This window comes from Puma concolor, chromosome C2 (genome assembly GCF_028749965.1).
Source record: "Puma concolor isolate L17-30 chromosome C2, mPumCon1.1.hap2, whole genome shotgun sequence".
Taxonomy (NCBI): Eukaryota; Metazoa; Chordata; class Mammalia; order Carnivora; family Felidae; genus Puma; species Puma concolor.
The window spans coordinates 53,002,810-53,074,898 of NC_141675.1; the positions used below are offsets into that span (position 1 = coordinate 53,002,810).

Consider the following 72,089-nt stretch of genomic DNA (forward strand, 5'->3'; position numbering starts at 1 on the left):
AATGTTTTTATTTTTTGAGAGAGAATGAGAAGGGGAGAGGTGGAGAGGGAGGGAGACAGTGGATCCAAAGCAGGATCTGCACTGACAGCACAGAGCCTGATGTGGGGCTCAAACTCACAAACCATGAGATCATGACCTGAGCTGAAGTCAGACACTTACCAGACTGAGCCACCGAGGCACCCCTCATCGTGGCCATTTTTAAATCTTTTCTCATATACAAACAATTCTACTTTTACTTAGATGCTTTTACAAAAGCTTCCTGCAGATGGGTTTCATCTTCAGTGAGACTTGTGGAAACAATTCTGAGTACAGGTTTCTGATGACCTTAAGATTATAAAACTGAACTGGGTAAGAATTTCTGGAACTAGTGGAAAAATTGGATTCAAGCAGCAGAAGAAATAATAACATGAGCATGAATGAACTGAAGAGGAAGATTATAATTTCTATGACATTTTTATTAGAACCATTAGTGATTTTTTTTAATGTTTTGGGTTTTTTTTTCAAATTTAAGGGAAGTTTTTCTCTTACACTATGACTTAACAGCAATTTGATAAATGTTTCAATTTGTTCACAAAGGTATATTTTATCTTTTTTCCCCCTACCTGATTGTTCCAGAGTTCCTAAACTCTCAGTGAGTATTCTTACATTTTCATAATAATTTTTATTTCCGTAAGTTCAGTAAAAATCTGTTCTCCTTGTAACAGGACACAATTGGAAACATTGGTTGTATTACCAAGGTTTTCACTGAAATGTCATATTTGAGGGAGACATGCATAGACTCAGACATGACCAGAACAGCTTTAAGGTTGACTGTATGGAATAAAGCTCCTTAGAAAAAGCTGGATACAGGTTTCCCAAGCAGTCTAAGTGAGTAAAGAAGGTCACTTTGTTGCAGGTGCAAGAACCTCAGGATTCTTTGGGGACCTCAAGAAGAGAGGACTTAACCCCAAACGATAGGTATTACAGGCGAGGTCTGATGGCAAATATTTGGCTTGGCTTCTGGGCCTTCAAAGGCTGTTAAAAGTCCAGTCAGAGATTCCTTACAAAAAGTTTAAGCAAAGCAGATTTAAAAAAGCCTGTATGATCCATCACTATTCTTGCTGTACTTCTGTAAATAATCAAGCGAAGTTTATTGAAACTATATTCATTCTGCAAATAAATTAGCCTTACTCTGGTAAAAATAAGGGTGAATATAGAGGGAAGAATTTTATTTCACTAACACACCTTTGTGTAAATTAGATTCTAATACAGTTCATTATAAACTGGACTAGATCCTGATTCCTTTTAGTTTCCTCTAGTGCCTGGCCACCGCCCTTCAAATGAGCGAATGAATGTCTTCTATTTTTTTCCCATCCTTTTGACTTGGAATCATTTGAGAATTAAAACTTCTTTTTCTTGAAGCCCTGCCAACTGAATAGCAGATCACCATAACAGCTCATATATAATCTTCATGCCTGTTGTTCTATGGGCCACTCAAAACCATCACCAGAAACATGCAAACTACAAAGAAAATCTGTCACATTGCCAGACCTGCCCTAAAAGCATCTATCTGAAGATGCTTTGAGCCTACATCTAGAAATCCTCTTGACTAGCTACTCTCAGAACTCAGAAATGGGTTCACAATTTGGTTCAATCGTTAACCATTATTTTTCTTTTATTTCCATAAAAGTTCCTCTTATTACATGATTATTTGAACCATAGGCTTAACGTTGAGAAGACACCTGTGTTCTGAAATGAGTTTAAGTTGGTTGACCTATTGTCAGTATTAAGACACTGATTCAACAAGAAGGAATAGTCTACCAGCTCAACTTGTAATGTGTGAAACTTCCAGGGAAGCTTCGGTGGAAGGAACTGTAGGAGCCAAGGGCAGGCCGCCCCAAAATGTCCTACTGTGGTATATTATTTTAAGTAAAAATTACTTAAGACCATGCAGGAGAGACACTGGGATCCCCTTCTGTCTTCCTGAAAGCAGGAAATAAACTCCCCCATGTGAAAAGGAAATAAATACCCTTCCTGTATCACAAGGTAAAGAGACATCCTTATCAGAGATAGGAAATTTAGAGCAAAGAAGTCTGTACAGAAAACGTTTGTTACTTGTTACTGACTACCTGAACCCAAATTGTTTAGAATTCCTTATTAATTTGGGTGCCTGGGTGAGTCAGTCGGTTAAGTGTCCTACTTCAGCTTAGGTCATGATCTCACGGTTCGTGAGTTCAAGCCCTGCATCTGGCTCTGTATTGACCACTCGGAGCCTGGAGCCTGCTTCAGATTCTGTGTCTCCTTCTCTCTCTGCCCCTCCCCTGCTCACACTCTAACAGTACAAAAAAAAAAAAAAAAAAAAAAGAATTCCTTAGCAACTGAAACTCCCAAAGTTTTCTTTGTCAAGTCCTTATAGATTTATACTCTGTCTTCAAAGTATAAAAATTGACTGCCTTCATTTCTTTAGGTCTCAAGTGCATTATTGAGCCTCTCTGCACATGTAGTAAAACTGTTTTATTTTCCTCCTGTTTATCTTCCCCTTTAATTCTTAGACCAGCTGGAGGAACCGTGATGGGTAGAAGAAAATTTAAATTCTCCCCCTACAAAGGATAGGAATTTTGAGAGGCAAGTGATGGCTACGTTTCCTGGATCACTTCTTCCTGCCTTGGGGAGGTACTCCACTGAATTTGATTACGGTACATATTATATTTTATAAATTAATTTAGGCCAACACTGGGGTGCAAATTGTCATTATAGATGAAAATTGTACATATTTGATAGAATTTCAGTTACATCACTATTCAATTTAATACATTTGCAGACACTCCGCTTTATCCATGAAACACTTTATTTATAAAATTTGAATTAAGCAATATTAAGAATTCATTTAATTCAGTCTAGCACAAATTTTGCTTATGGATACAAATCTCTATAAACACACACTGAACACATTTTATATAGAAAAGTACATATCAAAAAAAGAATACTTGCTTGAAATGATAAAAAAAATTAAAGTTTGTTCTAAACTGGTATTATTTTCCCTGCAATTTGCTTTCATTGAACTATATTTTTTATATACTAAGTAGAAGGAATTTAGCAACAGAAAATAGTTGGCTTTGCTATGTTCAAAGTAATGAGAAATACAGCTTTGAAGGTAAGACCATCAATTTTTATTTTGCTAAATACTTATTGATCCAATTACAGTATATACCAGTTGATTCTTTTACATTTTAGGGCTGAAACCCTGAGAAACCTGTGGAGTAAACTGTTTAGCGCTGAGCAGAGTTCAGTATGCCTGTATTCCCAGAATTAACAAAATAAACCAAACCAATCGAAAAACAAAAACCCCAGCATCTTTTAATTGTTAAGTATTATAATTGCAGGCTTTCTAAAAAATATTAGAATACTTTATACCTTACCTATTTTGCCAGAATAGTGATTTACACTATTTAATAGAGTCATTTTGTTTAGAATTTGGTATAAGCAGACCTTTTTTCTTTTCAGAAATTATTGAGCTCTGTTGGTGCCACAGCTGAACCTTCTTCAGTTCCAGAGGCTTCTTCTGGTGTCTGTAGCTCTTGACAGTGGTACTTCACTTTAAGTGGTTTGCCAGGGTACCAGACCAAGTGAATACGACAAGGAATGATTTCCTGGAAAATAAGAGTTCTAAAGTACTATGATCTGCAAAAATTTCTGGCAAAAGCATTTCTGTATCATAGGAGTGCTGACAATACTGACTCCGTCTTTGACCCTCCGTCTTGCTCATGTCTGTGCACTGACCTCTCTCAGGAATATGTTCCCGGCCCCTTGGAGGTAATATGCCCTGCCCCAAGTGCAGGAAGGCTTGTCTTGATCTCCCCTAATGTTTTGGTAACTAGCAGAGCTTGCCTAGTGCCCATGCCCCCAACCCTGATGGTACCACGAGGTCTGTGAAAATATTAGACCGCTGACCTCACCACAGTGACCTCTGCACATCCCCTTGCTCTATAAAATCTGTGCACTAACAGTCCAGACTTTGCAGAGAACAGCTGCGCAGCGCCTCGGTCATCACCTGCCGATCCTCCCGTCAGTAAGTCACCCTGACTAAAACTCCGTGTAAACTGGGTGCAGCTGCCTGCGGTGTTTTTTGGTCTCCAAGTGCCTTCTCAGTTTGTACGATACTTTACTGTTTCCCTCCTCTACCTTCTAACCTACATACAATTCTATGTTTTACCTGTGTTGAGAATTCATGGAGTAGAACGGTATAATCAAAATCAATTGCATCGTCATTTGTTTTCTAGAGAAAGAAAAAGAGAATTAGTGTAATAAACGGGATAGATTTATATTAGCTCAGAGTTTGGAGGGCTTCTATCATTATAAATTCTTGTTTGGACGAGTGCCTTGAATCTCCTGCTGCCTCTTCAATCCTAGCCTCAGCTCCTTTAGTAGTAGCCTGCAGGCAAATATGAAAGCCAGGGTTCCTTACTGTTTTGTCACCAAGTTAGATGCAAATCTAGTTGACTGTCTTACTATCACTTGTTCTAATATGTATGGCTAAGTCCTATGGGAGTAGGGAGAATCTTTGGACAGCCTTTGGAGTCTAAATACTGTAGATGCACCTGCATTTGTATGTCAACACCAATATGCCAGACACCTGGACAAGGGGCAGGGCAGGTGGCATTCTAAAATGCCACCATGGACCAAGTTCTGTGCTAAAAACTTTATACATTCGTCATGTAATTCTCTGTCTTGTAAGAATATGTACTATGAGCCTGGCTTTACGGGGGAAGTAACTTGAGGTTACAGCTGGTAAGTGAAAAATGGGGATTTGAACCCTGATTTACAATTTTCCTTTTAATTTAAATTCAGGTTAGTTAACATATAGTGTAATAATGGTTTTAGGAGTAGAGTTGAGTGACTCATCACTTACATAAAACACCCAGTGCTCATCCCAACAGGTCCCCTTCTGAATGCCCATCACCCATTCATCCCACCCCACCCCCTTTCCCCTCCAGCAACCCACATTCCTTACGCACTGCTTCTAAAAGCTGTATGCTGGATATTTATAGGTAGGCAGGCAGACTATTTATGTATTTGTATAGTTTAAAAATTGGTTTTACTTATAAACTTGAAGTATTTTCTCAAGCCAATACCTTTTTATTCTGTTTTGGAAAATAGTAATCCGAAGAAAATCCTAGCAGTGTCTACAGTTTAGGCAAATCCTGAAACGATGAGTTTCCAACTTAATTTTATAAACTCTATTGCTAAATACACAGTGTTACATATTTTTTAATACAAAAGTTTGGATTATTATAATGCTTTTAAACCCTGTACCATTTAATTAAGACCTTCCTCAATAACATTATTAAACCTTTACAGTTTTGGTTTTATAGATTCTGCCTCCTCCAGGAGGAAGCACTCTTACCTCAAGCCCAAAAGCAGGGCTTATTAAAAAAACCAGAGAACGGGACACTGCACATCCCAGCCTGGCAAAGTATTCCCGGGTTGGGCTGCCCCCGCCAAGGCAAGCTCTGCCGAGAAGTAGTTATTTTTAATGTTATTCAGATATAATCTCCTTGGCTTCTATTCAAATTATCACAAATGCCAAAGCTTTATAATCCAAATTGATGATTTCCTGTCACATTTTCCAGTAATTCAGCACTTTCATCTTCCTAGAGGCCGACTGGAAGTGTTTTGTTTGTTCCCTCTTCCTTACTCGTGATCTCCACCACAACCAGTGTGGTTTTAGTTGAGTCAGTAGGCTTATATTATTAGTATATGCTATCCAAAGTAGACTTCTTAGTCGAATAAATAAGGTAGATAACAAGGTCTCTATAATGCACCCTTGGCTAGCGGGGGCCTCTAGGTAGGGGAAGGCCTTGGGCTGACTGCTAGTGCGTGGAATCGTTTGGGGTGCTGATAGTGATTGGTATGGACAGATAAGGGTTAAAACAATGCTCACTTTTCCTTTTCTCAATTCATAAAGGTTAAGCGTGTAGGGAAAGTCCTCATCTGTTTTGTTTTGTTTTCCTAGCCACCAAATACCTCCCTTGCCCTTGGCACGGTCCTTATGGCATTAGGAATAACACCTGCTCTTGATTTCCAAAGCAGTAACTGTGCCAGTCAGATGGGTCTTACTTCGTATCTGTATTTTAGTCGTTACCCCCTCTTCTTTCAGGCCTTGTTCATTTGGAACTGTGAGTTTGTAAGCCTGCACTTCTTTACACTGTTGCATTAAAAGGAGACTTTAACCCTGAGTGTAAAGGTAATAATTCCCACCCTTTAAAAAGCTTTTGAAAAACTATAATCTCTATACTTTGCTAAGCCACAGGACACCTGCAGTCACTTCCTGCCTCTGTGTTGTCTTGGCTTTATCAGCCCCACCACCTTCCTGTAGCTCGTCTCCTAGAACAGTATATAGATCTGATCTCAGTGACTTTTTAAACACTGTTTCTTGTTTTGCTTGTTGCTGCATTGCTTCTTTTGCTGAGAGATCATGAGAATTCTTAGTGGCTACCAAATAGCAAAATCTGAAAATCTATGTGGATATGTGCATACTTTTCTTTAAGGAAACTGACAAAACAGGAAAGAGTATCCAGTGGAAAAAAGAAAGTGTCTTCAGCACATGGTCGTGGGAGAACTGGACAGCAACATGCAGAAGAATGAAACTAGACCACTTTCTTACACCATACCAAACTCAAAATGGATGAAAGACCTATGAGACAGGAAACCATCAAAACTCTAGAGGAGAAAGCAGGCAACAACCTCTTTGACCTCAGCCACAGCAATTTCTTGCTCGACACACCTCCAAAGGCAAGGGAATTAAAAGCAAAAATGAACTATTGGGACCTCATCAGGATAAAGGGCTTCTGCACAGCAAAGGAAAACAATCAATAAAACTAAAAGATAACCGATGGAATGGGAAAATATTTGCAAATGACATATCTAAATGTGTATCAACTTGGAAATCAAATTTACCAAGTGGTTCTGTGATTTAGATTTTTGTTAATTTCAAAGACTTCAGTAAATTTGTTAATCCTCACTTAATAGGTCCTAAGAGATGAAGTCATCTGCCTTGGGTGGCACAGCAAGCCAGTAACATTACTCAATTATTAGTTGTCTAAAACCAAAATCCCACAGGGTTAAAAAAAAAAAAAAAAACTAAATTTCCTAAGTGATGGTTCTCCCTCTGCATTTAAAAAAATTTTTTTTTAATGTTTTTATTTTTGAAGGAGAGACAGAGACAGAGCATGAGTGGGGGAGGAGCAGAGAGAGAGGGAGACACAGAATTCGAAGCAGGCTCCAGGCTCTAAACTGTCAGCACAGAGCCCGACGTGGGGCTCGAACTCACAAACTGTGAGATCGTGACCTGAGCCGAAGACGGACGCCCAACCGACTGAGCCACCCAGGCGCCCCCTGCATTTTTGTTTCCTTAACTCTACAATTACGTCGGTCCCAATTTGGGTGAGTGATATTAATGGACACATGATAGACATCAAACGACAGCTACAAGACAGAAATGGAGCTGCTGTATCTGGCCATACTGTGTCCCAGTGGTTGTTAGTTTGGTAGTGTGTTATGTACAATGGCAAATGAAAAGAAAGCACTGACATTAAAAGATCCTAAGGAGCGGGGAAGATGCCAGAGCGGGAGGACCCTGAGCTCCCTAATGTCATGGACACACCCAAGCAACAACCACATATGTTATAGCTCACTCTGAAAACAACCTGAAGCCTGCAGAATAGAGCTTCCACAGCTGGTTGTAGAGAGGAGGCCACATCAAAAAGGCCAGCAGAGGGGCGCCTGGGAGGCTCAGTCAGTTAAGCATCTGATTTTGGCTCAGGTCATGATCTCACAGTTCGTGATTTCAAGACCCACGTCGAGCTTGCTGCTGTCAGTGCAGAGCCTGGAGCCTGCTTCGGATTCTGTGTTTCCCTCTCTCTTGACCCCTCCCCTGCTTGTGCTGTCTTTCTCAAAGATGAATAAATAAACATTTATTTAAAAATGTTTAAAAATAAACAAAAAAAAAGAGGAGCAGAGGTGGAGACACAGTTGGGAAGCAGACCTGACATGACTAAGCACAAATGACAGGGATATCACAAGCACAGAAGAGTGAAAGGATCAGACCCCACACCAGGCACCCCTGGCCCTGGGCATCCACCCTGGAAAGAGTCTCCATAACATTTACCTATGAAATAAGTGGGGCTTAACTCTGGGAAAGATGGAGGGGCCACAGGAAATAAAGTCTCTGCCCTTCAAGAGCCAAGATGCTAAATAATAAGGCCAAGACATAGCACAAAAGGAGCACTTTGCAAAGCACCTGGCATATATGTGAAAGGGATTTATTGACTGATTTTAGGACATGGGCCAAAGGGACAGGGATCTACAGAAGATTTCTCCAGGAACAAAAGTGGTGGGTGTCATTTTCTTGTCCTCCTCAGCCTAGACAGTCAGATGCTTGTGGGAGCCAGTTCTGATACTTTCCATCTACTTCGCCAGGACCACATGCCCAACCTGGAGTTCCTTTGTAGACCCACCCAGCAGGCAATGCTGGTAAGGACCAGTGCCCCCTCAAAGTGATTCCTACCCTGGGGAGGGGAGGCAGTGATAACCCTACAAACCAGCATACCCACACTTCCTGGGGCTGGGCCTCTCATCTGTGCAGGGAGAAAGCCCCTCGCACTTTGTGTGCCTACAGTTTGTGCAATGGCTAATTGCATACAGCCATGCTGAGGGCCAGCCCTGCCCACTAGTGATCCCACAGCCACTATAGACAGGACTCTGAACAGCATGAAGAGCAAACCTTGCCCAGTGTGCCCGCAATAGGCAAAACAGGTCACTGCACCAGCTGGGCTGAGGGCCAGCCCGGATCACTGGCATGCCTACAGCAATCACATCTTGGCAAAAAACAGGTGTGCACACAGCCCACACAGGAGGACATCCCTGGAGCATGTGATTCTGAAGATGGGTTGGGGGGATTGTGCTACAGGATATCACAGGACTGCTTCTATACAAGGCCACTACGTTCAAGCCCCAAAAGACTTGGACAAAATGAGGAGACAGAGGAATATATCCTAACTATAAGACAACAATCACAGAAACTTAAGTGACCATCAACTTAATACAGCTATATATAATGTATGTATAATATAGATATATTATACATATATATGTATGTTATATATATATACACATATATATATATATAATATACATTAATACCACGGTAACCACAAATCAGAAACTTGTAATAGATACACAGAATGAAAGAGAAAGCAATTCAAGCATAATACTAAAGAAAACCATTAAACCACAGGGGAAGAGAGCAAGAGCAGGAACACAGAGAACTACAAAAACAACCAGAAAACAATAAACAATAGCAATAAGTACATGTCCATCAATAACTACTTTAAATATAAATGCTCTAAAGGCTCCAGTCAAAAGATAGTGACTAAGTGGATAAAAAAGCAAGACCCATCTATACTCCACGTACAAGAGACTCACTTCAGACCTAAACACACAAGCGGACTGAAAGTGAAGAGATGAAAAATAATATTAAATGCAAATGGAAGCAACGAAAAAACCAGGGTAGCAATACTTAGACAAAATAGACTTTAAAACGAAGACTGTAGCAAGAGACAAAGAAGGACACGACATAATTCCACAAGAGCATATAACATTAGTAAACATCTATGCAACGAATATAGGAGCATGTAAATACATGAAGCAAATATTAGCAGACATAAAGGGAAAACACAATAATAGTAGGGAACTTTCACACCCCACTTAGGTCACTAAATGTATCATCCATACAGAAAATCAATAATGAAACAGGTTTTGATCAACATATTAGACCAGATGGATTTAAATTGTTGAGATTTGTTTTGTGGCCTAAAATGTGGTCTATACTAGAAAACGATTTGTGTACATCCAAATTATGTTTTTGGATGTAATATTCTGTGTACACAGAACAAAGCTCAAAGTCATTAGAAGGAAATAAAGACTAGACAGAAATAAGAAAAAAAAAATAGAAAAGATCAATGAAGCCAAGACCTGGTTCTTTGGAAAGATAAACAAAATTCATAAACCTTTAGCTAAGCTCATTAACAAGTAGAGAAGACTCAAATAAATTAGAAATGAAAGAATAAGTGACACCACATAAATACAAAAGTTTATAAAAAAAAAATACTAAGAAAAATTAAATGCCAACAAATTGAACAACCTAAAAAAATGCGTAAATTCCTAGAAAAATACAAACTTCCAAAACTGAATCAGGAAGAAATAGAAGTCAGAACAGACTGATAACTAGTAACAAAATTGAATCAGTTAAAAAAAAAAATCACCCCACAAGCAAAAGTCCAGGACCAGAAGCCTTCATAGGTGAATTCTACCAAACACTTGAAGAAGTAATACGAATTCTCCTCAAACTATTATAAAAAATAGAAGGGGAGGGACAACTAGCAAGTTAATCTGAGTCTAGAATTATCCTGATGCCAAAACCAGACACTACAAGAAAAGAAAACTATAGGTCAATATTCCTGATGAATATAGATAGAAAAATAACAAAATATCAGCAAACTGAATTCAACAATACATTACAAGGATCATTCAGGGGGAGGGGCCAAGATGGAGGAACAGCATGGAAGTTTTTTTTTTTTTTTTTTTTTTTTATGTCTGTCGTCCCTGAAATGCAGCCCGATCAACACTAACCATCTTGCACACCTAGAAAACTGATTTGAGGATTAACACAACAATCTGCCCAATCTGAACCACAGAACTTGGCAGGTACACAGCATGGAGAGGTGAACTAGGTGAGAGAGAAGCCACGGAGGGCAGGGAGCTGTTTTTGCTTGTGGAGAGAGGACGGAGATGGGGAGAGTATGGGAAAAGCTCTGCCCACACACACCCAAAAGCAGCTGGACAGAAAGTGGAAAAGTGGAAATAGCTGCAGGGACTGAACAAAAAAAGGAGAAAGGAGAGGGTCTAAATTCCATTAAGACTCTACAAACGGGGAGCACAGAGTCTGAAACTCCACAGCTTGATACCCGGTGGTGCTCTGCTCCTGGGGATTCGCCCTTCCCACCAGAGAGTGAGGTCCAAGGGGTCTTCGGGCCACACAGAGGAGAGGCAGTTCCCCTGCTGGGAGGACATTTGGTAAAGGCTGTGTGGCTACCCCAGAGGCAAAGGTCCCAGCGGACCCCAGAGAACCACCATATTCATTGGTGCTAGAAGAAGGATGTTAAGGGGAAGGCCTGGTGCCAGACATGTGTTGTGATTTTCCATAAACCCTGAAACGCTGCTGCTACAAGACCACACTAACTTTTTCTGGGGCAGACTGGCACCCAGCCGCAGTCTCTGGGCATTGGCAGCAGTGCAGTCTCGTCAGTGTTCCTGGGGGTGGGCCAGCACCTGGCCATTGCTCAGTGAGACCATCCCCCAAAGGTCTGAGTGGGTCAAAGCCGCAGTCCCTTGGAAGTGAGGGTTTGGGAAACAGCCCATTTGAGATAAAACTCAGGAGAGAGGTGCTGCGTGGCAGGCTGACTGCTTGGTCACAGACAGTATAGAAGTGGGGAGTGGACAGAAGCTGGAGACAAAGGAGGGATGCCCAATTGCCAGTCGTGGAGAGCACAGAGTTCCAATACTAGAGGCTGGGTAGCTGGGTGACGCCATTTTCACTCCTCCCACACATGCGCATACACGCCTACACCGCCACAGCAATCCACCCCAGTAAGCAGAGCAGTGCCATCTAGTGGATAATGGAGTCATTACACTAAACCCCATCCAACTTGGCCATCAGCACTCTTGACAAACACAAGTCTCTCTGCCTGCTTAGTTTATGGACTATAAAGTGCTTCATAGCTTGACTTCTACGGGAAACCTGCTGTAATTTCAATTGTATTTCATTGTTTGCTGGTCCTTTTATTCAACATTTTTTCTTATTCTTGAATACAGAAAGAAAAAATATATATTTTTATTTTCCATTTTTATTAAAAAGATATTTCTTTAATTTTTTCTACTATATGTTTTACTTTTGTAAATTTTTAAATTCTACTTTGCTTTCATCATTTCATTTTATTATATTTTATTGTAGTCATTTTTAAAATTTTTCAAATGTTTTCCTTTTTTCTTTTCTTTTCTCATCTTTCCCTTTATCTCTAATCTATCAAGCTTCTTTCAACAACCAGACCAAAACACACCTAGGATCTAGTATCCTTCATTTGATTTCTTTCTGTTGTTTTTAATTTTTAACTTTTTTTTACTTTATTAATTCCTTTTCTTCCTCCAAAATGATGAAACAAAGGAATTCATTCATAAGAAAGAACAGGAAGAAATGACACTCAGGGACTTAACACAGATACAAGCAAGATGTCTGAACCAGAATTTAGACTCATGATAAAAAGAATACTAGCTGGGGTTGAAAATAGATTAGAATCCCTTTTTGTGGAGGTAAAAGACATAAAAGCTAGTCAGGATGAAATAAAAAATGCTATAACTGAGCCGCAATCTCTAATGGATGCCACAGCGGCAAGGATGGATGAGGCAGAGCAGTGTATCAGCAATATAGAGGACAAACTTATAGAGAATAATGAAGCAGAAAGAAAGAAGGAGAACTAAGGCAAAAGAGCATGAAATAAAAATTAGAGAACTCAGTGACTCATTAAAAAGGAATAACATCAGAATCATAGGGGTCCCAGAAGATGAAGAGAGAGAAAAAGGGGTAGAAAATATTTATGTGAGCAAATCATAGCAGAAAATGTTCCTAACCTGGGGAGACACAGACATCAAAATCCAGAAAGCACAGAGGAATCCCATTAGATTTAACAAAAATCAACCATCAACAAGGCATATCATAGTCAAATTCACAAAATACTCAGGCAAGGAAAGAATCATGAAAGCAGCAAGGGAAAAACAGTCCTTAACCTACAAGGGAAGACAGATCAGGTTCGCAGCAGACTTATCCACAGAAACTTGGCAGGCCAGAAAGGAGTGGCAGGATATATTCAATACGCTGAATTGGAAAAATATGCTGCCAAGAATTCTTATCCAGCAAGGCTGTCAGTCAAAACAGAAGGAGAGATAAAGAGCTTCCCAGACAAACAAAAATTAAAGGAGTTTGTGACCACTAAACCAGCACTGCAAGAAATTTTAAGGGGGACTCTCTGAGAGGAGAAAAGATGGAAAAAAAAAAAAAAAAGACCAAAAGCAACAAAGACTGGAAAGGACCAGAGGATACACCATAAACTCCAACTCTACAAGCAACATAATGGCAATAAATTCGTATCTTTCAGTACATACTCTAAACATCAATGGACTAAATGCTCCAATCAAAAGACAAAGGGTAAAAGAATAGATAAGAAAACAAGACCCACCTATATGCTGTTTACAAGAGACCTACTTTAGACCTGAAGATACCTTCAGATTGAAAGTAAGGGGATGGAGAACCAACTATCATGCTAATGGTCGCCAAAAGAAAGCTGGAGTAGCCATCCAGCTACTTAATATCAGATGATCCAGATTTTAATATAAAGACACTAACAAGGGATAAAGAATGTCATTATATCATAATTAAGGGGTCTATCCACCAAAAAGACCTAACAGTTGTAAACATGTATGCTCCAAACATGGAGGCACCCAAATATATAAATCAATTAATCACAAACATAAAGAAACTCATTGATAATAATACCATAATAGTAAGGGACGTCAACACCCCACTTACAGCAATGGACAGATCATCTAAACAGAAAATCAGCAAGGAAACAATGGATTTGAATGACATACTGGGCCAGATGGACTTAACAAATACATTCAAAACATTTCATCCTAAAGCATCAGAATACACATTTTTCTCCAGTGCACATGGAACGTTCTCCAGAATAGATCACATACTGGGACACAAATCAGCCCTCAACAAGTACAAAAAGATCAAGATTATATATACCATGCATATTTTCAGACCACAATGCTATGAAACTTGAAATCAACCACAAGAAAAAATTTGGAAAGATAAATACTTCGAGACTAAAGAACATCCTACTAAAGAATGAATGGGCTAACCAAGAAATTAAAGAGGAAATGAAAAAGTACATGGAAGCCAATGAAAATAACACCACAGCCCAAAACCTCTGGCACACAGCAAAGGCAGTCATAAGAGAAGTATATAGCAATCCAGGCCTTCCTAAAGAAGGAAGGTCTCAGATACACAACCGAACCTTACACCTCAAAGAACTGGAAAAAGAATAGCAAATAAAACCCCAAACCAGCAGAAGACAGGAAATAATAAAGATTAGAGTAGAAATCACTGCTATTAAACCAAAAAAAAAACAAAAAACAAAAAACAGTAGAACACATCAGTGAAACTAGGAGCTGGTTCTTTGAAAGAATTAACAAAATTGGTAAACCCCTAGCCAGTTTGATCAAAAAGAAAAAGAAAAGGACCCAAACAAATAAAATAAAGAATGAAAGAGTAGAGATCACAACCAACACTGCAGAAATACAAACAATAATAAGAATATTGTGAGCAATTACAGGCCAATAAAATGGGCAATCTGGAAGAAATGGACAAATTCCTAGAAACATATACACTACCAAAACTGAAATAGGAAGAAACAGAAAATTTGAACAGACACATAACCAGTAAAGAAATTGAATTAGTAATCAAAAATCTCCCAAAAAACGAGTCCAGAGCTGGATGGCTTTACAGCATAATTCTATCAAACATTTAAAGAAGAGTTAATACCTATTCTCTTGAAGCTGTTCCAAAATATAGACATGGAAGGAAAACTTCCAAACTCTTTCTATGAAGCCAGCATTACCTTGATTCCGAAACCAAAGACCTCACTAGAAAGGAGAACTATAGACCAATTTCCCTGATCAACATGGATGCAAAAAATTCTCAACAAGATACTAGTCAACCAATCCAACAATACATTAAAAGAATTGTTTACCATGACCAAGTGGGATTTATACCTGGGATGCAGGATGGTTCAATTTCCTCAAAACAATCAATGTGATACATCACATCAATAAAAGAAGGACAAGAACCACATGATCCTCTCAATAGATGCAGAGAAAGCATTTGACAAAATACAGCATCTTTTCTTGATAAAAACCCTCAAGAAAGTAGGGATAGAAGGGTCATACCTCGAGATCATTCAAGCCATATATGAAAGACCCACTGCTAATATCATCCTCAGTGGGGAAAAACTGAGAGCTTTCCCCCTAAAGTCAGGAGCACAACAGGGGTGTCCACTCTTACAACTGTTATTCAACATAGTGTTGGAAGTCCTAGCCTCAGCAATCAGACAACACAAAGGAATAAAAGGCATCCAAATCAGCCTGAAGGAGGTCAAACTTTCACTCTTTGCAAATGACATGATACTCTACATGGAAAATCCAAAAGATTCCTCCAAAAACTGTTAGAACTGATCCATGAATTCAGTAAAGTTGCAAGATATAAAATCAATGCACAGAAATCTGTTGCATTTCTATACACTAATAATGAAGCAACAGAAAGAGAAATCAAGGAATCGATTCCATTTACAACTGCACCAAAAACCATAAAATACCTAGGAATAAATCTACCCAGAGAGGTGAAAAATCTGTATACTGAAAACTATAGAAAGCTTATGAAAGAAACTGAAGAAAACACAAAAAAAATGGAAAAATATTCCATGTTCCTGGATTGGAAGAACAAACACTGTTAAAATGTAGATACTACCCAAAGTAATCTACATATTCAATGCAATCCCTATCAAAATAACACCAGCATTCTTCACAGAGCTAGAACAAACAATCCTAAATTTAAAAAATTAGTTTTTATTTATTTTTGAAGGAGAAAGAGAGACAGAGCATGAGTGGGGTAGGAGCAGAGAGAGAAAGAGGGAGACACAGAATTCGAAGCAGGCTCCAGGTTCTAAGCTGTCAGCACAGAGCCCGATGCAGAGCTTGAACTCATGAACTGTGAGATCATGACCTGAGCCAAAGTCGGACACTTAACCGACTGAGCCATCCAGGTGCCCCAATCCTAAAATTTGTATGGAACCAGAGAAGACCACAAAGCAATCTTGAAAAAGAAAACCAAACCTGGATGCATCACATTCCCAGACTTCAAGACATATTACAAAGCTGTAATCATGAAGACATAAGATACTGGCACAAAAACAGACACTCAGATCAATGGAACAGAATAGAGAACCCAGAAATGGACCCACAAACATATGGCTAACTAATCTTTGACAAAGCAGTAAACAATATCCAGTGGAATAAAGACAGTCTCTTCAGCAAGGGATGCTGGGAAAACTGGACCACTTTCTTAACACCATACACAAAAATAAACTCAAAATGGATGAAAGACCTAAACGTAAGACAGGAAGCCATGAAAATCCTCTAGGAGAAATCAGGCAAAAACCTTTGACCTCAGCCACAGCAACTTCTTAATCAACATGTCTCCGGAGGCAAGGGAAACAAAAGTAAAAATTAACTATTGAGATCTCATCAAAATAAAAAGCTTCTGCTCAGTGAGGGAAACAATCAGCAAAACTAAAAGTTAGCAACTGACAGAATGGGAGAAGATATTTGCAAACGACATATCAGATAAAGGGTTAGTATCCAAAATCTATAAAGAATTTGACAAACTCAACACCCAAAAAAACAAATTATCCAGTGAAGAAAAGTGCAAAAGATGTGAGCAGACAATTCTCCAAAGAAGACATCCAGATGGCCAACAGACACATGAAAAAAAATCCTCAACATTAATCATCATCAGGGAAATACAGATCAAAACAACAATGAGATACCACCTCACACCAGTCAGAATGGCAACATTAACTCAGGAAACAACAGATGTTGGTGAGGATGCAGAGAGAGAGGATCTCTTTTGCGCTGCTGGTGGGAATGCAAATTGGTGCAGCCACTCTGGAAAGCAGTATGGAGGTTCTCAAAAAAATAAAAATAGAACTACTCTATGACCCAACAATCATACACTAGGTATTTATCTAAAGAATACTGGTGTGCTGTTTTGAATGGGGCACATGTTCATAGCAGCTCTATCAAAGTACGGAAAGAGCCCAAATGTCGATTGATAGATGAATGGATAAAGAAAATGTGGTGTATATATACAATGGAATATTACTCAGCAATCAAAAAGAATGAAATCTTTCCATTTGCAACTACATGGATGGAACTGGAGGTTATTATGCTAAGCAAAATTAGTCAGAGAAAGATAAATATCACATGACTTCACTCATATGAGGACTGTAAGAGACAAAACAGATGAACATAAGGGAAGGGAAGCAAAAATAATATAAAAACAGGGAGGAGGACAAAACATTAGAGACTCTTAAATATGGAGAACAGAAGGTTACTAGAGGGGTGGTGGGAGGGGGTTGGCTAAATGGGTAAGGGGCATTAAGGAATCTACTCCTGAAATCATTGTTGCACCATATGCTAATGAACTTGGATGTAAATTAAACAATAAATATATTTTTTTAAAAAGATCATTCATCACAATCAAGTGGGATTTATTCCAGAGATGCAAGGGTGGTTCAGTATTTTTAAATCAATGTTAACACGTTAACAAGAGGAAGGATAAAAACCATATATTATCACTCCAAAAAATGCAGAGAAGGTATCTGGCAAATTCAACATCTGGTCATGATAAAAAACCTCAACAAAGTAGGCTTAGAGAGAACATACATCAACATAATAAAGGTCACATGTGAAAAACCCACAGCTAACATCATAATAGATCAGGAAGAAGAGAAGGATGTGCAGTCTCACCACTTTTATTCAGCATAAAGTCACATGAAGTCCTAGCTGCAGCAATCAGGCAAGAAAAAGAAATAGAAAGCATCCAGCTTGGTAAGGAAGAAGTAAAACTTTTGATATTTTAAGATAACCTGATACTCTATATAAAAAGACCTTAGAGACTCCACCGAAAAACTTTTAGAACTTAGAAACAACTTAAGTAAATTTGTAGGATACAAAATGAATATACAGAAATCTGTTGCATTTGTCAACACTAATAAGGAATTAGCAGAAAGCAAAATTAAGAAAATAATTCCAGTGATGATTGCACCAAAAGAATAAAGTACATAGGAATTGATTTAAACAAGATTTCAGATATACTCTGAAATCTACAAGACATTGATGAAAGAAATTGAAGATGTAACAAATGGAAAGATACATATCTTCATGAATTGGAAGCATGAGTATCATTAAAATGTCCCTAATACCCAAAGCAATCTACAAATTCAGTGCAATCCCTATCAAAATACCAACAGTATTTTTCACAGAACTAGAATAACCTTAAATTTTATTTGAAACCACAAAGGACCCCAAATAGCCAAAGCAATCTTGAAAAAGAACAAAGATTTAAATATCTCAATTCCAGATTTCAAGATATGCTACACAGCCACAATATTCAGAACAGTATGGTATTAGCACAAATATAGACACATAGATCAATGGAACATGATAAAATGCCCAGAAATAAACCCACACTTATATGGTCAGTTAATCTACAACAAAGAAAGCAAGAATATATAATGGGAAAAAGACAGTCTTTTCAAAAAATGAAGCTGGGAAAATGAGATAGCTACATGCAAAAGAATGAAACTTGAGCTTTTCTACACCATAAACAAAAATATATTCAAAATGGATTAAAGACCCAAAAATGTGAGACCCGAAACCATAAAACTCCTAAAAGAAAACATAACAATTAACAAAACGAAAAGGCAACCTACTGAATGGGAGAATATTTCTACATGATTTATCCAATAAGGGGACTCATTCAACTCAACACCAAAAAACCCCACAAAATACAAAACAAAACAAACACCTCCAACATTCCAATGAAAAAATGGGCAGAAGAGGGGCATCTGGGTGGCTCAGTCTGTTAAGTGCTGGACTTTTCATTTCAGCTCAGGTCATGATCTCAGTTTGTGACTTCAAGCCCCATGTTGGGCTCTGTGCTGATAGCACCCCCCCTCCCCCAAACATTTTTTAAAACTGGGTAGAGGACATGAATAGACATTTCACAAATAGACCTACAGATGGCCAATGGACACATGAAAAGATGCTCTACATCACCGATCAACAGGGAAATTCAAATCAAAACCACAATGAGATACCACCTCACACCTGTCAGAATGGCTAGTATCAAAATGTTGGTGAGGATGTGGAGAAAAGGCAACCATCATGCACTGTTGGTGGGAATGTAAGTTAGTGCAACCACTGTGAAAACAGTATGGAAGTTCCTCAAAAATTTAAAATAGAAATACCATACGATCCAATAATTCCACTCCTATTTACCCAAACAATATGAAAACATTAATTTGAAAAGATAAATGCACCCCAATGTTAATTTCAGCATTATTTATAGTAGCAAAGATATGGCTACAACCTATGTATCCATCTATAGATGAATGGATAATAGAACAGGGAACTTTACTCAGCCATAAAAAAGAATGAAATTGCCATTTGTAATAACACGGATAAATCTAGAGAGTACTATTGTAAATGAATTAAGTCAGGCAGAGAAGGACACATACACCATATGATTTCACTTATATACGGAATGTAAAAAATAATGAAACAGATACATAAATACAGAGAACACACACTGCTCATTGCTAGAGGAGAGGGAGGTGGGGGCGGTAGGGAAATAGGTGAAGACCATTAAGAGGTACAAACTTCCAGTTGTAAAATAAATAAGTCACAGAGATGGAAAGTACAGCATAGTCAATATAGTCTCACAGAGATGGAAAGTACAGCATAGTCAATATAGTCAATATTAAATTCTGTATTTTGACAAATGGTTACTATTCTTATAGTGACAAACAGTAATGTATAGCCCTGTTGAATCATTATATTGTTTACCTGAAACTAATGAACACTGTACGTCAACTATACTTGAATAAGTAAATAAATCACTTCAATAAAATAAAAAGTGTTTGAAAAAAATTCATTTTTTCCCTCTGTTGTGTCTATATTGCTGTGTTATTGTGTTTTTGTCTCACATTCATTAAAATTTGTTCTAAATTGTCTTGGCATAATTTTCTACACTGTAAACCAAAAAGTTTCCCCTAAACTTCCAGTTAAGGTAAAAGTCTCTTGTATATATAACCATTGTGAGGAATAAGCTTAGGAATTCCCTGAGCCTGCATTGATGGGTTAATAAGGCATAAAGAATTACAAAGCCATAGGATGCTCACACCCAAGTTTGGGTAAACAACATTAGGTAAATAAGTATAGAGAGGGAGGGGCAAAGGCCCCAATACAAAGGTATATGAGGTAAATAAGATTAGGTATTCAGGGCAGATACCCCACCCTCCCCAATTTAGTACTAGAGCAAAAAGCTACTTTCACAGGAAGGAAGAACCAAATTAGGTAAACAGGTAAATAGGGCTATAGACTGCTGAAGGGTGAAGCTGCCCAGAGCAGAGCTAATTAGCAAAAGAAAGGCGCCTTGCTGACCCTGAGGTAGCATGCTCTGTCTTACCCCCTAGACTAGCTAAGATAAACAGATGAGGTGCCTCATGGCCTCATGTCTGCCATTAACAACCATCTGCCTGGCGCCAGGATTTTGTTTTATATTGACCCAATTTTAATAATTAATAAAAAACTATATTTCTCATTGTCTGTTTTACAAGTGGCCCTTGAACAACACACCAAACTTACCATCGTTAATAATGCTTACTTGACCTTGTGTGAGGGTCCAGTATGGCAATGTGGGAAGACCCTGAACTCACTTCCTCCATGGATACACGGAGTCAACACCCATATAGAGAACAATTCCTCTTAAGGAGCTTGAGGGGTGACTGAACAACTTATATACAACAAAAGATAAAGGGACCACAGAGAAAATGGCAGGAGACACGGTAACCTTGGGAACCCCAGCCCCAAGGCTGCAAAGTGCAGTGAGTCTATAATACTGATAGACTGGGAACAAATTCATCTGCCCTGGGCCACAGGAAAAAAAAAAAAGCCACAGATAAAGAGTTCAAAGACAGTTCTCTCCAGACTGTAGAGAAGAGTGGATGAAGTTAGTGAGATCTTCAACAAATAGAAAATATAAAAATAGAACTAATCATAGTTGAAGAATACAATAAGTGAAGTGAAAAACACACTGGGGAGAATCAATATCAGATTGGCAGATGCAGAAGAATGGGTCAGTGATCTGGAAGACACGGAAATGGAAAGCAACCAAGCAAAACAGCAAAAGAAAAAAAAAAGAATGAAAATAAAATCAGGACAGATTAAGGGATCTCTGAGACAACATCAAGTATACTAACATTAGCATTATAGGGATTCCAGAAAAAGAAGAGAGAAAGCGGCAGAAAACTTATGGGAAGAAAAAACAGGTGAAAATTTGGCTAATCTGGGGAAGAAAACAGACAAACAGTTCCAGGAAGTACAGAAAGACCCAAATAAGATGAACACAAGGAGGTACACCAAAACAAATAATTAAAATGTCAAAGATTAAAGATAAAGAGAATCTTAAAAGCAGCAGGAGAAAAGGGACTAGTTATGTCCAAAGGAAATCCCATAGTTATCAGCTGATACTTCAGCAGAAAATGTGCAGGCCAGAAGTGGGTCATTCCAAATCCTGGAAAAAAAAAACCTACAACCAAGAATACTATATCTGACAAGGTCATCATTCAGAATAAAAGGAGAAATAAACAGTTTCCCAAACAAAAGTTAAAGCAGTTTACCACTGCTAAGCTGACCTTATAAGAAATGTTAAAGGGACTTACTTAAATGGAAAATAAAAAAAAGGTCCTAAGTAGAAGAAAAATGTAAAAGGAAAATATTCATGAGCAAAAGGAAACTTACAATAAAGTTTGTAGACCAATCACAGGTAACACTAGTACAAAGGTTAAAAGACAAAAGTAATAAAATCAATTATATCAAAAAAATTAGGGACTCAAAATAAAAACATGTAAATTATGGCAATATATACATAAAATGGGGGAAGAAGACTATAGTGCTTTTAGAATGTGTGTGAACTTGAGTGACTGATGAGGGAGCAGGAGGTAGGCTGAGAACAAAGCATAAGCTTAGCACACACCCCACCCCCACAGATGGGATATGTGTGATATTCCTTGGACACTCCCAGCTACCCAAAAATGGGAAAGGACAAAAAAAAAAAAAAAAGGTCAAACTGCTAACAGTCTCTACCAGTTTACCAGAAAAAGGCAGTATCATCATAGCTTAAAGTCCAGGAACTCCCTACTGTCTTAATGTTAATGTCTTGCTGGAGGGGAAAACAACTTTAGCTTAATAATAGCTAGACCTCCAGTAAATCTTTAGCAAGTGAAAGTCTCTTTGGAAACTCCCTCTTGATCCAGACTCCATAAAACAGATTGTCCCCCACAGTACAGCTCTTCCTGCCCAGAGGTCCTGTCTCTGTCCTTTAATAAAATCACCGTTTTGCACCAAAGACGTCTTCAAGAATTCTTTCTTGGCAGTCAGCTCCGGATTGCCCCTATCACCTCAAAACTTCGTCAAGACCATCAATTAATAGAGACTACTATATATTTAGATTATATATGAATCACATAGTAAACATATGTGAAAAACCTGTACTAGACGGCAAAAAAATAAAGAGAAAGGAATCCAAGCATAACACTAAAGAAAGTCATCACAAGGGCACCTGGGTGGCTCAGTCAGTTAAGCATCCGATTTCAGCTCAGGTCATGATCTCCGGGTCCATGGGTTCCAGCCCCGCCTTGGGCTCTATGCTGACAGCTCAGAGCCTGGAGCCTGCTTCAGATTCTGTGTCTCCCTCTCTGCCCCTCCCCTGCTCACACCCTATCTCTCTCAAAAAATAAACATTAAAAAAAAAATTTTTTTAAAGTCATCACAAAGAAAGAGAACAAGAGGAATAGAGAAGAAATACAAAACAACAGTAACAATGAACAAAACTGCACTAAGTACATACCAATTAATAACTTTAGATGTAAATGGCCTAATTGCTCCAATAAAAAGGTATTTTTAAATCCAGATTTAAAAAAACCCCATCTCGGGCGCCTGGGTGGCGCAGTCGGTTAAGCGTCCGACTTCAGCCAGGTCACGATCTCGCGGTCCGTGAGTTCGAGCCCCGCGTCGGGCTCTGGGCTGATGGCTCAGAGCCTGGAGCCTGTTTCTGATTCTGTGTCTCCCTCTCTCTCTGCCCCTCCCCCGTTCATGCTCTGTCTCTCTCTGTTCCAAAAAAAAATAAATAAACGTTGAAAAAAAAAAAAAAAAGAACCATCTCTATGCTACCTACAGGAGACTCACTTCAGACCTAAAGACACAAGCATACTGAAAAAAATATTCCCATCATTCAGGGATGATCAAAAAAAAAAGATATTCCTGGCATGCCTGGGTGGCTCAGTCGGTTAAGCGGCCGACTTCCGCTCAGGTCATGATCTCGAGGTCCGTGAGTTCGAGCCCCGCATCGGGCTCTGTGCTGACAGCTCAGAGCCTGGAGCCTGCTTCGGATTCTGTGTCTCCCTCTCTCTGACCCTCCCCCGTTCATGCTCTGTCTCTGTCTCAAAAATAAATAAACGTTAAAAAAAATTAAAAAAAAGATATTCCTTCCATGCAAATGGTAGCATGGTAGCAATACTTTCATCAGACAAAAATACACTTTAAAACAAAGACTATATAGCAAGAGACAAAGAAGGATACTACATAAAGATAAAGGGACAAATCCTACAAGACGAGGTAACAATTATAAATACCTATGCAACCAATATAGGAGCACCTAAATACATTCAACAAACATTAACAGATATAAAGGTAGAAACTCACAAATATTAAGACATAAAGGTAGAAATACAGTAATATGGTTGGCCTGAAACACAATACAGAATCTTCAGTTTGAAAAGTACCTGGGGGCTACATGAAAAACATGTATTTACTAATCTAAGAACATGCCCTGGAGGAATAGGGATCTTCAGGAGATTTTTCCAGGAAGAAAAGTGCTGGTACTGCCATTTCTCTTCCCCTCCCCCAGGCTAGATAGTAGAACACTTGTGGGAGCCAGTGCTAATATTCTCCATCTATCTTGCTAACATGATAGGTCCTGCCCCAAGCAATCACCAGCAACAGCAGGTGTCCCTCCAAAGCAGGTCCTGCCCTACCACACCCTGCAAGCAACTCTCAGCTGAGACGGGTACCACCACTCCAAAGTGACTCCTGCCCTTGGAGAGGTGGGGAGACAACCCCACACACTGGAAAGCCTACAGTTCCTGCAGCTAGTCCTCTTTGCTAGCTGCCCATGGATCAAGTCTTGCCATGTTGGGTATGCCTGCAGCTGTGACAGAGAGGCAGATTGAAGACACCTGGTCTGACTATTGCTCCCATCCATCAGTATGCCTGTGGCGGCCTCAGAGAAACCTCTCAACAAAAAATATGCTGCTGGTGCGGAGCCTGCTTGGGATTCTCTCTCCCTCTCTCTCTCTGCCCCTCCCCTGTTCTCTTTCTCTCTCAAAATAAATAAACCTAAAGAAAAAAAAAAAGACAAAGGGTGATGGAATGAATAAAAAAGCAAAACCCATCTCTATGCTGCCCACAAGGGACTCATTTCAGTCCTAGACACATGCAGACTGAAGGTGAAGATATAGAAAAAGCATTTATCATGCAAATTGAGAGAATAATAAAGGATAGCAATACTTATATCAGACAAAATACTTTTTTTTTCAAAGTTTTTTTTTTTTTTTCCCAACGTTTATTTATTTTTGGGACAGAGAGAGACAGAGCATGAACGGGGGAGGGGCAGAGAGAGAGGGAGACACAGAATCGGAAACAGGCTCCAGGCTCTGAGCCATCAGCCCAGAGCCCGACGCGGGGCTCGAACTCACGGACCGCGAGATCGTGACCTGGCTGAAGTCGGACGCCTAACCGACTGCGCCACCCAGGCGCCCCCAAAATACTTTTGAAAACAAAGACTTTAATGAGACAAAGAAGGACAGTATGCAATCACTCATAAAGGGAACAATCCAATAGGAAGTTATAAAAGTTGTAAATATTTATGCACCAAACATATATAAACCAGCTAATCACAAACATAAAGTAAGTAACTGCTAGTAATGCAGTAAGAGTAAGGTACTTTAACACCTAACTTACATAAATGGATAGACCATCCAAACAGATAATCAACAAAGAAACAGTGGTTTTGAATGAAACATTGGACCAGATGGATCTAACTTATATATTCAGAGTATTCCATCCCAAAACAGCAGAATACACATTCTTTTCATGTACACATGAAACATTATCCAAAATAGATCACATTTTAGGCTACAAAATCAGTCTCAACAAATTCAAAAAGATCAAAGTCATACCATGCATCTTTTCTTACCACAATGCTATGAAACTAGAAAGCAACCAGAAGAAAAAATCTGGAAAGACCACATACACATGAAGGTTAAATATGCTACTAAACAATGAATGGATCAACCAAGAAATCAAAGAGGAAATAAAAAATACACGAAGACAAAAATACAACAGTCCAATATCTTTGGGATGCAGCAAAAGCTGTTCTAAGGGAGAAGTTGATAGCTATACAGGCCTACCTCAAGACGCAATAAAAATCTCAAACAACCTAACCTTACACCTAAAGGAGTGAGGAAAAAAACAAAACTCAAGCCAGTATAAGGAAGGAAATAATAAAGATTAGAGCAGAAATAAACAAAATAGACACTACAAAAAACAATAGATCAATGAAACCAGGAGCTGGTTCTTTGAAAAAAATCAATAAAATTGATAAATCTTTAGTCTGACTCATTAAAATAAAGAGTGAGAAAGAAGACTCAAAAAGAATGAGAATTAAAAGAGGAGGAATAACAACTGACACCACAGAAATATAAAAGATTATAATATTATGAAACATTATATGCCAACAAACTGGTCAACCTAAAAGAAATAGATAAATTCCTAGAAACACGTAACTTCCCAAAACTGAATCAGGAAGAAAATAGAAAATTTGAACAAACTGATCACTAGCAATAACATTGAATCAGTAATCAAAAAACTTCCAACAAACAAAAGTCTAGGACCAGAAGCCTTCACAGGTGAATTCTACTAAACATTTAAAAAAAGAGTTTATACCTATTCTTCTCAAAGCTATTTCAAAAAACAGGAAAGAAAGCTTCCAAATTCATTTTATGAGCATTACCTTGATACCAAAACCAGATAAAGATGGTACAAAGAAAGAACTAGAGGCCAGTACCTCTGATGAACATAGACACAAACACCCTCAACAAAATATTACCAAGAAAGACAGCTTACAAATTCATTTAATGAGCATTACCCCAATACCAACACCAGATAAAGACACTAAAAGAACTACAGGTGAATATCTCTGATGAACAAAGATGCAAATATCCTCAACAAAAATTATGGAACTGAATCCAACAATACATTTAAAAAAGCATCCATCACAATCAAGTGGGATTTATTCCTGGGTTGCAAGGGTAGTTCAATATTTGCAAATCAATTATGGTGATTCATCCCATCAAAAGAGAAAGGATAAAAACCATATGATCATTTCAATAGATGCAGAAAGAGCATTTGACAAAGCACAACATACATTCATGATAAAAAGCCTCACTAAAATAGGCTTAGCGGGAACATACCTGAAGACAATAAAGGCCATGTATGAAAAACCCACAGCAAACATCATACTCAGTGATTAAATACAGAGCTTTTCCCCTAAGATCAGGAATAAGACAAGGATGTCCACTCTTCCCACTTTTATTCAACACAGTACTGGAGGGTGTACACAGCAGCCAGACAAGAAAAAGAAATAAAAGGCATCCAAACTGGTAAGGAAGAAGAAAAACTTTCACTATTTGTAGTTGTTTTTTTTTGTTTTTGTTTTTTTTTTAATTTTAGAGAAAGAGCATGAGTTGAGGAGAAGGGCAGAGGGAGAGAAATAGAGAATGTTAAGCTCCATGCTCAGCACAAAGCCCACTATGGGGTTTGATCCCACAAACCTGGGATCATGACCTGAGCTGAAATCAAGAGTTAGATGCTCAACTGACTGAGCCACCCAGCCACTCCAAACTTTCACTATTTATAAATGACATGATACTACATATAGAAAATCCTCAAGACTCCACCAAAAAACCCTACTAGAATTGATAAATGAATTCAGTAAGATTGTAGGGTACAAAAATCAATGCACAGAAATCTGTTACATTTGTATACACTAATAAAGAAGCAGCAGAAAGAGAAATTAAGAAAACAATTCCATTTACAATTGCACCAAAAAGTATAAAATACCTAAGAATAAACTTAATCAAGGAGGTAAAAGTCCTATTCTCTGAAAACTATAAAGAATTGATTAATGAAATCGAAGATTACAGATAAAAAAGTAAAGACAGTCCGTGCTCATGAATTGGAAGGAACAATATTGTGAAAATTTCTATACCACCCAAAGCTATCTATACATTTATTGCAATCCCTATCAAAATACCAACAGCTTTTTTCATAAAACTAGAATAATCCTAAAATTTGTATGGAAAAACAACAACAACAAAAACAACAAGAAAAGACCCTGAGTAGCCAAAGCAATCTTGAAAAAGAAGAACAAAACTGGAGGTATCACAATCCCAGGTATCAAGATATATTACAAAGCTGTAGTTATCAAAGCAGTATGGTACTGGCACAAAAACAGACAATGGAACAGAATAGAAAGCCTAGAAATAAACCCATAATTATATGGTCAATTAACCTTCAACAAAGGTGGCAAGAATATACAATGGGAAAAAGTCAGTTTCTTCAACAAATGTGGTAAGAAAACTGGACAGCTATATTTAAGAATCAGGACCACTTTCTCACACTATACACAAAAGTAAACTAAAAACAGATTAAAGACCTAAATGTGAGACCTGAAAACATAAAAATCTTAAAAGAGAACACAGGCAGTAAATTCTTTGATATTGGCCATAGCAGTATTTGTCTAGATATGACTCCTGAGGCAAGGGAAACAAAAACAAAAATAGGGGTGCCTGGGTGGCTCCGTCAGTTGAACATCCAACAGGATCAGGTCATGATCTCAAGGTCTGTGAGTTTGAGCCCCGTATCAAGCTTGTCTCTCTTTTAAATGTTTTTAATTTAAAAAAAAAAAAGCAAAAATAAACTATTGGGACTACATCAAAATAAAAAGCTTCTGCACAATGAAGGAAACAATCAACAAAACTAAAAGGCAACCTATGGAATGGGAGAAGATATTTGCAAATGACATGTCAGATAAAGGGCTAGTATCCAAAAATAAAAAGGACTGATACCACTCAACACACACACAAAAAACTGAATAATCCAATTAAAAATGGGCAGAAAACATGAGCAGACATTTCTATAGAAAAGACACACAGGGTGTGTGCCTGGGTGGCTCAGTCAGTGGAGCATCCAACTCTTGATTTTGGCTCAGTTCATAGTCGCAGGGTCATGGGATGGAGCCCTGTTTCGGGCTCTGCACTGAGCGCAGAGCCTGCCTGCTGGCTCGCTCTCTCTCTTTCTCTCTCTCTCTCTCCTGCCCCTCTCCCCTGCTCATGCTCTCTCTCTAAAAAAAAAAAAAAAAGACAGAGAGAAAGAAAGACATACAGGTCAGCCACTGTGGAAAACAGTATGGAGGTTCCTTTAAAAAATTAAAAATAGAATTACTATGCGATCTGGTAATTCCACTACTGGGTATTTACCCAAAAATATAAAAACACTAATTTGAAAAGATATATACACTCCTATGTTTACTGCAACATTATTTACAATAGCCAAACTATGGAAGCAGCCCAAGTGTCCATTGATAGATAAATGGATAAAAAAATGTGGTATATATACATATAGTTGAATAATAGCAATAAAATCTTGCCATTTGCAACAACATGGTTGGAGCTAGAGAGTATAATGCTAAGTGAAATAAGTCAGTCAGAGAAAGACAAATATCATATGATTTCACTCATTTGTATAGTTTAAGAAAACAAATGAATAAAGAATAAAAGAGACCAAAATTAAAAGACTCTTAACTATAGAAAACAAACAGATGATTACCAGAGGGGAGAAGGGTGGGAGGATGGGTGAAATAGGTGATAGGGATTCAAGCATGTACTTATCATGATGAGCTAACGTACAGAAATGTTGAATCACTATATTGTACACCTGAAACTAATATAACACTGTTAACTATACTGGAATTATAATTTATTTATTTTTTTAATGTGCATTTTTGAGAGAGAGAGAGAGAAAGAGAGAGCATGAGTGGGGGAGGGGCAGAGAGAGATGGAGACACAGAACCCGAAGCAGGCTCCAGGCTCTGAGCTGTCAGCACACAGCCCTATGCAGGGCTTGAACTCATGGACTGTGAGATCATGACCTGAGCCAAAGTTGGACACTTAACCAACTGAGCCACCCAGATGCCCCAGCTATACTGGAATTATTATTTAAAACACACAAAGATATTTCAAAGTAAGCGGACTACAAAGAATGCCTGCATAAACAAACATCTGAGATTAAAAAAAAAGAGAGAGAGATACCAATTGAATTTACATTTATTTATTTATTTTGAGAGAGAGAGACAGAGAGAGAGAGAGAGAGACACAGAGAGAGGTGGGGGAGGAGGAGGAGAGAGAGAAGAAAGAGAGAATCCCAAGCAGCTGACAGCACAGAGCTTGATGCGGGGCTTGAACTCACAAACTGTGAGATCATGACCTGAGCCAAAATCAAGAGATGGATGCTTAACTGACTAAGTCACGCAGGTGCCCCCAATTGGTATCTCTTGAATAACTTTTCCTGAAAGAAGGGATTTATTTTGGGGGTTAATAAAGTCAAGTTTGTTTAGTGTTATCAAATGGCATAAAGGAACTAACAAAATGACTGTACAAAAGGAATGTCACATATTCTTTAAAAAGTTTTGTTAAATTTTATTAATCAATTTAATACTGATAATAAAATAACAGACATCAAAACCTATGATGAAAAAAAAAAGAGGAACTTCATATGGAAAATAGCTTTTTAAAGGAACCAATGATAAAAAGAAATACAAATCTCAAACAACAAGCTTATACCTACAGGAACTAAAAAAAGAAGAACAAACAAAGCCAAAGCTAATAGAAGAAAGAAAGAAATATTAGAGCAGAAAGAAATGAAATAGAGACTAAAAAAACACAAAAAAACAAAAACCAGAAAAGATCAATGAAGCCAAGGGCTGCTTCTTTGAAAAAATAAGCAAAATTTGTAACTCTTTAGCCAGAATCATCAATAAAAAAAATATTGATCTCAAATAAAATCAGAAATGAAGCAGAATAACTAATGACATTACAAAAATACAAAGGATTAGAAGAGAATATTGGATAAATTTCTAGAAATACAATTCTCCAAAACTGAACCAGGAAGAAATAGAAAATCTGAACAGACCAATTACTAGTAATAAAATTCAATCAGTAATAATAAAAACTCCCAACAAAAGTCAGAACCAGGCCGGCATTACCCTGATACCAAAACCACAAAAAGACACTACAAAGAAAACTAACAGGCCAATATTTCTAGTGAATATAGATGCAAAAATACTTAACATTATTAGCAAACTGATATCAACAAGACATTAAAAAAATCATTCAACAATCGAGTGGGATTTATTCCAGGTATGCAACAGTGGTTCAAAATTCGCAAATCAAGCAACATGATACATCACATCAACATGATACAAGGGAAAGGATAAAAACCATATGATCATCTCTATAGATGTAGGAATATAACATCTGACAAAATATAACATCCATTCATGATTAAAAACTCTCAACAAAGTAGGAAACATCCCTCAACATATGAAAAGCCCACAGCTAACATCATACTCAATGGTAAAAAACTGAAAGATTGTCTTTAAGATCAAGAAGTAGACAAGGATGTCCACTCTTACCACTTTTATTCAACATAATACTGAAGTCCTACTTGCGTCAATTAGACAGGAAATAAAATCATCCAAATTGATAAGGAAGAAGTAAAACTTTCACTATTAGCAGATGACATGATACTGTATGTAGAAAACCATTAAGATTTTACCAAAAAATGATCAAAGTAAGTGAATTCAGTAAACTTGCAGGATACAAAACTAATTACAGAAATCTGTTGCATTTCTATACACTTATAATGAAGTAGCAGAATGAGAAGTTAAGAAACAATCCCACTGACAATTATGCCAAAAAGAATAAAATACCTAGGAATAGATTTCACCAAGGAGGTGAAATACTTAAACTCTGAAATCTATAAGATACTGATGAAAGAAATTGAAGACAACACAAACAAATGGAAAGGTATACCATGTTTAGGAACTGGAAGAATTAATATTGTTAAAATGTTCATACTGCCCAAAGCAATCTACAGAATTAATGTAATCTCTATCAAAATACCAATAGTATTTTTCACAAAACTAGAACAAACAACCCTAAATTTGTATGGAACCACAAAGAGCCAAAGCAATTTTGACAAAGAAAAACAAAACTAGGAGTATCACAATTCCAGGTTTCAAGATATACTATAAAGCCACAGTAAACAAAACAGCATGGTACTTGCACAGAAATAGACACATAGATCATTGGAACAGAGAACCCAGAAATAAACCCATACCTAAATGGTCAATTAATCTATGACAAAGTCAAAACTTTACAATGAGGAAAGGCAGTTTCTTCAACAAATGAAAGCTGGACAGTTACATACAAGAAGGAAACTGGACCACTTTCTTACACCATACACAAAAATAAACTCAAAATGGACTGAAGACCTAAATGTGACACCCAAAACCATAAAACTCCTAAAAGAAAGCACAGGCAATGTGTTTTAGACACTGCTTTTCGCAACATATTTATGAATATATCTCCTGAGGCAAGGGAAACAAAAGCAAAAATAAACTTTTGGGACTACACCAATATAAAAAGATTTTACACAGCAAAGAAAAACATCAACAAGATAAAAAGGCAACCTACTGAATGGGTGAAGATATTTTAAAATGATTTCTCAGATAAGGAATAAATATCCAAAATATATAAAGGACTCTTACAACTCAACACACAAAAAAATTCAATCTGATTAAAATTGGGCAGAGGCCTGAATGGACATTTCTCCAAAGAAAATATATAGGTGGCAAACAGACACATGAAAATATACTCAACATCACTCATTATCAGGGAAATGCAAATCGAAACAACAATGAAATATCACCTTATACCTGTCAAAATGGCTAAAATAAAAAGACAGGAAATAACAAGTGTCGGCGAGGAGGTGGAGAAAAGAGAACCCTCACACTGCTGGTGTGAATGTAAATTGGTGCAACCACTATGGAAAACAGTATGGAGGCTCTTCAAAAAATTCAAAATAGAAATACCACATAATCCAATAATTCTACTATTTGGTATTTACCCAAAGAAAATGAAAATACTAAGTGGAGAAGATATACACACCTTTTGTTCACTGCAGCAATTAACTAACATATGGAAGCAATCTAAGTGTCCATCAATAGATGAATATATAAGAAAGATGTGGTGTGGTATGGAATGGAATGGAACGGAGTATTACTGAGCTATAAAAAAGAAGAAGATCTTGCCATTTGCAACAACATGGATGGACCTAAAGGGTACTATAGTAAATAAAATAAGTAAGGCAGAGAAAGACACATACACTTATATGTGAATGTAGAAAAACAAAACAAAGAAAACAGACTCAGAAATCCAGAGAACTGGTGGTTTTCAGAGGTGGGGAATGGGCAAATGGGTGAATTAGGTGAAGGGGATTAAGAGGTATAAACTTCTCGTCATAAAATAAATAAATTGTGGAGATGAAAAGTACAGCACATGGGGTACAGTCAATAATACTGTAATAACATTGAATGGTTATAGATGTGCTAACAACAGTTTTTGTGGTAAGCATTAGCTAATGTGTAGAATTGTCCAATCACTATGTTGTGCATCTGAAACTAATATAATATTGAGAATCAACTATACGGAAATAATAAAAAAAAATTTTTTTTAAATGCTTATTCAATGATGGGCAAATCTTTGTGCTCAGAAGATATTCACTGACGATCCATCCATAGGTGAATCTATGGCTTCATGCATCCATGAAGAAAATGGATTTTAGAAATTTGTACTTAAGGTTATCTGAGCTTGCCTCTCTTGGAGTAGTTGACTTTGTTTACTGTGCAAATGCCCCTCTCTCTCTACATCACACTTGCCTGACAGGAACCCCGTATTGGGCTACAGCCACCTCTGGCCTACTCCATGCCCACACCCAGACAGCTCGGCATGACTGGTCCTCCTTGAAATTCACGAGCCCAGATCTTCAAGGGGCCTGCAGCGGCGCACAATGCCAGGTCCATGCATCCCCCACACTTCCAACACCTCCGCTCTTATCCTTCTCCGACCTGATGACTTTGTCTCTTTCACTGAGAGCACAGAAGCAGGGAGAATTTCCAGGGGCTCCCGCCAGGATATCCAGCCCCCTATCAGCAACTATGCCATTGCTTGTCTGCCCTCCCTCCAGGTGAACTCCTCACATTCCTGTCTAAAAGCAGCTCCTAGATTGATCCTATTCTCTTGCTTACTCAAAGATAGGAACTCCAACAATTCTTCCTTTGCTTTCCTGTAAGTCCTACTTTGCCCCTCGACTGGATTTTTCTCAGCACCACATAAATATGCCGTTAAATCTCCCAGCCTAAAAATACAACAGAAAACAAACTCTCTTTCAACCCTATGCTCACCCATCCTGTAGCTATAGCCCCTTGTTTTCTGTTGATCCTCGTGTGCAGGATGGTTTAGTGTTGATCTGGCTGTATTTCATGGATGTGAGACACACAAAAAAACTTCCATGCTGTTCTGCCATCTTGGCTCCTCCGCCCCTTGCTTTCTTATACTCCCCTTTACAGCTAAATTCCTTGAAAGAGATGGAATGTCTATTTCTCTTTTCCCAGTCTCTCCCAACATATTCCGTTCAGGCTTTTGCCTGCAATGTGCCAGTGAGATAGCTCTTGACAAGCTCTCCAATGACTTCTGACAGCCTAAATCAAATGGTCAGTCTCAGGCCTCTTCACACAGAATTCTCCAGCAGCACTGGATACAGCCAAGCCTCATCCTTAAAACACCTTCTTTTCTTATATCTTCAACCTCTAAAGTTACAAGTGTAGCAGGACTCTCTCAATACAGACCTTCTTTTCTCTATCTACACATTCTCTGTGATGTCATCCACTTTTGTGGCTTTAAATACTACACATGTGGTAGTTTAGTAGAATTTAGAATGCCCCAAATCAAGCTAATTTCTTCCCAGATCTGTTGCTCCTGCAGCCTTCCCCAGTCAGTAAATGAAGACTCTGTCCTTCCAGTTACTCAGGCCAAAGTTATAAGACTTTTCTCATTCTCCGTGACTTTTTTCTCCGTGACTTTTCTCATTCTCAGATATACCCACATCAACAAATAGGGTTGGTCTAACTTCAAAATATATAAAGAATCCAAACACTTTTCACCACCTCCATGGCTACCACCTGGTCCAAGGCACCCCCAGACCTTGCCTAGATTTTTGCAATACTTTGCTGGTCTCCCTGACTCCACTCTTGTCTCTGTGTGGTCTGGTGTCAACATAGCAGCCACAATGATGGTATTGTAAGTCAGATCATATCACTCCTGGGCTAAAAACCTCTGAAGAGTAAAATACAAGGTCCTTCCACTGGCCTGCGAAGCCTTACAGGAACTGGTCCTCTCCATTTGATTTCATTTCCCAGTACCCTCCCCTTGCTGACTCTGTTCCAGCCACAGTAGCCTCACTGCTATTTCTCCAACCCATCAGCCACATTGATGCTTCAGTTCCCTGCCTGAAAAAAATCTTCCCTTGTGGAGGCTTGGCTCACTCACTTCTCCCAGGCCTCTGCCCCACTGTCACCCTGCTCAAATTAGAGGGGCCTTATTTTAGACAATATAAGTAGTAATTCTAACAACACCTTGCATTCCCTTCTCCCTTACTTTTTTTCTATAGCAATTACTACCACCTTTTGATACATATTAATTATTTATTAGTTCACCATCTTTTGTCTTCTCTCACTAGAGTTTCAATGAGGGCAGCTACACTGTGTTTTTCTTCACTGCTATGTCCACAGTCTCTAAAACTATACCTGGCCCATTGCAGGCACAGAAATATTTATTGAATGAATGAAACTGTTGGCATAAAATTAGAAATTCACATTAATTTAGTTTTAGAAAACTGCATTGGTTGTATCTCTTGTGACATAAAAATGACTTTCAGTTTTTTTCTTACCCATTGGTTAACACTGCTGAGCTGTGCCATGTAGTAATGTAAAAACTGGGTTGTCTTTTCCCACATCACATAAGAGCCACCAAGAAAAGCCAAATCCCAAATGGGTCTCAGAGAGGGATCAATATGTCCATGGCTATCTGAGAGAAAGAAAACGAAAACACATTTGTGTTATGACATTTTGGGGACAAAATTTCAAATGTTTCAATACTGAAATAGGGGCGTAACCTTAAGTCACATCCATCATCTCTTACAGCAAGACCTTGACCAGGACACATGACTTGTTCTTACCTGTTTCTACATCATATGAAGATTTATGTGCTTCAATTTGTCCTACTGAGTAAAGCTACTATAAAAATCTTATTTGCTGTACTATATTAATGTACTATATTAGTACACCAGTATAGTATACTAGTACAAATGTATGATATTAAGGCAAAGTAAGAGCTATAATGATACTCAAAGTTGAAGTCTTGTTAGTTGAGAAGCATCTTTAAATTAGATGGAAAAGTCTATCAATTATTTTTGCTACCTTACCTTCTGTCTGGGTCTACAGTCAATGCGATGGTCTTTGCCAATCTCCAAATATTTTTATCTGATCATTGGCTTTAAAGCTAATCAATGAATTGGTAGTATTTCTGTCAGTGATTTTGAACACATGCAGAAATCAAGAGGGTTTTTTCTGTGGTATTGTTTTTGGAATTGCAATCTTTTTATTTCAGCAAACACTTATAAAAACCTACTTAACTACACTGCTTGAGGTGGGGTTAGTACATTACATTAACACATTACTTTTTGTGACTTTTAGGAACTCAAATTTTAGCAAGTGATTAATTTATGAGATAACTGCTCATGGACCAACATTTCATGAAAAATGGTGGAGATATTCTTGGCTTAAATATAAGCCCAATAATAGTATAATATGTAAGGAATAAGAACAAACTTACTAGGAAATTAATCCTTCTTGGTAAAATAATTAGCATAAATTCTTCTTTGTACTGTGGAACTTGGCTGGTTTGTAATGGTAATCAATTCAAAGATCATTCACAGACTGCAGGGGTGATGGGAGGGACACGAAGATGGGTCCCTACCCTCTACTTGTCGACAGTGCAGAAACACAGCTGATACCTTCCGCAAGAGAAGGAGGATCAAAGATCTGATAGAGCACATGGAAGGGAGAGGGACCTTTGGGCTGGAGAGATGTGGGGCAAACTTCACAGGGATGAGATTTGAGCTGAGCCCTGGATTCCTGTTGTGTATGTAGGGATGGGAGGGAGACAGTGAAAGCTTCCTTCATCCAGCTCCCCATCACATGATTCATCTTCCAGTGCCATTGTGAGTTCAACAAAACCCGTTACTAGAAAGCGAGTCGGTTACCCCAAACACTGTGAACAGCGTGGACAATTGGAAGTACAAATGCTGGCAGTGCTGCTATAGAATCACTCAGGTGACAGGACTCTGGCTGGTTTTCCCAGGTCTTCAGTCTTTTCCTTTGTAGAGTACTTGGGCTCATGTACAGGAAGTTTGTAAATTCATCAGAAAAAGTGAAAACTGTACTCATAAAAAAAAAACAAAAAACCACAAATACCTTTTTTGGGGAAAAATAGTTTGGAGCAAGGATATCCTGAAATGGATTTAGATAGCCTCACCTAGCAACTGTAGAGCAAGCTGGACTACAAAACCCCAATGTCCTGGAGGAGTAAATGCTGAATAGAAGCTGCTGGGATTTGAACTGGTTAATCCGAGGAGATTGCCACAGTTTTGACTGACTTTTGTCTAAAACCGAGCCTTTTCCATTTTAATAGTTTTACAGACAAGCTATAAATAGTGCCATCATATGCTTCCGCTGAATTTAAAATGACAACAGAGGTGTGCCTGGGTGGCTCAGTCAGTTGAGTGTTTGACTTCAGGTCATGATCTCACAGTTCATAGGTTCAAGCCCCATGTCGGGCTCTGTGCGGACAGCTCAGAGCCTGCTTCAGATTCTGTTTTTCCCTCTCTCTCTGCCCCTCCCCCTGCTTGCTCATGCTCTGTCTCTCAAAAGTAAACATTAAAAATAATTTTAAAAATGCTAACAGAACTTGTAAATTCTGTTAATAAAAAGGTGCCCTCTATTAAAAAATTTTTTGGAGCTTCAAGCCACATTAAGTTACATTGTTACAGAATGATTCTTGTGGGCACATAGGACTTATTAACTGAACATAATGCAGTTTATCTGCACTATCATAAAGTGTCCAGGGGCGCCTGGGTGGCTCAGTTGGTTAGGCATCCGACTTTGGCTCAGGTCATGATCTCATGGTTTGTGAGTTTCAGCCCCGAGTCAGGCTTGCTGCTGCTTCAGAGCCTCTGTCCCTCTCTCTCTCTCTGTCTCTGCCCCTCCCCTAGTTGCACATGTGTGCCTGCGAGTGCACTTTCTCTCCCTCACAAAAATAAATAGTTCCAAAAAAGAAAAAGTGTCCAAAACCTAGTGATCCTATAGCAAATATTCAAAGAAAAGGTCCTATACAATTTCTAAAATTTGTGTTCTAAGGAAAATATATAAAATCTTATTTCCCCAGCCAATGCTAAAAGAGAAAAAAAAATCCCTAAATAACTGTAGATTTTAAGCATTAGTCATTAGCCCATTTATTTCAGACACTACTAAATACACACAAATTCTACCACAATATAAGATTTTAATTGTTCCTCATAATTCTTTGGAACAGAATTCAAGCGGAGTTGTCAGAGAATTACTATGAGAAACATCCTAAAGCTTCTGAATTTTAGAAAGGCAAGGAGCAGTATTCTGCCTGCAGGTTTTTTTTTTTTTTTTAATGTTTATCCATTTTTGAGAGACAGAGATAGAGCATGAGCAGGGGAGGGGCAGAGAGAGAGGGAGACACAGAATCTAAAGCAGGCTCCAGGCTCTGAGCTGTCAGCACAACCCGGATGCGGGGCTCGAACCCACGGACTGTGAGATCGTGACCTGCACTAAAGCCCGACGCTCAACCGACTGAGCCACCCAGGCGCCCCTGCCTGCAGGTTTTTAAGAACACTTGGTCTCCACAAATGGACAGAGCACGGACGCACTCAGGAGTGAAGACCTCCGGTCCTTCCACGTTGACACGGGTCTGTTGTAGTTGCTGGGCAAACGAGTGAGCTGCGAGAGAGTGTGGGATGGGGCGGGGGGCGGTGGGGAGCCGCGGTGCTAGAGTGGTCATATGTCGAGCTCAATACCCAAGCACAAGTCCAGAGATGACTTTTGTGGTTTGGAAAATTGGATTTTCCAGTAAGTGCAGTCTCAACGGCCGCCCACATGCTCTCCTGAGCGCCAGAACAAATGAGCTGTGCTACGCTTCAGCTGAGTCACTTCAGAGGGCAGGGCTCATTTCTTATTAAAGACGGCACCACTGCCCATTAGCTCTTGACCTAAAAGGAGATAAACTTGATTCCACTGCAGCCTCCAAGCAAGGCCCTGAGACAGGCTGGCTCTCCCAGCCCTGGTGTGGAAGTCTGTGATGGGCACAGTGGGGATCTGGAATGGTGTCTAATCACTTAAAGTTTCCAAAGCCGCTACCAGAAATCTTTAGAAACGTTGCCTCAGGCTTTGGGCTCAACTTGGAAAACTGCACCCCTACGTGCATATCCTATTACAAAGACCTCTACCTTTTCTTTGAAGGTTCAGCTCTTGCTGAACCTTGCCTAGGATGGGAAGTGGGGAGATTAAAGGGGTACTGATAGCTCTTGAGGGCGTTACTATAGCTTCCTGGAGACAAAGAATAGGAAAAGGATACCTCTGCATTTTGTTTCAGTAACAAGGTCTACCACATTCTGAGTTCAAGTGCCACTATGGGGATAAAAATTTAAATGATCATTCTTTTTCTTTTTAATTTTTTTTTATGTTTTTATTTATTTTTGAGACAGAGAGAGACAGAGCGTGAGCAGGGGAGGGGCAGAGAGAGAGAGGGAGACACAGAATCCGAAACAGGCTCCAGGCTCTGAGCTGTCACACAGAGCCCGACACGGGGCTCGAACTCAGACTGTGAGATCATGACCTGAGCTGAAGTTGGATGCCCAACCGACTGAGCCACCCAGGCACCCCACAAATAATCATTCTTTTTAAGATTTAGCAATTATATATATTCCTTAATATAGAAATTCCAGACACTGATTCATACCAGGTATGCTGACTACATCCAAGGGGGTTTTGAGTTGCTTCATGTGCTTGTAAAGCAGGTAATCCTCCTGTTGTCTTTTGTTCTTCTCAATGAGTCGTGTACAAGTCACATTAATGGCCGGTCTGGGTTTCTGATTCCTGAAAAACACTCGAGCGGAACATTTCCCCAAACGTTCCTCACCTTCCTGAAATAAAGATTTTGGAATTAAACACAATGGCTACTGATCCCTCCCCACCCACTCCAATACACAGATACACAAAAGACTGAGAAATTCCCTATATGTGGCAGGATGCGTTGGCATTAATAGATGCAGGAGTCTTGGCTTTGTAGAAAGTGATTTGTGTGCTCACAACTGAATACAACAGTCCTTCACTATTTGCTGTTATTTAAAGTGCTTTCTGACAACCCCCTTATATAATCATGCTGGGCTTACTCCAAAGAAATATCATTGATGTCTATTGAGTACTGCTTGGTTCAAAACTCAAGGTTCTCTACCATGGACCAACAAAATGCTTAGCTGGACCTCAAGCTTGCTAACTCAAACTAAAAGATAACGCTGTCCCCATTAACAAAAATGACAACAGCCTCATACTGCTTTATGAAGTCAGTCCTCCTATTCCAATTTTACAGAGCGAGACACTGAATCTAAAGAGGAATTTACTCCATGTCTCACAGCTAGTAAACGGTAAGCCAGGAATTGAGCTCCTGTCTGTCTGATGCCAGAGCCCTGCCTCTATACTAATTCCATCTCTCTACTCTAGGATCTCATCTGAAAGGAATGTAGGCAGATGCCACCCAAATGGGACTAATTCAAGGGATGTTTTTTGCATTCACATTTAAATGCAGACATCTGAGTATTCTGGGATCATCCTCACTTGGTTTCCAATCCAGAGACATCTGGATCTGGACAACTGGGTGCTGTAAGTAAACATCAAATGTAGGACTCAACTGTCAGACAGTCCTTCTCCATCCTTACAGGTCACACAGATTCCTTACCCCAACAACAAAAAAGCCAGGAACCTATTCCCAGAAAATTGCATGTATGCTCGGAGCATCAACACTGGGCCTAGAATTTGAGGAAGTTTGTGGCCACTCGTCATGGCCCCACCCAGACCCATCCATGGGCCCCTAGTTAAGAACTCCTGTTACAGAGTGCTTGGTTGAGCAGTTCACCTCTTTGTACTTTTACAGTTGTTTACAGTGGATGGTCGTTTAACCTGGATGGTAACAACCAAAAAAGAAATGCCCAAAACTATTTTGGTTTCAACCAAAAAAGAAACAAAAAAGCACAAATTTCAATCAAAATTGGATCTGCTTAATAAGCCCATTTCTAGCACAGTGCTAACTCAAAAAAACTGAGGTGTGCTTTCCAGTGGTTGACTCCCCTCTCCCCCACCCTGAATCCCCTGAGTGCTAGTTTGAATGAGAAGGAGCTTTGGTGGTACATTAAAATCTGAATTATCGGCACAACATAGAAAAAAGGTGAAGGGGGCATCTGGAAGAGGCTTATGGAAGGCAGAAGAAGAGAGGGCTGGCACACAATCTCCTTTGATGTCTAAGCCGTTTCCAGGGAAGAGAAAAGGAACCAGTTTTATTTTCTTTTTACTTTCCTTTTTGTCCCCTCAAAACAGCTCCACAGCTGAATCAAAGCAAAGCACTCTCATCCTCTGAAATGGAACATTTCAATTAGCTAGCTATGCTCTTTACAGAAACCTATTGCCGGTCAAAATGATCTAGGAAATGTTTTCCCTTTAGCTTTAATCTAACTTGCAGTTTGCAATGCTAGGATCAAAGGGGTCTTCTTTAAGCTTTAAGAAAATGCTTAATTCTTAGGTGAAGTAGCAAAGTCAGAATACATTGTTATTTTGTTACAACTTGTCTCTATAGACTGGTAAGCATTCCTCCAGAAGACTCAGTCTGGGTTGCGAGGTGGGGGTCCTGCCCCCCCCAACCCCCAGGAAGGAAGCTCTGCCCCCCTGAGACACTTGAATGTGATGCCGCCTGCTCTGACTCAGCACCACACAGAGAGCATCTGGGCTGGTCTTCTCTCCACCCATGTTCCAGCTGCTGACGTCCAGCTTGGCCCAGCACATGGAAGTTCATCTGGCTCTAATTTCTGTGTGAGTCTTCTGTTTACTCCCTTCCCAAGAATGGACGGGTAAAGGAAACTTGGCAAACCATGGCCTGCTCGGTCAGGATTGTAGGGACTAATAATGCCTGTGGCATACGTTGGTACTGCTCTGTGTTTTACAGAAGACTTCTGTATGGAAGCTCCTGGGTTGGCCTCGTGCTAAGTCGGCCCGCTAACAAGAAATGTCACCAGCTGACAGGAGGAAGGCAGGTTGACATTTGAGAGTGAGTCATTCTAAGCATTCAGAGGTGCTAGAAGAGACACCAAGGGGACTGTGAAATTTCCTCCCAGGGGCAAAGGAAGGAGGTGATGGTGGCTCTGTGGGCTGTTTTAAAAGTAGCCCTGCATAAGGCCATGATGTCGAAGGCCTTAAATACTGAGTTCCTGCCCAGCTCCGTTCTCCAGTTCTGGAGAATAGAAAACGAAGCAGAACAAAACAAATGCAAACCTCTGGGTCACTATATATTCAGATTTTCACCTTTTGTTTTTTAAAAATTTTTTAACATTTATTTTTGAGAGAGGGACAGAGTGAGCTGGGGGAGGGGCAGAGAGAGAGGGAGATACGGAATCCAAAGGCGGCTCCAGGCTCTGAGTTGTCAGCACAGAGCCCAACGTGGGGCTCGAACTCAGGAGCTGTGAGATCATGGCCTGAGCCAAAGTCAGATGCTCAACCGACTGAGCCACCCAGGCACCCCCAGATTTTCCCCCTTTAAAAAAATAAATCCATAGGAGTTGCTAATTGGATACTTCACCAATTATGGCAGCTTACCTCTGGGTTATAGCGATCTGTGGTAAACACCAGGTCAACCTGACATTCCTTCTTTGGATTAACCTGAAACATAGAAACCGAATCTTAGCCTGTTAGAAGTTCTGTTAACATCTTCCTATCCAAGATCACTCTCTTGGGATACCATGGCATGCAAATGGCAGCTATAGCATTTATACTGGAATAAAATCAATGACTTTTTAGAAGGAGAGAATATCTCAAATTTTGGTCTCATCATGACACTCTGCTTGGTAGTTTGACACCTACAAAGGGAGGTTGAGAAAGGGAAATGGTTGTACTGAGGCAGCCAGGTGACTTTGTGAGAGCAGCTAGATGAGAAACAGACGCGTGCATGCGGGTTGGGGGTGAGCACCTCTCCACGGCCTTCCCTGGGCGCAGGGCTGCAGCTGTGAGGCAGGTGGGGGCGGCAGGGGTGGTCAACAGGGGAGCCAGGAACAAGGGTGTACCCAGTAATAAATAAGGGGTTTTCTGATGGCGAGAAGTGAAGACAGAGAGGTGGGGCAGGAGTGGCTACTTTCTCTAAGGCTGCTGAGGAGCTGCCCTGAAGGGGGCCTCAGCTGAGCTGGAAGGGACAGCAGGGAAGCAGCCGCCCCCAGACCCAGCAGGCAGACAGGACCTGCCAGCGAGTCAGGAAGTCTGGGACAGGATGGAGTACCGACCCTGACTCTGAAGAAGTCCTCAGCTTTATGCCCTCTCCTTCCCCCAGCAGCTTTCACCAGCAGGCACACTTCTAAACTTTGGGAATGCCTGTTTAGCCTTTTAGACTTTGTAATCACTTCCAATGCCTATTTTTAGAGTATACAAAGCCATATCACTGAGGCAATGTAAACGGTTTAGAAGAGCTTTATGCTATTTGCCATTAACCTTTTTTTTTTTTTCAGAGAAAAATGATCATTCAGTACAAGGAATATTTTCTAGAGGATATTTCTGCTGCATGGAGCTGAAGTTATTTCATATAGTCTTAAGGTAGACTTTGGAAACATTGATTTCCTTTGAATCTTAGCCCAGGAACACAACAACCAAACAGGACTATGATTTTAAATAGGCAGATATCACCCACTCCTAGTTCAGATCCTTAAAAAATTCTAGAAAGCTGGAGAATGGAGGGATAGGATTCTCTGGCAACTGTTTGTGTAAAGAATATTTAAACATGTGAATGTATAGATGTTCCTGGGGCAGAGGGAGCCCCAAGAGCACTATACAGAGGCAGTTTTTTTAGGGCTCATTTTCAACCTTGAAAAAGTTCTGGTGTAAGTTGAAATATTGATTTCAGTTTACAGAATTCATACACACAAATTTATCTTCACTCTCTTTCACTGTTTGCCGCAGACCATGCCAATCACAGGGTGGGGGTGGAGTGGGGAATGGGATACAAAGAAATACCACATCCAGTCCAGCCTTACCAGAGACCTACTTCTTGTGTGGGAACAGGCAAGTCAAGAGAGACATAGAGTGCTCATCAGTGTGGCTGACAGCTGCACAGGTGCAGGGTGCTAAGTGCGGAAGGCTTTCTATGGAGAGTAGGGCCTGAACCAGTTCTTTGAGGAAGAGGTACTGACCAGGCAAGGGTGTGGGAACAGAATATAGGGGCTGGCATTCCAGGGGAGGCAATGAAGCTAGAAAAAAGGCTGTGTGGGAGGTTGGCACAAGGTCATGGAAAGCCTTTTTTTTTTTTGAGAGAGAGAGGGAGACAGAGAGCATGCAAGCAGAGGAGGGGCAGAGAGAGGAGAGAGAGAGAATCCCAAGCAGGTTCCATGCTATCAGCACAGAGCCTGATGCAGGGCTCCAGCCCATGAATGATGAGGTCATGACCTGAGTCAAACTCCAAGAGTTGGATGCCTAGCTGACTGAGCCACCCAGGCATCCCTCACTTCTTTTTTATTTTTTTTAAATGAAGAGAATTTGGAACTTCATCCTGAACTTGGGGGTGTCCCAGTAAACATAGCTACAGTAGTTAGAGTGTTGGGAAGCCTAAGATAGGGTATTAGAAGGGCTTAGTGCCTGGGTCAGGGTAAAAATTTAGTGTATGTTCACTTATCGTTAGTAAAATCTATAGACACGAAGGAGAGAAAAAAATCTGTGCTAGAAACGAGAGTCTGGCCACGTTCCAGGCTACGGAAGAATGTCAACACGGTCTCGAGGTTGCTTTTACTTTGGTTTACTCCTGCCTGGAGCTCCCTGTCTCCGTAACTCCAGAAGTTTGGGGTCTTTGCTGCCCAAGTTAAAGAAACACAGGGAACTGTGGGCTTGCTGCCTGTGACTCCCACACCACACCGGCACCCACAAAGAACCAGTCCTCACAGAAGGCAGCACCTCTGCTTGCCAGCAGGTCCTATGCCTTGAATCATTTGTTGCACCAGCCCTGGGGCCCTCTCCCCAGCTACATGGGGAACCTTTCATCTGCACAGAGGCCCCCTGAGTGCAGCCCTCCTGCACAGGAGTCAGGGACCCCCTCAGGCTGCTAGTGGGGGGATGGGTGGGATGGGCAGTGAGACCATTCATGAGAAAAGCAGGAGGAGGCAGAGTTGACAGGTACAACCTTTGGTGCCCAGGAACATGGGAGAGGAGCTGAATGTTACAGAGGTAGATTCAGTGGAGGTAGAGTGGGTGTAGCCAGGGAATTGGATGCAAACCCCCAGGGGAGACATACGTGTACATAGAGAAGAATCCTGAGGACCACCAACCTTCAGATCAATAATGCATTAGGGCATGCTTATTCACCATACACAAGGATTCACAAAGGTCTTTCTTATCCTTGACACAACTGTGCAGATTTTAAATAAACTACCCAAGATAGTATTTGAAAACAATTTTTTTTTGAAAACACATGGGGGCAAAGTGAGGTACATACTCTTTGTAGGGAAAGAAACAACTTGATTAACAAAGGCTGCGAGCTGAGTCAGAATGGAGCCTGTCCATTTGAAGAGTTATTTTCCTTGCTGATTTGATTTCCTTAGTTTGTTTTAATGAGGCACTCTTAAAAGCATCTACGTTTTGTCCAAAATAAGATTTTTATATTTTGGGTTGGACTTTATCATTTATCAAGACGCAGCGCTTTTATCTCCCAAAAACGCCTCTCCCTCCTCCCTTTATGAGTCACGAGCTCCTCTGAGGTAGCTTTGCCGGTCCTCGTGAGATAAGGCCTATGGGCACCAGCAGCAGGAGCCAGTGCCTTCTCTATCTGGGACACTGTCTCGTGCTCCTCTGGCCTGGCTGCTGCAGGATTGTGTTTCACTCTGGCGGTTTTATTTTTTTGAGAGAGAGGGCACAAGTGAGTGAGGGGCAGAGAGAGAGAGAGAGAGAGAGAGAGAGAGAGAGAGAGAGAGAGAATTGGTGCTTACCCTAAGTGGGGCTTCTGCGTTACCTGCAGCAGGACTCAAACTCATGAACCGTGAGATCATGACCTGAGCTAAAGTCAGATGTTAATGACTGAGCCACCCAGGTACCCTTTTATTTTTTAAAATATCTTATGTTTTAGGGGCACCTGGGTGGCTCAGTTGGTTAAGCATCCAACTTTGACTCAGGTCATTATCTCATGTTTCATGGGTTTGACCCCCATGTCGGGCTCTGTGCTGACAGCTCAGAGCCTGGCGCCTGCTTTGGGTTCTGTGTCTCCCTCTCTCTCTCTGCACCTCCCCCACTCATGTTCTGTCTCTCTCATTCTCTCAAAAATAAATAAAAACATTAAAAAATAAATAAAAATGTTAAGTCCAAAGTAACACAGTATGGATGTCCTCACCCCATATCTGAAACTTAGGTCTTTGTTTTTCACAGTTAGTGGGATTAGATTTGAGGAGTGTGGTAAACTCACTCTATGTGGTTTCGAATTTAGAAGTTCTGTTCCCGGCATGGAGCCAACCTCTTCAGGTTGGGTGGTGCTCCCTCTGCAGCTGGCACAAGGGTTGCTACAGCCACATGGTGCAAAGCTAATCCATTCATTCACAGCTATTAAAAAAAAAAAGAAAAAGCTAAATAGATATTTTTTGAAAGAGCCCAACCTAAAACCGGGACAACAGTTCTGGCTTTTCTGAGGGAAGAAGTGTTCCTGGAATAGCAGGTCACAGTGTTCATACCCTTACGTCCCGACATTGCCCATGTGTCCAAATAGGAGACACATTAGGAAGTTTTATATCTGTTTCTTAAAGCACAGCAAGAGGTACAACACATTGTTCTAATATTTTCTGGAATATTCTTTCTTTCATGAAAAGTCAGCAAACAAAGCAAATGACCATGTGACTGTATAACCTGAATGAATTAGCAGCTCTTTGCTACAGATTTCTTTTTAATTATGTATAAAGGAGGATTTATGGGCTATAGCCTGGAACAAAATGCTTTATAATCAGGGATGACTAATGACATGGATTATATCTAATCTGGTGTGTGTGTGTGTGTGTGTGTGTGTGTGTGTGTGTGTGTGTGTGTGTGTGTTATTTCCTAGGTTTCTTGGTTTTGTCCCCTCTGGCCACGAGGAAAGGCAGCCACCTCCCATGTGTACTTTCCACATGCTGAGCCTCACAAGGGCTCTTTAGGGGAATGATTAGCACTTTGATTTTGGGCTTCCCTTTCAGTAGGGAGGGAAACAGGCTGCTTTTAAAGTCCTGTTTGAGAAAGCGTACAAAGGAAAGTATACAAAGGATGACTGAACTCAGCACACTAGGCTTTTGGGGGCAGGGTAAGAGAAATGCTCCTCGAATCCTTACCCAATCAGTATCAAGTACTCGCATGTGAAGCACCCTGCTAAGCCACCAGGAAAGGACAATGATAAAGCTATAATATATACAATGAGCTCTCACTACATGCTTCTTGTGGTTCTACACAGTGCCTTGTATGATCACATCACAAGAGCCCTTTGGGGTAGATACTACCGTTGCCCGTTTTAAAGATGAAGAAATGGAGTCAACCACCCAAAGTCACAGAGCTAGTAAGTAATAAAGCCTGGCTCCTGATTGCTGCTTTTCCCTTATATGGCTCGGAGGTTGTACTAACAGAACCAGCATCCTCCAAGAGAGGGTGGAAAGAAAGCTCTGTAATGTGTGCATGGGGTGGGGGGGAGGGGAGGGGGCAGGAGGAGGGAGAGTGACTGGTTCCCACAGACAAGACCACCAAGCCTGGAAGGGAGACAGCCAGACCCGGCATGTGTATCAGTTTCCCAGGGCTGCTGTAACAAAGAACCACAAATTGGGTGCCTTAACAGAAACTGATCCTCTCACAGTTCTGAAGGCTACAAGTCCCAAATCAAGCTGTTGTAAGGGCCATGCTCCCTTGGAGACACTGGGTGGAATCCCTCCATGCCTCTCCCCAGCTAGCTTCTGGTGGTGGCCGTCAATCCCCAACATCCCTTGGCTGCAGCTGCAACATTTCAGTCTCTGCTCTGTCTTTAAATGGCATTTTCCTGTTTGTGTCTTCATGTGGTCATCCTCTATGGACATCGATCATCAGATGTAGAGCCCACACTAATCCGATATGGCCTCATCTTAACCCAACTGCATCAGCAGAGCCTCTATTTCCAGGGAGGGTCATGATCACAGGTAGGCGGCTTAGGACTTCAATATTTTTTTTTTTTTTTTGAGGACACCACAACCCACAACAGCATGGAAGTGAAGATGATCTGAGATTTTGCAAGCCGCCCTGGATACACTGTGGCAGGTAAGGTATAAAGGGGCGCACGAGCCAGTGCAGGTGGGGAATTCTCCAGGGAGGAGAGAGACCGAGAGAAAGGGAGCAGGCACCCAGTACAAGGAAGGGAGTGTGAGCCCTGGCATGGAGGTGAGCAGCCAGGTTGAGAAATTGGCAAGTTCACTGAGGGATATACTTGGAGTCAAGGTTAAGAGGGTAGATTGGGGCCAGCTTAGAGAAGGCCTCTTACAGAGACTTTGTTCTGGAGTGATGGCTCTAAAACAAGCTGCAACAGAGACTCTTAGAAGGCCTGCTAAAGCACAGCATGCTGGGCCTCACCTCCAGAATTCTGATTCAGCAAATGTGGGATGGGATCTGAGAATCTGCACATCAATGAGTTCCAGGGGATTCTGCTGCTGCTGCTCTGGGGAAGACCATTAGAGGCCTTCTCTCTAGGCGCAGAGTGAAATCACTGGGGCTCTGAGGGAGGGGTAGAAGTGACAAGTACCTCTCCATGTGACAGTCACTAGAATACAGCTGAATGGGGAACTGAGCACAGGACAATTCTGAGGGCCAGAGGCTATCATGGGGACCAAATGCAACGGAGGAATGTGAACTCAAGGTTTGGTTGATGTAGTGCTTCTGGCAATTAGGTCATGGGGCCTTATCCAAAGGATAAGGATACAAAAATGCTGATTTGAAGGGATACATGCACCCCCCACGTTTATAGCAGCACTATCAACAATAGCAAAGTTATGGAAAGAGCCCAAATGTCCATCAACTGATGAATGAATAAACAAGATGTGGTATGTGTATATATACATATATATACATATATATATATATACACACACAGAATGGAATATTACTTGGAATATTACTCAGCCATCAAAAAGAATGAAATCTTGCCATTTGCAACAATGTGGATGGAACTATATAGGGCATTATGGTAAGCAAAAGCAGTCAGAGGAAGACAAATATATGATTTCACACATATGTGAAACTTAAGAAACACAAGAGATGAACATAGGGGAAGGGAAGGAAAAATAAGATAAAAACAGAGGAGGAAAACTATAAGAGACTCTTAAATATAGAGAACAAACAGGGTTGCTGGAAGGTGGGGAGTGGGGATGGGTTAAATGGGTGATGGGCATTAAGGAGGACACTTGTTGGGATGAGTAATGGGTGTTATATGTAAGTAATAAATCACTAAATTCTACTCCTGAAACCATCAGTATACTATATGTTAACTAACTTGGATTTAAATAAATAAATTTAAAAAAATACTCTAGGGAAAAAAAAAAAAAAAGAAAGTGAAGATGGTGGGTCTAGCCCCTGTTTCAGGGAGTGTAATCGGTAAGCTCTATGACAACACAGGATGTGCTCTTTTGCAAGCAGGAGCATTCAAAGAGGGCACTCTGGACAGAAATAGTTCCAATTAACAAAACATTGAAGAAAGTTCATTCCCTGCCTCCTATTACATGGAGAGCTACTTTGACATGTAAAGACATTTACATACACATGAAGAAGTTAAAACTATCCATTCTAATACTCTACGAAGTTATGGCTTATTTTCAGTAAAAAAGCTGCTTAATATAAAACACAAAGGTTTGTTTTCACGTCAATGGATCAAATATTTTTCTTCCAGCGTGTATCTGGACTATCTTTATATTAGATACTACCCCATGTTTGTTTGTTTAAAGTCAAGTCACTGAAATATTGATGTGGATATTAGAAATAAACCTGAGGAACTTAATGAGGGATAGAGAATATTTATTTATTCCATTTTAGAAACCTAAGACTGCCTTTAAACTCACTCAAAACTTGGAACCAAGTAAAGAGCAGGGATGGCGTCCCCAAGAAGCTTTGCTGTCACCTGCCATGGGGAGGCCATGAAAATGCTGGGACTCTGGGGGTTTTTAAAGACCTGATTCTGCCAAAAGCTAATTCTTAGAAAACAAAACCCTGTGCTTTGGAGAAATGCTGTCCTTGTTTTTCCTCTCTTTGCAGTTGGTTTCTAACCACAGTCCCTTCATGTTGCTTTAGAGGCAGTGGTGACAACTTTAAGCATCATGCTTTCAGGTCAAGGGAGTGGGTGGTGGGGACGCCTCTAGCTGTCAACCAGTTCCCAGGTGATTGTAATATCCCTTCCCACACACACTGGGCCTTGCTGGCCTGACAGACTCCACTTCTAAATGTCCCCTCCATCCTTCACATTCGGTAAGAAAATATAAATGCCATGCCATTTCAGTAAAAGCAAACTTCTTCATTTTGTAAGGTTAGTTTTATGAGTCAGGCTTAGTTGGAGACAAGCAAACAAATCAGTTGTGGATAAAAATTGCTGTGCTGTTCTTATGTTCTGGACAGAAAGAGCTTCAGTGTATTACATTATACTCTGGAATTATTGCATTTTCTGTCTCTTAGGCAATGCCATATAAAGCAAATAGTATATGGAGCAAAAGTCAGTGACCTTCAGATCACGCCCCATCCCATGGGGTCCAAGGAGACCTTTGCACGTGGACACTTTGCTTTATTAGGTTAAGTAGCAGTGGATAGAAAGACACAGAATGCTGTTTAGCCAACTCTGGTTACAAGTTCTTGACCCTTCTAAAGAAGTTAAAGTGGAAGTGGCCAGGGACAGTGTTACCCTTGGTTTCCCCTCTAGCTCAGGGTGTGGCTGATTAGAAAAGGTGGTTGTAAGAGGGATACTAAGTGTTGGGTCCCCCTCATTCTTCTAGAAGGGCTGGAGTAGGTCAGGGCCTGGCCTAGCTTGTATTCCAGAGGGCCAATGGTCCCATCACCCTTCCAGTTACCTTTAATTTCATTGAACAAATACATAATAATTTGTCTCTTACAGGACCCTCTGTCAGAAGAATGGAGGAAACAGAGAGGTTGTCTTCCATAGTATAGAAACAGACATACTCCTGTTGAGGAGCGAGAACAAAGCTGCCTACGGTCAAGTACCAAGACTGTGTGTAAAGGGCAGACATGTTTGGAGGCGAGGAGATCACTAAGGCTGCAGAGATCAGCCAGACAAGAGGTGTGAGCAAGAGCTGCCATTTCTTGGGGACAGTCCCATGTCCAGCAGTGTGGTAAGTACTTGCATGAGCCCACAGCTACCCCAGAAACTGGGTGATGTAGGCAGAATAATGGCCCCCAAAGATGCCCGCCTCCTAATTCCTGGAACCTGTAAATATATTACTTAACATAGCAAAGGGGACTTCACCAACCGGAGGCTTGAGGATCCTCCAGTTAAGGATCTTAAGACGGGCAGACATCCTGGATTATCCAGGTGGAATATTTGCAAGAGTTATTAGAAGCAGACAGGAATGAGGCACCTGTGTCTTCCTCTCTCTCTGACCCTCCTCTGCTCACGTTCTGTCTCTCTCTCTATCAAAAATAAACATTAAGAAAATGAAAAGAAGCAGATGGTTGTGTTGTATTCAGGAGCTGCTTTGCTGCTGGCTTGGAAGATAGAAGCATGAGCCAAGAAACTGGACTAGGCAAGGACACAGATTCTCCCCTAGAGTCTCCAGAAGGAACACAGCCCTTCCAACACCTTGATCTAGCCCAGGGAGACTCACTTGGGCTTCTGACACCCAGAATTGTAAGAGAATAAACGTGTGGAGTTTTTTAACCTACAAAGTTTGTGGGTATTTGTTACAGCAATGAAACTAGTTATAGATGTTAGGGATTCTTTTTAAGATTTTTTTTAATGTTTATTTTTGAGAGAGAGAGCGAGCGAGTGAGCAGGGAAGGGGCAGAAAGAGAGGGAGACACAGAATCCGAAGCAGGCTCCAGGCTCTGAGCTGTGAGCACAGAGCCTGACGCGGGGCTCAAACCCATGAACTGGGAGATCAAGACCTGGGCCAAAGTCTGACGCTTAACTGACTGAGCCACCCACTACTATTAGTGATTCTTTATGTGTTCTTCATGGGCAGGTCCTTTTGTGACCATCATGGTTTTACATACCCCTTGCAAACAGTTACAAGACCCCTTGATAACTTGACTTTACTGGTTAGAAACATCCTGAATAACCAAAAGAAGTCACTTAGAGTGCAGACTTCCTATGGCTACTGTTCTCAACCACTCCTGTAGGACCAGCTCTGTAAAAACTCCTTCAATTGAGGCACCACTGCAAAGGCAACTAAATGCCAAGGGTGCATGTGAGAGGATAAATCTCTAGGGTGACTCATTGTCCATACACTGAGATCAAAGGTCAGGTTGGATTTGGGACACTGTGTGTGTGTGTGTGTGTGTGTGTGTATTTAACATTCTGTGCCTCATTAATCAGTCATTTTAGTGTTGAGAATTTATATTCTATCTCCAGCAGAACAGCCTAGGCTGTTCAAGGAAGGATGTGCAACCAAGCCAGACTCCTGGTGGTTAGGTTCATGACCCACCGCCAGTGATCTTTAAATGGGGCCGCTGCTCATAATCTGTGATCACACACATCCCTGGCTATGACACCACATGTGGCGAGACAAGTGGAAAGTGTTGTGGGATGGTAAAAAAATGTTTATGGTTCAAAAACAATTCATTACAAGCTGGTCAAAAGCATTCCTACTTACTAGCTCATCTGGGTGCAGTTGGCTTGGGTGAGTGGGGCTAAGTGCCAAAGAGGCCAAGGCCTAAGTTTATCATCTGGGCCAGATGGCCTTTCCCATCCCACGCTAAACCCAGACTCTGCAGTCAGAGCCTGCAGACCAGATGGGTGCTGTAGTGAGAGGTTGGGTGGAGACCTTGGGTGCACCTGTGCCTTTTCAGCACAAGGGATGCCTGGGAAAGAAGGAGAGAGTGTATCTCTGTTTTGTGGTCTCAGGATCATTATGTTTCATTTCCCAGAGCAGGGTGAGGGCAGTGAGGAACACTATGCTCATCTTGCAAATCCCACCCGGGTTCTTTCGTGATGGCTGTAAAAGCAGTTAGGAGACTTCCTTAAGTGAAAGTATAGATTGGAAAGTGATAAAGGAAGGCTTTTCTTAGTAGAGCAAGTGCTCTCCTAAATGCCTGTGGCTCAGCAGACAGGCTCTGTGGGTGGGTACCCACAGTAGCCCAGCCTGTCTGTCCCACTGGTGGCCCGAGACTTACCAAAAGTCCATTGTTTTGCTCCCAAACTTGCTCCTGCCAGGTGTGGCTATTATCTAATTGAAAATTAAGTGTCAGGTAAACTGGTGAAGCGTGGGTGTGAAATAGAAGTGTCATGTCCACAAAATCCAAGGTAAATTTGTAGAAGGAATTGATGAAGTCTCTAAAACTCTTGCTGTTGAATTGGGTGTGGGTGAGTCAAGACTGAGCAAGAAAGAAGAAAAAAGGGTAAAAGTAGAGGATTATGCGCTGTATCCTTTGCAAGTGCTCCCCTGCACTGTAAGTAAACCAAAAGGAAAGACATGGGTGATCCACAACGGCTGAGTTTTCTTGCTACAGAAACTGCAAGGGGTGACAGTTAAAAGGCCCTTGCCCTGTACCAAAAAATAGGTGATTCATTTATATTTATTGATTTTAATTTAAATAGAAACATTTGGGGTATGGGCCTAACCTCCCTCCCCCAAACAAATGAACCAAGAAATGTAAGAGGGCATTCACCCTAAGTGACCAATCCTCAAACAATGGCTGATTCCTGAATGGGTGCCTTTCTCATGAAGTATGTGCACACAAAGATCTTTAAATGTCAGGGAAGGGCTGGCTGGCCTCTCATCAACTGCTAGGGGAAGTGGTCTCAGTACTTGCTGAGACTTGTCTCAGTGTAAGGGGCAGCCTCTTAAGGGGAGGGAGGAGTCAGGAGTGGGGCTGATCCAGGATATCCCGGTTATCAACCCCAAACTCTCCCACCACCCTGCACTGTGGGTAATGAGGCTGTGCTACATGGTATCAGAAAAACAGAAGTTCCCTTGGTGGTGGAGGGTAGTGTAAAGCCAGAAAAGAGATGCCACCAGGTAGGGCAGTGAAGGAACACAAGCTGTGGTGTGTGATCTCTCCCTACAATCCGTAAACAAACCAGAATGCCTCTTTCAGCAGCTAGCATTGATTTCTTTTCAAAACTTGGCTACATTTCCTACCACAGCTATCACTGCATTTCACCACGAGAGGGCAACAGTGTTTCTAAAATGAGGGATTTTTGCAGAACTAAGAAATCACTTAGAATCCAGGAAATTTCCAGGCGAGAAGAGATCTTAAAAATCATTTGGTTTACTGGCTTTCAAAATCTTCTTAGCTGAAACCAAGATCAAGAATTTCATTCTCCATAATCACCTAGTTCATACATGTATATTTGAAACACATCTTAGATACTATTTACTCTTTCTTTTGCAACACACTCCAGTAGTGTGTATTCTAAACAATTTTGTTAACACATCTACAACCTACTAAACTGATTTCTTAACCCAATATGGGGGCCATTATTTTGAAAACTCCTGACTTGGTCCCTGCTTCTCATCTTACAAAGGGGTGCAGGGACCTCATGGGTGGAGAGGGCTCCCTACTGGCTACACTTCTCACACATACCCAGCCACCTGCTCACCCTGGGCTCAGTCATGGATGAGGGACATTGTGTAGCAAGTGAGCACTCACTCTGGAAATGCACTGATTGAATCAAGAATGCAGACCCGTTTTGGGGATTTACTATTTTTTTACTTCTTGTCCATACTATGACTGTTCTTGTAATTAAAGCAGAAATTCCTTAAGCCACTATGCTGAAAGTTCCATGCAGGTGGTTGGTGTCTGTGCTCCTCATTCACGTAGCTGAGACATTGCTTCAAAACTGAGTGAATCTCAAAGAGGGTTTCCCCGATGATCCCAGCCCAATCTGAATTGGGGCCATAATGTGTAGCCCAGTGTCTGGCACATAGTAAGTGCTCAACAAATAACTCATAGATAAATGGATCACCCTCAGACAGTATAATGGTAACTCACATTTTTATACTTTACCACTGGTACTTGTATCATCTTATAGAAAGAACTCTTAAAAATTGCCTAGCATGGGCGGCAGAACATGGATTATTTCCACTCCAAATGAGGGTATAACCAGAGAAGACATGATCTTTCTTCTCTAGGTTGTGTGGCTCACTGGAGGTAAAACAGGGGCTAGAATATGGGTTCCCTACAACACCACACCAATTGGTCACCCACATTCTGGAAAGGCAGCCCATGGCAGCTCCCCAGTAGAAACAGCACACACACTCAAGCCGCCCCCTGCTCTGCTTCTGCTACCCCGCAGGATTCTGGCAGGCCACTGCCACAAATTTAAGACACACTTTGCCCCTGGCTGCCTTGATCACCCTTGAAGGGGGGGGGGGGGTCTGTCTTCACTTAGTGGTGATGTTTCGAGGTGGCAGAGGAATGGAGGGAAAATTTCACCAAATTGCTGGGAAAAACTGAAAACACTTTAGCCTCTGGAAATTCTTGGCCCTGAAAGTCACTGAGCTCGCCTTCCTGGCTCCTTGATCTAAAAACACTTGTGGGGCTCCTGGGTGGCTCAGTCGGTTAAGCATCAGATAGGCTCAGGTCATGAACTGGTGGTTCGTGAGTTCGAACCCTGCATTAGGCTCTGTGCTGACAACTCAGAGCCTGGAGCCTCCTTTGGGTTGATTCTGTGTCTCCCTCTCTCTCTGTTCCCCCCCCCCCGCCCACTTGCACTCTTTCTCTCTCTCAAAAACAAAGATTAAAAAAATTTTTTTAAAACATGTATAACCATTTTCAGACGAAATGTAAAGGTAAACCAAATGACAATAGGAAGTTATCCTTTCTTAGGGTCAATGCCCTGGATTCCCCTACGTATTAACTCTTCCTCCCCCATCTCATGCATATCTGCTTCTAATGTGTTGATTTACTCCCCCACCGGTTTTTTGTTTGTTTTCGTCAAAAGGAGAATCTCCTTAAAATTCAGGAACGTTATACTATTACTGATGAAAAACACTGAGTTCTTTGTGGAAGAGAAGAGGAATTTTTACTTAACTCACTTGTGTTTTGAGAGCTTAGTTTGATTATTTTGTGAAAGATGCCAAGTATTTAATCTTTCTTTCAAGGGGATGACTAAATGCATAAAAAAGCAAAGTGTTATTATTTAGCTTTTATGGTTTTGGAAGGAAGAAAATAATTCCTGAATTTGAAAACCGAGCTTGGTTTTCTGTAAGGAACCCTCCTCAATGAAAACCAGGGAGCAAATCTTCAGGGACACTCTTTTTGGGCTCTGGGAGGTGGCTACTTGGATAGAAAGTTCTCAAGCTCTGTTTCTGCACTTCTCTGTTGGACTAGTAAAACTGAACAACTTTCTCCCTGAGCCAGTAAGGATTGTCAAAACAGGTGAGGAGAGTAGGTTGCCTTTTTCTAGGAAAAATTTTATTTCAGCGGTCAATAAATTTAACAACCTCAGGTACAAGATTAAGTCTTTGACGAACCAAGGCTGAGTTTCCAAAATGTCCTCTCCACCTCTGTATCTGACACCAAGTCTAGAGCAATCTAGAACAAAAATCCTACTGCCACTCTTTAGAACTAATTTATAGGAACTCCCGAGTGGCTCAGTCGGTTTAGTCGTTAAGGGTCATGCTCTTGGTTTCAGCTCAGGTCATAATCTCATGGTTCCTACAGCCAGAGTCTGGAAATTGGCAACCAAATAACGAGCTGCCAAATTCTCATTCATTGCATTCACAGGGAAAACAGCTCTGGTCCACTCACTCCCCTTAAAGCAGACGCCAGTATTACCAAGGTTTCTGCCCAGGCCAACGCGTAAATTCCAACCACATTACCCTGAAGCCCTTGCAGGGTCGTCTGCAATTAAAAGGCACTCTGTCCACGGTCCGCAGGGGAACTGGCATAGTTTTTGGAAATCCCGCCCAGGACTTCTGTTGGGGCCATGGTGGGCCGCGCAGCGACCACCCCCTTCACAACCACCTCTGGGTACTCCCAGACAAGATCCAGCCTTGCCTTTGGGGCCTGTTCTTCAGTTTCCCCATGCACCTCTTTCCCAGGAATGGGAGCTGCCCTGTAAAAAAAATCTATGGTCTCATAAATGCCGAAAGGGCCACCCAGCTTTCTGCGAACTGCGCACAACCACGGACCGCTCCACGGCCTGAACGCTTCGCGGCCGCCGATCTCCCCCAACGCCGTACTCCTCACAGACCCACTCTCGGATCCGCCGCTGGGCGGGCAGGCGCGCACACAAGTGTCACTGCCCCCACGGTGCGCCGCCGCGTGGCGCCAGCACTTACCCTGGCGCGGCCCTCCAGCACGTCGGCCAGCACGCGCAGGGTGCTGGGCGAGCCCGCGCGGAAGTTGACGAAGTGCAGCGCCGCGCGCGCCGCCTGCTCCAGGAGTCCGCGCGGGAGCTCCGGGTCCTGGCGCCGAAGGGAGTCCTCGGGCTCCCCGGCCCCCGCGGGTGCCGCCGCCACCCCTTGCAGGGCGAGCGACAGCAGCAGCGCGAGCGGCAGAACCGCGGCGCGCGGGCGCCCGGTCCCAGAGGCGAGCGGCGGTTGCAGGCGGGGCGGCATGGACGCGGGAGAGCGCGGCGTTCGACGGACAGGCTCCAAGTGAGCTGCGCCGGCGCTCGAGGAAATAAGGCCGCGGCGGGCCACTCCCCTCCGCCCTCGGGGCGGCCCGCTGCCCGGAGCCCGGGTCCGTGCCCGGCCGCGCCCTCTCGGCGCTGCTTCCAGCCCCTGGGCCCCTCCGCCCCGCCCCACTCCGCCCGGGCCCCAGCTTTCCGGCTCGAGGCCGGGACGCGGCGGCGCCTCAGCGGCGCGGGGCTGGAGATGTCCAGCCCCGGCTGCGCTGGCAGGGGACGAGGGGGGCAATGGAGACTCCTTCCCCGAGGGAGCACGACTTGCCCGCCGCCACCCTGCGCCGCGCCCCCAGCCCAGTCCGTGAGCCGGCTTCTCTCCTCTGCAGTTGCTGCGATTTCGAAACCCTTCGGGTTTTAGAACCTGCTTCAGTTCTCCAAGGCTTGGAACTTCGGTTTCGCACACAGTGAAATTGGGGGCCGTGGAGAGAAGTGGGAGAGACGCAGCCAGCATTGATGGGGGTCCCTGTGGCACAGTGACGTTGGAACTGGGACAGGTCTTCAGAAAGCTGGGGCTGGAGAGGAGGCTGTAAGTGGTCAGCAGGACCTTCACCCCCTGGTCATTGCGGGGGTGAGGGTGGTTCAGGTGAAGACTCAGGCCCCTATTTGGGTGAGTGAGTCATGAATTGTTGGTGAGGTCTTGGAGGGAAGCTGCTCCTCTAGAGAACGAGCCCTCCCCTTGCTGCGCCTTTGAGAGGAAGCCTGTAGCCCCAGAAGGTGCTGGTGCCATCTTGCCACCCTCAGGAAAGTGGGCATCATGGTGAAGACAACTGGGGGGGGGAGGAGGAGGCAGGAATGAGGCATGGAAAGAAATCAAGTCCTTGGAGATGATTTCAAGGTGAAATGAAGTCCTGCTGACTCAAGACCCACCTGAAGCCTGCCCTAGCTCTAGACTTTAGTTTTAAGAACCAATAAACCAAATGTATTGTTTAAGCCAACTTGAGCGTGATTTTGTTATAACAGTTGAAGAATTCCTAATTTTTCTGCTAAGGCGGATACTACTAGCAGGAACCAAAGTTATAAGGCTGCCGTGTGTGTGCGTGTGTGTGTGTGTGTAAGGGGTCTGCTTGTGCCAGCACTGGAGGACAGTCTGGGACTACCTCAGCTACTCCCTACCTTGAGAAGACCCTATTGGCAGATCCCACCAACTTTGGGCTGAGCCAGCTGGTCCTTAAGGAGTGACAGCTCCCAGGCTGGAAAACCGTCAGCTCCAGTCTCTCAGGCTCTTCTCTAAGAAGAGCAGATCAGGAGGAGTGGGAGGGGGAAAAGACCCTGCAGGAGGAGAAGGAATCCGCTAGAGACTTGAACCTGGACCATGGCGAAAAGTCCCATCCTGAAGCACCGGGATGGATGGACTGTTTTGTAAAGGCCTGAGTACTCTTTATTGACAACTTAGTTTTCTCCCCGTCCCTCACCCCTGATATCACCAGTTGCAAGCATCCCCACACAGATGAAATCAATGATTAGAAAGCACAGATGATATCAATTATTAGGAAAATGATGAAAACATTTCCTATTCATACATGAGTGAGGCCACAGAATGTAACACCACAACTCCTTTCTGGACATTTGCGCAGAATGTCTAGGACAATTGGAAACTGCTAACAGTGGTTGCCTCTGCAAGAGGGAGCTGGAGGTGGGAGGGGTTTATTCTAACTGCAAGTCTTTGGTTCTTTGCCATCATCTCTTGCTGGTAGCGCAACAGTGGGAAGCTTGGACTTGGAGCCAGACCCCCAGCTTCACTAGTGTGAGCTGAGGCGTGACTCAATTGCTTTGCACTTTTGCGGTGCCTCCTAATGGTTTGCATCTGCTAATATCTGTACATACATAAAGCGCTTCCAACGGTGCTAGGCACACAGTAATGGCTATGTGCGTGATTGTACTCTTTAGCCTTCTTAACCTATTATTAGAGCTATTAGCAAGTGAGAAAATGTGATTCTATATCCCTTTTCTGTTCTCTTCAGCAGGTGAAAGTGAAGGGAGGTGGGATTGGGAAGAGTATACGGATAATCAATCCTTGACTACTGAAAGCTGTTTAACCAAAGCTCAGGTGTGACTGAGATGATCCTTTTCTCTGAGCCTTGGAACCAGGGACACTTGTGAAGAAAGTGTGGGTCACCTGGTTCCCTGGGTCTCGCATCTTGCATGCTCTAAGGTGACGTTAGTTTTTGTTTCAGTTAAGCCCTATAGATCTTTATATTTCCCATGCTATGTCCCCAGGCCTGTAATGTAATAATTGTCCTAAAACCCCTGGAGGAAAGCACTTTGCTGGTCAAGGAAAGAAAAGAAGCCCTGCTCGACAGTGAGCTGTTTGCATACAACATTTGGCTTTCTGATCTCTCCCTTGAAAATACCTAGGACTCAGGGAGAAATTCATTGTCCTCAGCACGGGCCCATAAGCTACCTGATGCTCACACCGGCTACAGCAAGTTTCCAGAGATGGGAATAAGACCCAGGGCTTGAAACATCACACCTACACCCCACCAGATCCTCGGTAGCCAGGCAGAGGGCACCCGCAGTGCCAAGGGCTCTAGAATGCAGGTCTGGGTTGGGATGGCTGTGATAGGTTTCTGAATCTGAGATTAAGGAGAAAGCCTTTCTAGCTTGAACTAGTAAGAATGAATTCTTTGAGATGCAGAACTGGAGATAAGGTTCTTTCTATAAAAGATGTGAGGGGCCTCTGGCGCTTTCTCAGCCTTAGCGCCATCTTCTTGGAAACCTCTGCACCATGAGAGCCAAGTGGAGGAAGAAGTAAATGCGCAGGCTGAAGTGTAAAAGAAGAAAGATGAGGTAGAATTCTGAGTAAACCGCTAGCTTGTACACCCATGGAGCCACAGGAGCAGAAATAAGGAAAGCCAGATGCCAGGGACACTGGTACCAATTGTTGGACTACACGCCTACTTTCTAGAACTTGATTCGGTGAATCTAGAACATCCATTGCCATCTAATTGCAACAACCACCTTTGAGAGACTTGCCTTGCTCATACCAAAACAGTCCCTTTTGATCCTTTGCTTTGGACCTGTGACCTTTGGGACTAATTCTGTTTTCATTTGTGGTTGAATGTGACCCATGTACAATAAATCCACTCTTCTGCTGTCTTAGCTGGAGAAAAAATAAAATAAAAAAAAATAAAAAGGTGGTGCTTGTGTGGCTTAGTTGGTTGAGTGTCTGATTCTTGATTTCAGCTCAGGTCCTGATCTCACAGTTTGTGAGTTCAAGCCCTGCACTGGGCTCTGCATTGACAGGTGTGGAACCTGCTTGGGATTCTCTCCCTCCCTCTCTATTTGTCCCTCCCTTGCTTGCTCTCTCTCTCTCTCAAAATAAATAAATAAACTTTAAAAACTAAAAAAAATAAAAGAGATGTGATATGAAATAGAGTAGTTGCATTTATTACTGTCACCAAGGAAAGATTTCACATGACATAGTTTAGAGACTGAAATTGATATGTTTGGAAGCCTCCAAATCCAAGTGGGTAAGGTAACCAGCACCATCCAAAATAACTTTAGAGTGAAAAGGTTTCTCTATTTCCATTGTCTAATATGGGAGCCATTAGTTACGCATAGTTACCACGTGTTTGAAATGTGGTTAGTGCAACTGAAGAATGAATTTTTTTTTTATTTTTTTTTCAACGTTTTTATTTATTTTTGGGACAGAGAGAGACAGAGCATGAATGGGGGAGGGGCAGAGAGAGAGGGAGACACAGAATCGGAAACAGGCTCCAGGCTCTGAGCCATCAGCCCAGAGCCTGACGCGGGGCTCGAACTCACGGACCGCGAGATCGTGACCTGGCTGAAGTCGGACGCTTAACCGACTGCGCCACCCAGGCGCCCCGAATGAATTTTTAATTTTATGTAATTTTAATTGATTTAAATATATATAGCCACTTGTGGCTGATTACCATACTAGACAGCACAGTTATAGACAACTGACTTCACTACAGGGTTGATTTGGGGAAAGAGGGAAAATCATATTTTGGGGAGTTGTGTTTCAGATATGATGCTACATGCTTTCTGTAACAGAATTACCTCCTTCAATCTCCACAGTTTAGAGGACTAAACCGGAAGCCAGAGAGAGGTTACACGATTTGCCCAAGGTCTCATTACCAGCAAGGGTCAGGAAAGGGGTCCACACTCAGGTGTGGCCCATTGTTTCTCCAAGCACTATTTTGTACATTCCACAACCAGAGACTCAAGGTGGAGGGGTTTGGATTACATAAACAAAACAAAAAGCCTAAAGAATGATGGGAAAATGTGACTTTGTGGTCAGAGGAGTTGGGATTATTTTGTTTTGAGAGAAGAATACTGAAGGAGCCACTCAATCTTCAGTGTGAAATTCAAAGATCATTTTTTTAGAGGGGAGTAGTGGGTTGTCTCTGTTACCACTAGTGAAAGCTTCCTTTTATTCTGGTTTTTCTTGGTTCTGATGTGTGGGCATTTCTCTTATATCTCAGTGAGCCTGGCTAGACTTCAGGCCCCCAGGAGGAACTCAACAGCTTGGGCCTTAGGATGTTGTATGAGGAGCATTTGGGATGGCCAGAAACTGGTGGCATCTAAGGAAAATAAAAAGCATCAAGCTTCCTATATTCAAATTATTTGGTGATTGCAACACTGGTTGTTAGCTAAGGTACATAGTGAGTGGGGACAACCCATTTGCCTGACCACTCTTGATTCGGCATCACTGCAGCATTTGAGCAGATTAATAGAACTGTTAGGACGTTCTCTGTTCCACTTACCATGAGTATGAAACAATTCTTCTAAAATCCACCATGTGTTCACAGTTAAAACTGAAAGTAATTTAGATGGTGTGGCTTTGAGAAAAATTTCTTCTTTTGAAAAGATTTGACAAGCCCATTTTGACACAAAATTGCCAACAGATGTTTTTAAAAATGTAATGACACGAACGTGGTCAGTACCCAAGGTATTGGATTTGGCAATTTTCCAAATAAGTCCTCATTTTTGCATGTAATGCTAGTTAGGAATGCAACATCTTTATAGATCAATTATACATTTTCTAATGAATTTTGCTTGGCATTTTGTCCTTCCATCAATCACTTAGGACAGGATATTTGCCATTCCAAGAATGAATTAACATTCTACTTGATTTATAAACTGTGATGTAAAATAAATGACAAGTTGGGACTGTTTTAATTTTCCAAGCAAAAGATATTTAAGTAAAGCTTGAAATTGTAAAGTTTATTCTTTCTTGAGAAGATGCTATATTCATTACAGAGTGAAATAAAGAATTTTAAAGTTTTTTTTTTTTTTGCTGGCGGTACTACTTAGGATTTTATGTTTTTCAAAGAAAAATCCCTAGTAATTGTTCATATTTGTATACCATGAACTCTCTGGAGTGATCGATTTTTGAAACTCTGTTTATGATGCTAGTGCTCACCACTAAACTTCATAGAGTATGTTATCAGGGCCAACTAAAACCAATTCCGCATACCGCAGAGGACTGCATCTGCCCACATATGGCAGCCTAGATAACAGGACAATGTGTTAGAAAACCCACATTGTATTTTTTTCCCTTCTCACCATTCTTTCCACAGAGTACATGACAGGGCATGTGTCTAATAGTAAGAACATAATACTGATACAGTAAATCACCTGACTGATAAATAGATGACACAATCGCCTAGACAACTTATATATAAGCAGACGTCAGGCAAGTTCCTTGCAATGTAATGACGTAGTAGGGGTAGCTTCAAGTTGGGAAGTTCTTCCAGAAAAGTTGCATTTGTGGTGGGTTTAGAAGAGTCAGCAAGTTGTGAGAACATCAAGTTGGGGGGCTGTTCCAGGCAGAAGGGGTGGCCTGAATGAATTGTAGGGAAGCCCAAGCTCAGGACAGCAGTGACGCTGACTGGGATGGTGCCAGTGGCTACCTGAGGTAAAGGAAAAAGGCAGAAGACCCTGAAGCCCAGAAAGAGGCATTTTGTTCTTAGAGGTTCCCCCAGAAGTTTCCACATGCCTAGGCTGAGAAGAATGCACAGTACACAGGGGTTCCTGGGTGGCTCAGTCAGTGAAGGGTCCAACTCTTGATTTCTGCTCAGGTCATGATCTCATATTTGTGAGTTGAGCCCTGAGTAGGGCTCTGTGCTGGCAGTGTGGAGCCTGCTTGGGGTTCTCTCTCTATGCCCCTCCCCCGCTCTCCCACAGTCTCTCCCTCACTAGCTTTCTCTCTCTCTCTCTCTCAAAATAAACATTAAAAGAAAATTTTTAAAAATTACAAATAGAAGAATCCACAGTGCACAAAGTGAGTTAGATTATATGAACATTATTTTTTTGGGAATAAATAACTAGTTCAAAAATGGTTTTCACTGGTAAATAACAGAAATGATCAGACTTTAGGATAAGCAGACACTATTATGGACTATGGGCTATTATTTTGAGAGAGAGAGAGAGAGCATGAGCAGGGGAGGGGCAGAGAGAGAGAGAGAGAGAGACAGAGAGAGAGCGAGAGAGAGAGAATCCCAAACAGGCTCCATGCTGTCAGTGCAGAGCCTGATGTGGGGCTCTATCTCATGAACCAGGAGATCATGACCTGAGCTGAAATCAAGGGATGCTCCACCAACAGAGCCACCCAGGCACCCCTCCACCTTTTGATTCTTAAAGGACTTAAAGTACAGAAGAGTGCAGAGGGTTCTGGTCTGAGAGGCAGGAGGAAAGACTTCTAGCCCAGCTCAGCCACCCTAACTGGCCTCAGTCTCTTCTGTATAAGATGCTGGTTTGGGGGTAAATTAGATGATAATCAGAAGGAAGAACCAGTATGGAACACTGTGATTATACTCTCCTTTAGCTGTGCCTCCCCATTGCAGAGAGGCTTGCTGGATTGTCCTTCCTTTGGACTAATCTCAGTGCCATCTTCCCACCCTCTACAAGAAGCCCTGTGCTCTCTCCCCAGCATGCAGGTATCATACATGGACTTATTACCTATTTTATTTTATTATTATTTTATACTTCAGTAGTTCCTTTTTATTTACTTTACATTTTATTTATTTTTCAGCTTTTTTGGGTTTTAAAAAATCCAAACAAAAAAAGACTGATAGTTTAATTTTTATGCCTATTTTCTGAATTAAATGAGACAACCAAATGTTTGAAATTTGATAAATGAGATGGCTCATGTTTTAGATTGTGAGTAAAGCAATGGGGCAGTCAGGATAGGCTAGGGTATGCTGCAATAGTGAACAATGCGTCAGTCTCAGAACTTAAAACAGCAAAGGTGTATTGTGTTGCCCTCACTACCACTCCATCACAGGTTGGCTGGGGGCTGGCCTGTATCACTTGTTCCAGGGAGCAGGTGAAAGAATAGCCTCTTTGGGAGCATTGCCCCTTGCTGTGGTGGAGGGGAAAAGGAGCAGGGGGAATCGTGCTCAGGCTCTTAAAATTCCTGTCACATTTTATTGGCCAAAGCATGTCATGTGGCCATGCCTAAGTTCTTCAGGGGGTGGGAAGGTACAATATCATTACGTTTCCCAGGAAGTGGCAAGCTGGAAATATTTGGAACAGCACAAAGGTCTGCCACAACAGTAATTATTAGGCAAGGCCCTACTTACTCATAAGTCTTTTTGTATGTCATCTTAGTCTGCTAGGGCTGCCATAACAAAGTACCACAGACTGGGTGGACTGAACAGCAGAAATTAATTTTCTCACAACTCTCGGGCTAGAAGTCTGAAATTAAGGTCCTGGCAGAGTTGGTTTCATGTGAGGCCTCTCTCCTTGGTTTGCAGATAGCCACTTTTGCTGTCTCTTCACATGGTCTTCCCACTGTGTGTGTCTGTCTTAATCTCCTCTTTTTATAGGGACACCAGTCATAGTGGATTAAGGCCTGCCCTAATGACTTCATTTTACCTGAATTACCTATTTAAAGGTCCTATCTCCAAATATAGTCAGAAGTACTCGGGGTTAGGACTTCAACATGAATTTGGTGGGGACACAATTCAGCCCATAATAGATATGATATTAAAACTGGGGCCTGTCTCACTAAGTAAGGCTATAACAATGACGGGAATATGCAAAACTTTTCAGTGCATTTTACCCCTATACTTGGGGACAAAACTCTAATGAGATCAATTTTTGTAAATAAATCATTTTTTGCTATAACTTTCAAGACAGATAAAAAGACATGTTGTGATTAGAATAATAAAAAAAATAACATTAAGAACTACAAATTTAATTACAGGTCTGTGGAGGGTTTCCCTGATTCATCTCCTACCCTAAACTCTCTGAATTTATTACATAGTCCAGAGTCCTGATTTAACTTTTTACTGGCTTAAAAAAATTTTTTTTAATGTTTATTTATTTTTGAGAGAGAAAGAGACAAAGCATGAGCAGGGGAGGGGCAGAGAGAGAGAGGGAGTCATAGAACCTGAAACAGGCTCCAGGCTCTGAGCTGTCAGCAGGGCTGGAACCCACAAACTGTGAAATCATGACCTGAACTGAAGCCAGATGCTTAACCGACTGAGCCACCCAGGTGCCCCTTCTTTTTATTGGCTTTAATGGGTCTCTTGTGAAATGTATTAGAAAGCCATAGAACGATTGCTCTTATTGAATACATCCCTGCTATTGGACAATGACTTAGGCTAGTGGCTCTCAAACCTGTATATGCATCAGAATCCCAGTAGGTCCAGGATGGGCCTGAGGCTTTGCACTTCTGACCAGTTCCCAGGGGATGCTGATGCTGCTGGTACCACCCCAGGGATCAGACTTCAAACACCACTGGTTCAGGAAGTTGCAGTTGACATGATGGAGAACTACCTTCGTATACATCTCATCTCTGAGTGCCTGTGTGGGGGATGCCTGGAGGCAACCTGGTTAGTGTAGGTACACTCGTTGGCACCTTCCAGGCATGGGCTGACATGGGCTGAGCAAGACAGTCAGAACTGTCAATCATCTAACCAAGACTAGCTGTTTTGTATTTCTTCATTGCGACACAAGCCATATATTACCCACTCTGCACAAGGCTGCTTCCTCTTAGCCCACTCTTCAATCATTTTGTTTTTGTTTTTAGAACACAGGGTCCTGCGTTAAAGAACATTCTTTTTAATAGTTATGCCAATTCCACCAGAGTCTTGAGAAAAAAAAAAGACTTACCCAATCCTTTTTCCATGTCCAACTGTGTTGCTTTTCTTAAAGGAAAATCTCCTGGGCTCAATGTTAACTGTGACCACCTCTGCTTTGGGAGTCACAGAGCTCCTTGCCAAGACACAGCACTACAGCCTGCACTCACCCTCAAGGTGAGTGCATCTTGAGGTGAGTGCATCAAGGACCTCTCCTTGATGTCTGTGTGCCCTCCTGTTTAGGGCTGCATCCTCAGGCTGTGCCATTAGGACTAGTGGTTTTTTTCATTCCCTGAGAAGTGAGGTGGGGAGATGACGAATGTATAGTGCAGAAGAGGTAGCTGGGGGGGACACTGCTCTGTGCCTGCCCAATATCCATTCTCCTTTTCTTCCTTACTAGCTAAACCCCAGTATTGTTCAGGATTGCAATGTGTCCATTGAATACTGCGCCAGGGCCCTTGCAGCTGGGGTAGCTGTGTGACCTGATCCTGTCCAATGACATCCAAGGGGTTTCCACACAATGCTTCCAGGATGGCTTTTAAAAGGGGTTTGGCTTAGGGGCACCTGGGTGGCACAGTAGGTTAAGTGTCCGACTTCGGCTCAGGTCATGATCTCCCGGTCTGTGGGTTCAAGCTCCACATTGGGCTCTGTGTTGACAGCTCAGAGCCTGGAGCTTGCTTTGGATTCTGTGTCTCCCTCTCTCTCTACTCCTCCCCCACTTGTGCTCTCTCTCTCTCTCTCTCTGTCTCAAAAGTGAATAAACATCAAAAAAAATTTTTTTAAATAAAGAGGTTTGGCTTAGCTGGGGTGTTGTTATGGACCTTTGCCCTTCACCCCTTTCTTTTTTCCTTCCTGGAATGCAGATGGTAGGCTTGGAGATACAGCAGCCACTCTGCCACCACAGAAGCTATGCACCGAGGGAGGTGGAGCAGGAGAGAGAAGGACCTTGCCTCTTTAGTGGTATCCCCAAGATCCCCAAGAATCTCCAGATTCTCTTATGTGAGAAAACTAACCCCTGACCGGACAGGGCCTCTTTCCGTCAGGTTTTTGGTACTTGTGAGGGCTCTGCCTGCCTCAAGGAGCATGAAGTCTGGGAAAGAAGAGAAGTCATTGGGATGTATGTGAGCATGCTCCCTGATACTGATGACAATGGTGATGACAATTGTTAACCACCTTTTCCTGAGGACTTACTCTAGGTTGGGTACAATGCCATGTCTTAGATTGGTCATTTTACACATGACAGACCTAAGGCTCAGAGGATATTTAATTTAATAATAAGCCCAAATCACACATCCAGGAAGTGGTGAAGGTGGGATTCTGGCCTGAGTCTGTCTGACCACTCCACCCTTCATCATGACTCTTGACCCCTCTAACTCTGGTTCCTAGGCTTCTGCCTTTGGTGTCTGGAGGTGGGTATTGAGGTTCATGGCTCTGGCACCCATAGCTTGGTATCTCTCTGTTATGGACTGAATGTTAGTGTTCCTCACCCTCCAAATTCATATGTTGAAGCCCTAGCCCCCACTGTTACGATATTTGGAGGTGGAACCTTTGAGAGATAATCGGGTTTAGATGAGGTTATGAGGGCAATACTATTCTCCATGAAGGGATAGTGTCCTTATTAGCAGAAGACAGACCAGAGCATGCTCCTTCTCTCCACCATGTGAGGATACGGTGAGAAGGTGACCACCTGCAAGCCAGGGAGAGAGACCGCACAGGTTTTAAAAGTGGAAGTTCTGTGTCTGGAAACTCCCGTCAGTCCCAGGCAAACCAAGATGGTCGGTCACCTAACCTGTACCTCTTTGCTCTTTTTCAGCTTAAATAATGAATTTCCTAAAATGTTCTGGTAGAGCAGGTATCTACTTCCACCTGATCCCCCTCTCTGGCAGACACTCCACTTTGTCAATGTCACTCTTAAGATGTAGCACCTGTGACAAAAGGAGAGCATCAATGTTGAGTTTAGCAGACCTGTCTGTCAATGTGTTCAATTTTTAACCAACTGTACTACACCATTGATGCACAACTGCATGTGTGATCAGTGAAAACCATTGGGCTTCTTTTCTGCCAAGTCAGGTGTCCCCACTCCCACCCTGGATTTGGCAATTGGCTTTTGCACCTGATGGTAGTTTGTTTTTAATTTATTCTAGTTTAAGTTTTTGGCTTGGGCCCCGTCATTGTTCCTGTTTAGGGGATGTGAATTATGAGCCTCTGGCCCCTCTTACCGGTGGTCTCACCCCTGTGTGTGGCTTCTGAACATTTGGTAAATGAATCTTCTATGCCCTCATCCAAATTGTTGATTAAAATGTTTAAGAACCTTGAGGGTCTGTCAGTCAATAACTTATAGTTTTCCCATTCAGCCACCTCAGAATAGATCTAATTGTGTTTGGGCCCTCAGGGGTAACCCTAGAGGCTTTTGCGCACATGCTCATAAAAAAATTGGGATCCCTTAGGGGCCAAAGCCTTTTCCAGAAAGCCTAGGGTGTCATTGGGTCAACCCCACTCTGAATGAGCACAGATAATTGAGGCGTTGACCCTGTAATTATGTAGGCGGTACACTCCCAGCAGAGGCCTAATCTTCAGTTGACTCCCACTGCTACTCTGAGGTCTCTGACTCACCTCCTCTTACCTTCCATTATTTACCAAACTTCTGGGGGGGGATGAGATTGATTTTTTTAGTGTTTCAAGATTGTATTCCATCATAAAGAGACTGGTACAATGGGATATACCTTCCAGTGTAACCTTTTAGAATTTGTGTTTTAACTTTTTTATTCCTCTACATGTTCCTGTAAACTCAATAGGGAATTATACCTATAGGGAAATGCCCAGATAGTAAGTGTGCAGTTCTATGAGTTTTGAAAAATGCATAGATCCATGTAGCCAGCATTCTGATCAGAATACAGATCATGTCTATCACCCTAGAATGGTCCCCTTCCCCATTCCTCACAAATTCTATGGTCTAACACTCTAACAGATCTTAGACACTATGCAACTGTAACGGGAGGAGAATAAATATCCCCTAAAAATAAAATGAGACAGATATATGTGATTTATAAATACATACAGTTTAAAATTTGCCACCCCCTTCCATGACACAGGTGTTTACTATGTTGTTTTACCACATTGCATAATTTTCCTTAAATAGTTCAGTATGTCATACCAATTAAAGCATTTATTTCATGTTGTAACGTGTAGTATTTTTCAAATATGTATATAAAATTGAATTGAAATGGAGACAATCTTCCTGATCATGAATGTCATTAGGTATGTAAGGACCCACATCATGGTGACTGACTGGCAGAACTGACCCATGAGGTCTACAACTGGGAGAGTTGCACACAGGTGTAGGGGTGGGTGCTGGCCAGCCTCCACCCCTGGTTTGTGTTGGCTGCTATTTATGGAGACCTGCATGTGTAAGAGCATCATTGACTGCTGTGGCTGACATACCTGCAGGTGTCTGTGGAATGTGAATGATTGGTGCGGCCTCATCTTGCAAATAATGAAGGCTTCTTTTGTTGCGGGAGATGAACTGGACTGGCCCATTCATCATAGGTGGACAGAAGACAACAACATTATGTAATTCCACATGATGAAGAAGGTTTCACATTGATTAGTATGACAGTGAGCTTAGGAAAACCCTGAGAAGTTCTTTAAGCCTGATAGCAAATTATGTTTTAGCTATCCTGTTTAGGTTCAGCTTTGGTGTTTTTGCCCAGCTATGGTTAGGTGACATTTAGATCACTGAGTAGCAATGAAGAAATATTAGAAACAACAATATAGCCACCACCACCACAATAATAATAGTAACAATTTACTGACTGGTCATCATGCTGAATACTGCACTGAGGAGCTTATGTAGATCATTTAAATTAATTCCCATGGTGGCACCATTTATAGATGAAGTAATTGGGGTCAGACAGGTTAAGTAACATGCCTAATAGGTTAAAAGCAGAATTTGTACCACGTACACCAGTCAGTGTCCCAGAAGAGAGCAGATGGCAAACAAATTGAGCAGTTAGGAGCAAGTGTAAAAAAAGGTGTGGGCAGGTCTTAGGGAAACCAAACTCCTAATATGGGTGCCATTGTACCCCTAAGCTGATAGGACACAGAAGGAACCTGGGGACAGTGAGGCTATGTGGAGAGGGCTCCTTCAGGAGCTGTGGACTTTGGTTGAAAGTCATAGCCAGTTATGGGAACACCCATGGATACTGAGAGAATAGATGCTCTGACTTCATAACATCTGCCTGCCTCCAGTCTATTGGGTTCTTCATTGATAAACCCTATGGAAGCAAGAAAGTGGGGGTGGGATGGGGCTCTTGATGTAGTCAGTTACATGCCTTGAAAATATCTTCTCTCAGTCTATGCATTGTTTTTTTTTTCATTTTATGTGTATTGACTTTTGTTCTACATATGTTTTACATTTTAATGTAATCAAATTTTTCTTTCGTGGTTTTTGCTTTTATATCTTATTTAGGAAATTTCTTTCCCACTTCGATGTCATAAAAATAACCTCTTATTTCCTTCTAAAGATATTAAGATGTTGTTTTCCACACGTGAGTCTTTATCATACATAATTTTGAATATGTGTGTGAAAGTGATTTTCTTCCCAAATCCACAGTCAGTTGCCCCAGAACATTTTTTTAGTCTAAATTGTAATACCACCTCTGTCATAAGTGGGTTTTCAAGGGCACTTGAGTGGCTCAGTCAGTTAAGCATCCAACTCTTGATTTCGGCTCAGGTTACAACACGGGGTTTGAGCTCATGTACCGTGAGATCATGACCTGAGCCAAAATCAAGAGTCAGATGCTTAAGTGACTGAGCCACCCAGACATCCAAGTTTGCTAATATTTTATTAAAATTTTTGTTATCTTTCTTCAAATGTTTGGTAAAACAATTGTGAAACCATCAAAGATTGTTGCTTTCTTCTAAGTAGACTTTCCTTGTTTTTAAACAGCAGTGTTAGGTTCATGGCAAAATTGAGCAGAAAGGACAGAAAGTTCTTTCTACCCCCTTTCTTTCCCATCAAAGCTCCAGCCTCCCCAACTATCAACATCCCACAACCCAGAGTGGTAAGTTTATTATAAAGTGATAAACCTACACTGACACATCATTATCACCCAAAGTCCATAATTTATATTAGGATTCATTCTTGGTGTCATACATTCTCTATGGGTTTTGATAAATGTATGATGACATGTATGCACCATTATCATATTATACAGAATACTTTCATTGCTCTAAAAATCCTCTGTGATCTGCCTGTTCATCCCTTCCAATCCCTAGCCCCTGGTAATCACTGATATTTTTACTGTTTCCTTAGTTTTGCCTTTTCCAAATGTCAGATAGTTGGAATCGTACAGTATGCAGCCTTTTCAGATTGGCTTCTTTCATTAGTAATATGCATTTAACTTTTTTCCATGTTTTTTCATGGCTTTATATAGCTGATGGCTTGATAACACTGAATAATATTCCATTGTCTAGATGTACCAGTTTGTTTATTCATTTGCCTACCAAGTTTTGGTAATTGCTTCCAAGTTTGGGTAATAATAAATAAAGTTGC

At 41.5% G+C, this 72,089-nt stretch overlaps 1 protein-coding gene across 1 annotated transcript; it reads right to left on the reverse strand.

Moving 5' to 3' along the window:
• Positions 1-2,809: 2,809 nt before the first annotated feature.
• Positions 2,810-57,493, reverse strand: RARRES1 (retinoic acid receptor responder 1). Its single transcript, XM_086674600.1, has 6 exons — positions 57,136-57,493; positions 42,296-42,358; positions 39,396-39,579; positions 35,242-35,378; positions 4,193-4,255; positions 2,810-3,629 (listed from the first exon to the last, which is right to left on the reverse strand). The coding sequence occupies exons 1-6, from the start codon at positions 57,412-57,414 to the stop codon at positions 3,480-3,482; spliced, it is 876 nt and encodes a 291-aa protein (XP_086530726.1). The 5' UTR covers positions 57,415-57,493; the 3' UTR covers positions 2,810-3,479.
• Between the last annotated feature and the right edge of the window lie 14,596 nt (positions 57,494-72,089).

Excerpts from the sequence above, each read along its gene's own strand:
- RARRES1 (XM_086674600.1), bottom strand. The coding sequence starts at position 57,414 with ATGCCGCCCCGCCTGCAACCGCCGCTCGCCTCTGGGACCGGGCGCCCG. Across the intron at positions 4,256-35,241 it reads TCAGCAGTGTTAACCAATGG|AAAACAAATGACGATGCAAT; the intron begins GTAAGAAAAAAA and ends TTCTTTCTCTAG. Across the intron at positions 3,630-4,192 it reads TCCATGAATTCTCAACACAG|GAAATCATTCCTTGTCGTAT; the intron begins GTAAAACATAGA and ends CTTATTTTCCAG.